We start from the raw sequence: 72,089 nt of genomic DNA, 5'->3' as shown, positions 1-72,089 counted from the left end.
TTTTTTCCTAGGGAGTTCATTGATGGCATGCTCAATTTCTTTTTCTGATATGGGGTTATTAAGAAATTTCACTTCCTTCTCTGTTAGCCTGGGCAGTTTATGTTTTTGTAGATATTCATCCATATCTCTAAGGTTGTCAAATTTATGGGCATACAGTTGGGCAAAATAATTCCTAATTATTGTTTTGATTTCCTCTTCATTAGATGTGACCTCACCCTTTTCATTTTTGATACTGGTAATTTGATTTTCTTCTTTCTTTTTTTTAATCAAATTGGCCAAAGGTTTATCAATTTTATTGGTTTTTTCATAAAACCAGCTCTTTGTTTTATTTATTAATTCAATAGTTTTCTTGGTTTCAATTTTATTAATCTCTCCTTTGATTTTTCAGTATTTCCAATTTGGTATTTAATTGGGGGTTTTCAATTTGCTCTTTTTCTAGCTTTTTCAGCTGTATGCCCAGATCATTGATCTCCTTTTTCCCTATTTTATTCATGTAGGCATTTAGGGATATAAAACTTCCCTTAAGAACTGCTTTTGCTGCATCCCATAAGTTTTGGTATATTGTTTCATTATTGTCATTCTCTTGAATGAAGTTATTAATTCTTTTTCTGATTTGTTCTTTTGCCAACTAATTCTTTAGAATTAAATTATTTAGTTTCCAATTAGTTTTTAGCTTATTTTTCCATGGTACTTTATTAAAAATGATTCTTATTGCATCATGATCTGAAAAGGATGCTTCAACTACTTCTGCTTTTCTGCACTGGATTGTGAGGTTTTTATGCCTTAGTACATGGTCAGTTTTTGAGTATGTGCCATGCACTTTTGAGAGGAAAGTATATTCCTTTTTATCCCCATTCAGTTTTCTCCAGAGGTCTATCATATCTGCCTTTTCTAAAATTCTGTTTACCTCCTTAACTTCTTTCTTATTTATTTTGAGGTTAGATTTATCAAGTTCAGAAAGGGGGAGGTTGAGGTCTCCCAACATTATAGTTTTGCTGTCTATTTCTTCCTGTAACTCTCTTAACCTCTCCTGTAAGAATTTGTATGCCTTACCACTTGGTGCATAAATGTTAAGCAATGATATTGCTTCATTGTTTATGGTGCCTTTTAGCAGAATATAATGTCCTTCCTTATCTCTTTTAATTAAATCTATCTTTACTTTTGTTTTGTCTGAGATTAGGATTGCTACACCTGCTTTTTTTACTTTAGCTGAGGCACAATATATTTTACTCCAGCCTTTTACCTTTACCCTATGTGTATCCCCCTGTTTCAAATGTGTTTCTTGTAAACAGCATATTGTAGGATTATGGTTTTTAATCCATTCTGCTATCTGCTTCTGTTTTGTGAGAATGTTCATCCCCTGCACGTTCAGGGTTATGATTTCTATCTGTGTCTTTTTCTCCATCCTAATTCCCCCTGTTTATGCTTTTATTTCTCCCTTTCCCCTTCTCCTCCTCAACAAAGTGTTGCTTTTGACCACCGCTTTCCTCAGTTAACCCTCCCTCTTTATTCCCCTCCCTTATCTTACTGTTACCCACTTGCTACTTCTCCTCTCCCTTCTGACCACCCCCCTCCCTTTTTCCCCCCTTAGATTCCCCCCTTTAGATTTCTAAACTTATCAGAGTATGTTATTCCCTTCTTGAACTAGATCAGATGACAGTAGAGCTCAAATACTGCTCTTCTCCCTCCCTTCTTTCCCTCTACTATAATATGTTTTTGTGCCACTTCCTTTGGTGTAATTTACCCTTTTCTACTACCTCCTTACTGCTTCCCTCATAGCCCTCCCTTTATATCTCTTACTTATATTTTATATCTTTACATCAGTTAATTTATACAGTCATTCACAACCTATGTATGTCCCTTTCAATTGTCATAATAGCTGTACCATTCTCAAGAATGACTTATATATGTATGTGTGTGTATATATATATATATATATATATATATATGTATATAAAACATACATAAGATGATATAACCACACATAAAGATGTAAACAACCTGCCCTTATTGGTTAATAAGGTTTGTGGGGTTTTTCCTCCTGGTTACCTTTTTATGTCTCTCTTGAGTTTTGTATTTGGAGATCAAATTTTCCATTGAGTTCTGGCCTTTTCATCAGGAAGGTCTGGAATTCCCTTATTTCATTGAATGTCCATCGCCTTGCCTGGAAAATTATGCTTAGTTTTGCTGGGTAGTTGATCCTTGGTTGTAGTCCCAGCTCCTTTGCCCTTCAGAATATCATATTCCAATTTCTCCTGTCTTTTAATGTGGAAGCTGAGAGATCCTGCGTGATCCTGACCGTAGTTCCACGATATTTGAATTGCTTCTTTTTGGCTGCTTGCAGTATTTTCTCCTTGAGTTTATAGCTCTGAAATTTGGCTATAATATTTCTTGGTGTTTTCAGTTTGGGATCTCTTTCAGGGGGTGATCGGTGAATTCTTTCAATGACTATTTTGCCCTCTGGTTCTAGGACCTCTGTCATTTCTTAAGGCAAAGTAATATTAGATTATATTCATGCATTATCTTTGGTTAGCCACTCCAGATGCATGGATATATGTACATATATATATATACACATATACATATACACACATACATATATCTATACACACATATATACACAACACAGACATATATATATATAATATACATATTATATATATATGCATATATATGTATATAGGATTTCCAAAAATATTTGTTTTTGTCATTAACCTTTTGGGGGAATATATATAGCAATGGAAATATTTGGTCAAAGGGTATAGATATATAAGTCCCTCTCTTTACTTATTCTGAAATTGCTTTCTTTTTTGGTTAAAATAATTCACAGCTTCTCCAACAATGCTCAGATGTAATATGTTTGTCTTTCTATACCCCTTCTTATAGGGACTATTCCCATCTTTTGTCCTCTTTGCCAATTTGCTTGCCAACCACCTCACTTTATAAAAATGAAGAAACTGATTCCCAGAGCAACTAAGTAACCAATCTCCTACATTTGTGTAACATGTATTCCAATGGTTTAGCTGAAATGAGTATTTCATGTAAATAAAAATTTTCATTTGAGTTGTGAAATATACCTTTACGGAGAAGTCTTAGAACAATTGTAATAAAATGCAACTGAAGCTGTCTCTGAACTAGACTTCTCATCTAAAATATGCCAAATACTGCTCCCTTAAAATATGAAATGACATCAAGTTCTGCTAGAACACAGAGAGCTACAAACTCACAAAAATCTTCCCCAGATGTGTGGCATGAAAACACACTAAAATGAGGGAAATTTCCCTTTGGGAAACTGGAATAATGCTTATTTGCATCTTACTCAGTGAACAACCCAAACCACTTGAAGTAACAATATTGGCTATTCTATTTAAATTTCCTGGGCTTATAGTTGCCTGTCCTCATTGTTGATTTTTCATATTCCTGTATTAGTGCAGTCTAGATATGGCAACTCTGTTGCTGGTCAAAAGAATCCTGGGTTGACAACAGGCAAGACCACTAATTTCTCAACCTTAGTTTCCTTCTTTGTTAAAATGGGGATAGATATAACTTTCCTATTAATATTAATTAATATTTGTAAAATATTATATATATACATATGTAAAATGATATACAAAAGTTGAGATGTTATTACTGAACCAGCCAACTATTCTCAGTTTCACCACCATTGCTGACTATGATGCTGAATGTAGTTCTGACAGCAACACTGGCCCAGGGATTAAAAGTTACAGTTTAGCATCTATTACTACTGAGCTGAGACCATGGGAGTGTGTCATTTACTTCTCATCTTGTCTCTAGAATTAAATCTTTTGAAATCTAACCCCTCAGACCCAGAGACAGGCCCTTGGCCTCTAGGACAAGTCCAGAACCAAAGTCTCAGATAATGGACCTGTTGCTGTGGAGGTTTCATGTACTGGAATTGTTGCTAGCACTATGCCTAACCTTTATCTTTGAAGTGCTTGAAGGAGAAGTGATGTCACCTTCTGACTTTCATAGGGATATTTAAGGTGAGAAATTCAATGAAGAAATACCATATGCCTATTGTAATGTGAGTAAACTTCAACCTCTTGTTCTTCCAATACAGGTGATATGTCATCCTTGACTGACTGAAAATCAATCATCTCTTCTGTTACTTCTCTTTCTTCTCTTATTCCCTAACTTTCCCTCAGCTACAACCTTTCCAAATTACAATCCATTTCTCTCTTCCCTGCAATTGGGCCCTCTGGACCACCTCAAAGTCTAATGTTAAACTTTACTTCCTCTTAGACCTTTTCATTTTTCACATCTTCCAGCTTTTAGAACTTATGGGAACCTAGTTCCTATCTGAAGATACTACTTTCTCTTAACTAACAGATGAAATTTCTCTCATGACCCATAACATACTCTTCCAAGAGGAGTAGGAGAAATAGTCTTTGCTCCCCACTGTGACTCCCAGATCCTCCTGCTGCAAGTTCAGCCCTTAAAATAATTGTCCCTTCTCAGGGAATAATGTACCCCAATCACAGTTTTCCTCTCTACTAATTTCCTGTCCTTATATTAGGTAATTTCAATATACATGTTGCTATACTCCAAAGTATTGTGGCTTGATGTTCCTGGTGAACATTGTCATATTTTATGGTGCTGGGTGTCTTTCAAGAGGCCCTAAGCAGTTTAAAGTTAACTGGGATATTGTAATGAATGTGGTACAAGGATCCTATCTAAATGAACCTGTGATCCCTATCTTCACTTCAACTTCAGCCATGCACAGAGTTGGACACACCCCTGCATTTATTGTCAAGCATTTTACTCCAGTAATAAAGAACTCTGAAATTCCTCTGACAATAACCTCCTATCATTCTACCTCCTTGTACGTCACTCCCCCAAATCTAGTCTTTATATTTACTATGACTTTCAGTTTTGCTATCACAGGGCTATCCCAGATCATCAATACTCTCTTCTGTGTACTCCCTCCTGCCATCATTTTCATGGGCCTTCACTCTGTTAGTTCCTCTTTTATCTGTTTGGCCACTATTTTTCACTATGCTTGGTGGGATCATCATCCATGTCCCACTTCCTAAATGAGGATGTTCCTCAGGAAATTTCCTGAGGGACTTAATCCTAAACACAATTCCCTTCTCTTCCTCTAAGCTCTCTTCTGGAAGTCATCAGCCCCAGTGAGTTCACTTTAAGGGTTCGGTTTGTGCAGATGACTCCCAGTTCCATATATACAACCTAGGTCTCTTTCCTGAGTTCCAGTATTAAATTACCAAATACCTATTGAAAATATCCACCTTGACGTCCTATAGATATCTCAAACTCAACATATCCAAAATACAACTTATTTCACCCCACAATCTTCAATTTACCCCTTTTCCTAAATCCCAATTTCTTCCAAGGGTACCATTCCTTCCAGGTTCAAAACGTCCAAGTAATCCTTGATTCCTTATTCCCTTTTACTGCTCCAATCAGTTGTCACATTTTGTTTATCCTATCTGTATATCTCTCATATCCATCCTTGTCTTTCCAATCACATGGATGTTACTCTGGTTTAGGCTTCCACCTCCTACCTGGATCCCTTTTGCATCCAGAAAGTTGCCAAAGTGACATTCCTATAATATAGGTCTCACCATGTCTTTCTTCTGCTTTAAAATCTTTTGTGGTTCCCTCTTGGCTCTAGGAATGCAATATAAACTCTTCTACTTGGCCTTTAAATGTTTTCACAACTTTGTACCTGCCTGCTTTCCCAGGCTCATTATACATTACTCATTTTCATTCAGCCTATATTCCATACAAGCTGGCTTACTTGTTCCTTGTACATGACACAACATTCTATCTTTCATCTCTGTGCTCCCTTCACTGTTCTAGGTGCTGGGCAAAAGTAAAATGGTTTTTGCCTTCCCAAAGCTTTATTGTGATTGGCTGTTGAGAAGGAAACATAGCATGTATACAGTTGAGTAAATATAAAATATATGCCATATAATTTCAATGGTTATGGTGGAGGTACTGGGTGCGAAATCAGCTATTTAGGAAGAAGCAGCTGAGCTGAGTCTAGAAGGGAGCCACACATTCCAAGGGCAGAGTTCCGAAAAGAAAATATTCCAGGCATTGTGGATATGCTATGCAAAGGTACAGAAGTGAGAGAATAGAATATCATAAATGAGGAACATTAAGTAGGCCAATTTGTCTAGGTTTGGCTGTTTCAGGGAGAGTAATATGAAATTAGTTTGGAAAGGTAGATTGGAGCAAGATTATGAAGGATCTTAAATGCCAAACATATGCTTATACCTTTCCTACTTGTAAATATCTAAATTTGGGAATTCTGCATTCCTTGGAGTTGGTGGAGTGGGGGTGAAGTAGACAGTGGTCAGTTTATTTCCACTGAGAAGTATGATTCAAGCATAACCTTCACAAAGAAGGCTGTCTGTTGTTCAGGGGCTATCTTTAGTCTAGCTATATTGATTCCATATAGAATTTTTTTTTCCTTTTGAGGTATACCCTTCTATCCTGAGGAAAGATTTAATAAGTCAAGAGTGATGGGAAAACCATACCAACACACTTTGCCTTGCTGTTAAAACATTAAGCATAATCAAATGTGTCAATAGAGCCACCTTAGATACTCAGAGTAGTTTTGATTCCTTTTACTGTCAAAACACAGTGTCAATACCAAGGTGAATTGACATCAAAAATACATGTGAAATAGCTTGTTCACAGCAATCTTTACAGATAGGGGGTCTCTTAAAAGCAGTCTTTGTTAAAGATTCAATTTGAACTTTTCTTTGGCTTTGAATTATACAGTGGAAATTTTTTGAAGAACTTGACCTGCTTTGCATCATTTTAACCTATCAGTGAAGAGAAAGCTTTTCCTTTTTATCTGACCCTATGGGAGATGCTGTACATTCCCAGGACATGTGCCCTGAAACGGATACACTAGATGACACATAAATGGAGTGACATCACTCACAAATGGTGATTAAATACTTCCTAGGGACTCACAAAATGGGCCTGACAGAAAATGGAAATGAAAGTGGGAGGATAATTAGAGCTCTTGCTTCTCCCCTTTCTGTTCTTCAAGGTTTTAGAATATTGTCTCAGGCATATTTAGATCATCTTTGTATTTTTCTGGACTGTCACTCTAGTTTTTTCTTTGGGGATATTGCATAGAAATGCAATCTATGCAAGAATCATAAACTTAAAATCTGGAGCTTTAAGCAAAAGAAAAGTCAGTAAAGGTAACCTTTATTTTTCCTCAGGCATTTCTTGTGAGCATCAAATAAGAGGTCTTAGAAATCCTTGTAAACCTTAAAGTACTATACAAATACAATTCTTATTCTTATTCTTTTTATTAATTACTACCGCTATTATATTATTATTATGATGTTATCAATTATTTCTCATTTTCGGACGACATTTGGATTTAAAAATAGTGAGATGGCAAATTGCTATCTTGCTTTCTATTATTTTGTATATTTAACATTCTGTGGATTATTGTACAGCCAGATAAAATGATGCTTTTTGGAATTGATTAAAAATGTTGGGCTGTATGCTTATCTTTTATAGATTCACTGAAAACAACTTCTAAACAATTCTAGTAGTAGATAGGAAAGTAGGAATGTTATTTATCTTTTCCTGTTCCTAATTAAAACAAAATATGGTTTAATTCTTCTGTTAGGTCTACAGTTTGAAAGCTTTTCATCCTATATATTTTGGATATTTTTAGTATTCATTTGACACCTATTAATATGCTGTTTAAAAATTTTATGGATTAATGTTGTGTCTGGCTAGTTTTGGGGCAATTCTGTTTGTAATGAGGCTCTGGTTGTAGCAAAGTTTATTTCATGAATCTTCATGGAGATTTGTTGGTTTTATTTGTAATACTGTGTTTTGTTGTCAGCTGATTTGGAAATGATAAGGTATGTAATTCTTCTCACCTGATTATGTTTTTCTTTGTATTTGGTAGATGTTACATTCTGCATCCTGCAGTGATATGCTGCATAGTTTCTACTACTTCACAGCAAAAATCTGCATTAATCAACATCTGGGCTACTTAAGGATAATCTTCCTCTAATATCTACTCCAAATGACCTGTTACTGAATTATTATCATAAATGCTTCCATTTTTATAAACAATTGCTTATGCTTCATCCATTTGGTCAATGCTTGTTTGTTGATATATTGCTTGTTCAGTTCATGTGGGTGTTAACTATGAAGTGACTTTTGATTTCTCTCTTGACTCTTAGTCATTTCATAAACTCTGTCCATGGGTAAACCACTTTTACTTACAGTCAGCAAGTACAGCAGTTATACTTATTATTATCCTTTATTATTGTTGATTTGAGACGTCTATTGCAAACATCTTGAAGAAAGGGGGGGCAATTTGGTGGTGTAATTCATAGAACTTTGAGCCTGGAGTCAGGAAGACCTGAGTTCAAATCCAGCCTCAGATGCTTATTGGCTGTGCGACCCTAGGCAAATCACTTACCCCTCTTTGCCTCAGTTTCCTCATCTATAAAATGAACTGGAGAAGAAATTAGCAAACCGTTCCAGTATCTTTGCCAAGAAAACTTGAAATGGGGTCATGAAGAGCTGGATACAACTGAAACAATGACAACAAAATTCCAAAAATATTTGTGTATTTTTAAAAACTGTTTTATCATGTGTTCTGAGAATATCTGTAAATCCTCTTCCTCCATTTTGATAAGGAAATGTTAATCTTTCTGTACAATGTAAGTGAAACCATTCCAAGGGGACTATACACAAGTTATATGTTAAGACTGGTATTCCCTAGAAGTTGCTTTAAACATATTTTCCCATTAGATTTTGTCTTGAAAATATTAGTCAATATCTTAATATGTAGAATTGCATTTTTCTCTTTGATATCTTTATGATTCATATGTCTTTCCTGAAAATGAATAAGGTTTTTGTAAGTATTATATTACTCATTAGTTATCATTATTAACCTTGCCATACTTGTTAATTGGAACATAATCTGAACTTGTTCTCTCTGCTGCTATTGGGGCCAGCCATTCTACCCACGTCTGTTGTTACTACCATTGGGGAGGTTTCTTTCTGCCTCTTTTGTAATATATATGTTGCTTGGATAATATTTGCACCTGTGGTTCGTGGAGTATAATATTAGAATTATGAAATGGTCCTCAGGACCTTTTCTCATCAACTTCCTTAATCTTCCTGAAATGTTTCTCAAAGTATTTGGAGACTTCCTTATGTTGTAGCAGCTAGGACTATTTTCATATCCTTGGTATATTTTAATTTGTTTCATATTTAACCTGTGTAAGCTTTTCTCTCCTCTGTTCTATATTGTAAACTCCTTGTGGGCAGGGATCATGCTGTATTTATCTTTGTAACTGTCAGTATCTAGTACTGAATTTAATAGTGAGTGTTTTATCCTTCATACTTTATTATAAATTCCTTGTGAGAAAAGGTATTTATTTTTTTATATTTTATATTTTTATATTTTATATTTTTTTATATTTATTTTTTGAGCATCCTGATACCAAACCTTGAAATGTTTATTAAACAAACGAATGAAAGTTAGTCAACACATCCAACTTCCTATTAGCAAATGTTTTTGGGATAGAATGACCCAATAAACACAAAAGTAAAATTCTTATGTTTAGTCAGCCAGTCAACAACATTTATTAAGCATCTACTATGTGCCAGACATTGCACTAAGTGCTGAGGATAGAGATAAATCCTTGTTGACTGAAGGTAATCTCAGAGGGAAGGCCCTAGCAGGGTGTTGGGGAGAGACTGGGAATCACCTCCTTCAGAAGGTGGGATATAAGTTGAATCTTGGCCAAGGAGGCCAGGAAGCTGAGATGAGAAATAGTATTAGAGAAATGAGGGACAGCCATTAAAAAGGCAGAAGATGAAGTTTTGTTTGTAAGGAACAGCAAGAAGGCCAGTGGAACTAGATCTGGGAGTATGTTGAGGGAAAAGAAGTATAAGAAAAAATTAAACAGTAGGAACAATATAATTTGTTAAAGGCTTTAAAATTCAGGCAGAGGATTTTAAATTGAATGAACAGGGGAGCACATTGTCAGACCTACATTTAAGGAAGATCACTTTATCAACTGAGTGGACTATGGATTGGAGTGGAAAGAGATGAGGTGGGGAGACCCAGGGGAAAGATTTTGCAGTAGCACATGTGTGAGGTAGTTAGACTGTAGATGTGTGGGTAATAGCTGTGTGAGTGGATAGGATACATATGTGAGAGATGTGAAGGTAGAAATGGCAAGATGTCAATAGATTGCCTATTGGGATGAGAGAGAATGAAGAGTTGTGGATGATACTGAAGTTGCAGACATAGTTCTTGGGAAGATCATGGTACCCTTGGCAATATTGCAAAACTCAAAAGAGGTGAGGGTGTGAGGTGAAAGATGGTGGTTTCAGTTTTGGACATGTTCAGTTTGAGATGTCTACAAGACATCCAGTTGGAGACATCCAACAGGGAATTGTTAATGTAAGACTAGAACCCAGAAAAGAGGTTAGAGATGAAGATATATTTGTGAATTATCTGTATAAATGATCATAACAGAATCTATGGGAGTTCATGAGATAACTGAGTGAGGCAGTATTGATGGAGATTAGAAGAGGGCTCAGGTCAGAGTCTTGTAGGACACACATAGTCAGGAACTGTGTCTTCTGAATGAAGATACAGAAAATGAGAATGAGGAGTGGTCTGACAGGTAAGAGAAACCAAGAGAAAGCAGTGCCATAGGAACCTAGAGAGGAGAGTTTCAATGTGTCCCGAACTTAACTCACTCTTTTCTTCCAACTTCTCTTCTTTTTTTCTAACTCTACTACATGCAAGTGACTCACAGCTTAGCTGTCATTCTTCACTCATCACTCTCTCTCATTCACAATATCCAGCCAGTTGCCAAGTTCAGTTGTTTCTATCTTCATAACATTTCTGGTACAATCCATCTTTTTTTATTCTGACACTGCCACCTCCCTGGTGCATGCCATCATCACATCACTCCTGAAATGTTGCAATAGCCTGCTGGTTGGTTTCCTTGACTTTTCTCTTCCTACTCTAGTCCATCCTTCACTCACATGTCAAAGTGATCTTTCTAAAATGCAAACTACCCCCCCCGCCTTATTCAATAAACTCCAATGGTTTCTGATTACTTCCAGTAACAGATAGTTAATCCTTTGACTAAATTCTCCATAACGTGATCCTTTTCTGCCTTCTAATCTTGCACCTTATTCCTTGCACCAGTCTCCTCACTGTTCTTCAAACACAACGCTCAGTCTTCTAACATTTACATTTTTACTGACTCTTCTCCATGTCTGGAATACTCTCTCTTCATTTTCAACATCTACCTGAACTAAATTCTTTCCAGTTTCAGTTAAGTTCTCACTTTCTGGAAGAAGCCTTTCCTGATCCCCTTTGATCTTAGTGTCTTCCCTCTGAGACTATCATCAATTTATCCTTTATATCTTGTTTGTACATAATTGTTTTCATTTTATCTTTTCCATTAAATTTTGAGATCATTGAGAGCTGGCTCTCTATTTTGTACTTTTTTTCTAGTTATCTCCAATGCTTAGCACAGTGACTGGTAGGCACTTAATATATGCTTATTGATTGACAGTGTTAAAGGCTGAAGAGAAATGTCAAGAAGGAAGAGGAATGAGGAAAGGCCATTAGATTTGACAATTAAGATAGTACTCCTACCTTTGGAAAGTGCAGTTTTAATTGAATTATGAGGCCTGAAGACAGATTTCAAAGGGTTCAGAATTGAGTGAGAGGATGGGAAGTGGAAATATCAAACAGGGACCACTTTCTCAGAGTTTAGCTGAAAAGAGAAGGAGAGATAGAGGATAATATCTGATGGGGTGGTCAGGTTAAGAGGGGTTTTTAAGAGTGGGGGAGAGATGGGTGTTTGGAAGGCAGCAGAAAAAATACCTGGTAAATAGGAAAAAATTGAAGATTAGTGAAAGAATGAGAATGATAGAGGCTATAATTGTCTAGAGAAGACAAAATGGAATGGGCTGAAGGGTGAATGTAGAGGGGTTTGCCTTAGTAATGAAACAATCTTTAAATTCAGCTTTCATATTTACAGAAATGGAAAGAGGCCCTTTTCAGGGGAGACAATATTATTTGAAATGAAGAAAGGAGCACTGAAGTTTTGAACCAGAGGAAGGCATCCTTCCAGACAATCACACCATTGGGAGGGTCCTCTATAGAGTATACTTACATAATAACATAACACATATATAAAAAAAAATGAATGTTTTTTTCTAATTGCAGCATATATATAATACATATATGTACAAAACATGTACATATATGCATGTAGATTACATTCAGGAAAAAGTCATTCAGTTTAAGGTTAAGGTTAGATGGTCAGTTATCATGTTAAATCATAGACAGTTGCAATTTGAAGGGACTTCAGAGGTCACAGTCCAATCTTTATCTGAATGAGACATCCCTCAACAAATCCATTTAGTGATCATTCAAACTCTGCTTGTAGACCTCCAATGCATGGAACTCATCAGGAGCCCTCCTTCTCCCAGCAGCCTGGCAATCTAGTCAACTGTTGAAAAGCTTTAAATTTTAGGAATTTAAAAAAAATTATATTGTTATGTTTTCTTCAAGTTCCACCCATTTGCCCCTACTTTTGTCCTTTTGCATCAGGAAAGAAAACAACCACAAGAGGGCTATAGGATATAAATGTATATGACCCCCCGCCTCCCCACATATTTCAATTGTTCAGTCATGTCTGACTCTTCGTGACCCTATGGACACCAGCTCTTTTATCCTCCACTGTCTCTTGAAGTTTTTCCAAGTTCGTGTGCATTGTTTCCATGACACTATCCATCCATCCATCCCATCCCATCCCCATTTCCTTTTGCCTTCAATATTTCCTGATATCAATTGGGAAATTTTTCCAATGAGTCCTGTCTTCTTATGTGGTCAAAGTATTTAAGATTCAGCTTCAGTATTTGACCTTTCAGTGAATAGTCTAAATTATTTTCTTAAGTATTGAATAGTTTGATCTCCTTGCTGTCCAAGGGACTCTCAAAAGTCTTCTCTCTGGCACCATGACCTGGAAGCATAGATTCTGTGGTGCTCAGCTTTCCTTGTAGTCCAACTCTCACAGCATACATTGCTACTGGAAAAAACACAGCTTTGATTATATGGATCTTTGTTGGGAAGATGATGTTTCTGCTTTTTAGTATGCCATCCAGATTTGCCATAGCTTTCCTTCCAAGGGGCAAGAATCTTAACTTCATGGCTGCAGTCACCATCTGCAGTGACCTTTGAACCCAGGAATATGAAATCTAATGCCTATTCTATTTCTTTTACTTCTGTTTGCCAGAGAGTGATGGGACCAGTTGCCAAGATCTCATTTTTTATGTTGTTTCAACAATCCGGCTAGCAGCTTCTGTGGGGTTACAAGATCCACCCACAGCCAGCACCAAGGAAAACTGCCAACAGCACAGGTTCTTTTGATTTGCTTAACTAAGGAAAGCAAGATGAAGGGGTTGACAAGTTTACTTTAATCTAGCATAGAGACAGCATTCACTTAGTTCAGGGGAAAAAGCCAGCACCCTGAACTTCAGAACAAAATACAAACAAATTACAAATATCAACAGACACACCCAATACAATTCATAGTTACCAACATCTAGGTTCAGCCCGGAAGCTCAGAACAAGGGCTGGCCCAGAGTCATGCTCGCTACCACTGATGCAGGTAGAGCTCCCAAGAACAGATAACCAACCCCTGGTTTTTAAATCTTTTTCGGCATCAGGGGTGAGTCACACATGCGACTCACCCACGGGACCTAGAATCATCACAAAGAGGCGGACTTAAATCCACGTGGTCTAAAAGCCTCTGCTCTCCCAGACATGTAAACTAGGCCCTCCCTGGAGTTAGCCTCACCTTGGGCCCCACCTTAGTTGCCAATCCACACCCACTAAGGTTCTACCCCTAATAGGGGTTTGGGCCTGGGGCTTAGCACCTAGTAAGACTCAATCAAAGACACTGAATTAATCAAAGGAGACAAAAGCCAAACTCTTCAAGGGCACTTGTTGAACTAAGTGCTAAGGAGCCCATTTTGATTACCAACACATATGTTAAGCTTCAAGTCAACTTTTACACTCTATTCTTTCACCCTCACCATGAGGCTTCTTAATTTCTCTCAACTTTCTACCCTCAGAATGGTATCATTTGTATCTGAGATTGTTAGTATTTCTCCTGGCACTCTTAATTCCAGCTTTTGATTCATTCAGCCTGGCATTTTGCATGATGTACTCTACATATGAGTTGTATATATGTATGTACACATGTATGTAAATATGAGTTAAATAAATAAGGTAGCATATACAATCTTCTCAAACTACTTTTCCAATCTTAACCCAATCAGTTGTTCCATATTTGGTTCTAACTGTTGCCTCTTGGCCAGCATACAGATTCCTCAGGAGACAAGTAAGATGATCTGGTATTCCCACCTCTTTGAGGACTTACCATATTTTTTTGTGATGCAGACAGTCAAGGGCTCTTGTGTAGTCAATGAAACAAAACTAGATATTTTTTTCTGAAATTCCCTTGCTTTCTCCATTATCCAGAGAATGTTGCTAATTTGGTCTCTAGTTTCTCTGTGTCTTTGAAAACCAACCTGCTCTTCTGGTAATTGTAGCTTCACATATTGCTGAAGACTAGCTTGCAGAACCTTAAGCACAACCTTGCTTGCATACAAAATGAGCAAAATTGTTCAGTAATTTGAACATTCATTGGCATTGCCCTTTTTTAGGCCTGGGATATAAACTGATCTTTCCAATCCAGCAGCCACTGTTGAGTTTTCAAAATTTGTTGACATATTGAGTGCAGCTCTTTAATGGCACCATCTTTTAGGGTTTTAAATAACTCAACTGGAATTCCATCCCTCATTGTTAGCAATGCTTCCTGAGGCCCACTTGGCTTTATTCTCCAGAATGTCTAGCAGAATGATCAGCACCACACCATCTTGATTATTGGTGATATTAAATTCTTTCATGTATTTTTGCCACCTCTTAATTTATTTTGATTGTGTTAAGTTTCTACAAGTCCCCATTTTTACATGAAATATCCCTTAATATCTCTAATTTTCTTGAAGAGATCTCATGTTTTTCACATTCTACTGTTTTCTTTTATTTCTTTGTATTGCTCATATAAGGAAACATTATCTTTCCTTGATATTCTCTGGAATTCTACATTCATTTGCATAAATCTTTCTCTTTTCCTTTCCCTTTCCTTTTTCCCCCAGTTATTTGTAAAGCCTCATCAGACAGGCATTTTGCTTTCTTGCTCTTCTTTTTCTTTGGAATGTCATTTGTTGCTGCCTCCTGTACAATATTGTGAACTTCTGTCCATAGTTCTTCAGGCACTCTCTCTACCAGATCTAATCCCTTAAATCTTGGGTAACCCTGATGGCATATCTCATAGTTTCATTGAATTATGCAAGCCGCTTCACCATGACAAGGGAGCGACCCAGGGGGTGATGTATACACATAGATATGCATGTATATATTGCATATATTTTGAATATGTCTGAGTGTATATATATACATACACATGTATATGCATATATATATATACACATGCATTTATGTATATGTATACATATATATACATATATACAATATATACACACATATATACTTATGTGTATACAGATACACATGAAACTATGGCCAAGAATAACATAGGAGAAAAAGGCATAGAGGAGTAATTAATCTTCATGGATAAGTTTCATAGATTCACAAAGTATTGAAACACACTTTTGGAAGTGTGTAATGCAATATTTGATTATTCTCTTCATTTTGTTTTTACTGCATTAGCATGCATATGTGAGTGATGATATAGAAACATTTCTTTTTATTAAGTCATTCTTTCATGGGTATCTTTTTATTTTTTGTAATTAACTACAGAAAGTTAAGTGTAGTCATTGGTGTGTTGGTATAGACTTTTAGTATGATGGACAGTTTACTTAAATATATAGAAGTTTTATCCTCCTGCTCTTGACTTTTGGTACACAAACTTTGTGCTTCTAGGAGAAAGTAGTAAATGCTAAGTCTTCTGGACACTGTATATTTACATTAATGTTTTCTATGATGCATGCAGAACCATAGATTTTCTGTAAGCCATTCTGCACAGTACTACTATGTAAAAGGTAGTGATGTATGTAGAATACATTGTTTGGTACTGTCTACTTTGACTTGCTGAATACTCCCTACTTACTTTCATGTCATTGTACACATAGTACCACCTTTAGAAATAGTCATTCCATTTAATGTGAATGTTTGTGCCAGTTACAAGGCTGAGTCATAGGACCATAGACGGCCAGAGTTGGAAAAGATTTCTGAAGTCACTTAGTCCAGTCCCTATCTAAATGAGGACTTCCCTCTACAACAACCACAACAAATGATCACTCATGCTCTTCCTGAAGACCTCCAATGTAGGGAACGCATTATGATCCTTCCTCTCCCAAGCCCTATCTCCTGGCAATATTGTCTACTTTTGAAAGCCTTTAATTGTTAGGAAATTTTCCATTATATTAATATCTTTCTTCAAATTTCACCACCTTGCCTTTAGTTTTGTCCATTTGGATCAGGAAAAACAAAAATAAAAACAAGGCTACAGAAATTTAATAATTAAAATTGTAAATAAAAAACTTCATGATTAAGAAAGGTATTTTGGGCTTGGCTTGACTGATTAGGCCCCTGGTTGTTCATGTTCACTATTGGAATGAAATGAGATACCATTATTAAAAAATTAAGAAAAGGAGATACACCTAGCCATTCCAAGACATTCAACAAGTATTTCTTTGATTATAACTGAAGACATAGGATTAAGTAAAATGAAACTCCCTGACCTCTGAATGCTCATTGTGGTCAGCCATCCAAGTCTCAGAGATGCCTGGAGGTCCTCATGCCACTTTGGTATTCAAGTGACAAGGAAGTTATATTAGTAGTCTAGGTCTTTATCCTCCTGATTCAATCAGGATAAAGAGAATAAAGTATGGTTTCAATACCTTTTAAGGAAAAACTAGCCTAACTTCCATGGGGGCAGCAGGTTAGACTATTTCTACTTCCACAATGGACACAGTATGTATCAGCTTACACACACACACACACACACACACACACACACACACACACACACACACATATATATATATATATATGCAATAAATTTCTAAATTTTACTGAAACCCAGTCTAGAAACTCTCTCAGTTCAACCTAGGGCATAATAAAGCCAGGCTCAATGAGGCATGAGTGCAGTGGACGAGTGGCTGTAAAATTATATTTGAATGATCTACACAAGAAATTTCTTCTATTAGTGCAGAGAATGAAGAGTTGATTTTGCAGACTGGTCAATTAAAAAAATCTGGGCACTTATCCTTTGCAAAGTAGATAGGTAATAAAATATAGTCATTCCTGGTTATCTTTCTGTAGATCATGCAATTTGTGAATTTTCACCAATAGATTTAACCCTGACTAAGTTAATTCACAGCTTCTCACCCATGCTCCCTATTATCAATATTCAGGGAAGAAAACCTTGTTTTATATTAGCTCAATATAAAAATTACCAGGAAGGTAAGTTTACTGCCACATCACTTACTTTCTTCCAAAATTGACTGGAATCAATGTTTCTAGGGCAAGAAGCATGACATAGTGGAAAGCATGATATATTTGGAGCAATAAAGCTTGGGTTTAAATCCCAGGTCTAGTTCAAATTCTAGCCATGGCACCTGTGTGATCTGGGCACATTGTTTAATTTTTCTGGGCCTCAGCTTGATCAACTGTATTATAGGTGGCACAGTGGATAGAGTACTGAACCTAGAGTCAGAAATACCTGAATTCAATCTGGCCTCATATATTTACTAGCTGTATGACCCACTTAACCTCTAAATTGCCTCAGTTTCCACATTTTTAAAATGGGGATGATAATATCACTTATCTCTCAGGGTTATTGTAAAGAAAAAAAATAATATAATATTTATAAAGCACTCAGTGCAGTGAGGATCTAGCACATAGTAGGTGCTTAATACTTGCTTATTTCTCTTCTCTTATAACAGGGTTGTACAAAATGTGGCAAGCCACATGCCCACAGTGTGATTTATGTGGTGTGCCTACAAGAATAAAAATTTACATAAATGCTTTAGTAAAGGAAGCCGAGCTACCACAGAGCTCTCACTAAAATGGCAAATCAAAATATATCGTCTATTGTTTCAATAAAAATCTAAGGTTGGACAGCCCTCTCTTATAATAAGGGGGTTGGAGTAGTTGGTTTGTAAAGCCTTTTCAGCTCTGAATTTCTGATTCTGTGAACCTTTGAATCGTTTGTCAGAGTCATTGAAATAAGTACCATTAAAGGGATTGTAGTATAATGGCAAAAACATTGGTTTTGGAGTTGGAGGACCTGGGTTTGAATACTATTTCTCTAAGTCACTTTGTCTTTATGGACTTTTGGGATTCATCTTAAAATGGAGAAGGGGAGGGCTCCTTCTCCTCAGACTTTCATGAAATGTTCATTCATGTTGGGGTTTCTAACTTTAGGTATGCTGCAAAACTGTCTGAGATCCTACTCTCTCTTTTTCTCTCTCTTCTCTCACACTTGATGATGTCATCACTTCCCTTGGGATCAATTATCATCTCTATAGAGTCCATTCTCCAAAGTATGTATACGACCCTAATCTCTCAGAGAAATGTGAAATATTTCGTTGGAAAAACCTCTGACCTGAAAAATAGAAACAGAAATGGAAATAATAGAAATGGAAAAAATCCATTGATCACCTCCTGAAAGAGATCACAAAAGGAAAACTCCTAGGAATATTGTAGCCAAATCCCAGAGTTCATAGGTGAAGGAGAAAATATTAAAAGGATTCAGAAAGAAAGAATTCAAGTATTGTGGAAACACAATCAGAAGAACACAAGATCTAGCAGCTTCTACATTAAGGGATCAGAAGGCTTGGAATATGATGTTCTAGAGGTCAAAGGAGGTAGGGTTAAAATGAAGAATCACCTACCCAGCAAAACTGAGTATAATAATTTAGGGAAAAAAATGGAATTTTAATGAAATAAAGGAATTTCAAACATTCTTATTGGAAAGACCAGAGCTGAATAGAAAATTTGACTTTTAAATATGACTCAAGAGAAGCATGAAAAGGTAAACAGGAAAGAGAAATCATAAGGGACTTATAAAAGTTGAACTGCTTACATTCCTACATGGAAAGATAATATTTGTAACTATGAGACCTTTCTCAGTATTAGGGTAGTTAGAGGGAATGTACATACATACATACACACATACATACATACCTACACATCATGCATATATATGTGTCTATATAAATATATGCATATTTTTATATACACATGTATGTGTATATATGTGTATTTGTTTACGTGTGTATGTATATATTTCTGCATACATATATGCATATGTGTGTATGTATATATATGTATGTATGTACATATGTATGCATGCATGCATGTATGTATGTATGTATGTAGAGACAGAGGGCACAGGGTGATCTGAATATGAAAGGATGATACCTAAAAAATAAAATTAAGTGTTGAGAGCAATGTATTGGGAGAAAGAGAAAGAGTGAAGTAGAATGCAATAAATCATCTCACATAAAAGAGGCAAGAAAAAGTTTTTATAGTAGAAGGGAAGGTGAGAGGGAATAAGTGAGCCTTACTCTCATAGGATTTGGGGTAAGGAGGGAATAACATACACAATCAATTGGGTACGGAAATCTATCTTAGCCTACAGCAGAGCAAGTGGGAAGGGGTAAAAGAGGGGAAATAATAGAAGAGATGGCAGATGAAGGGAGGGAGTAATCAGAAGCAAACACTTTTGTGGAGGGACAGGTCACAGAAGAGTGTAGAATAAACGGAGGGCAGCACAGGATAGAGGGAAATATAGTTAGTCTTTACAACATGACAATTATGGAAGTGTTTTGAATGACTACACATGTATGACCTATATCGAATTCCTTGCCTGCTCAATCAGGGTAGGTGGGGAGGGAGGAAGGGAGAGAGTGTGGCACCCAAAGCTTTAAAAATGAATGCTAAAAATTGGTTTTACATGCAACTGGGAAATAATAAATACAGGCGATTAGGTATAGTAATCTAATCTTGCCTTACAGGAAAATACAAGGGGAGGGGATACGACAAGGTAGGGAGAGTGGTAGAAGAGAGGGCAGATTGGAGGAAGAGGTAATCAAAATACACACTGTCCTGGGATGGGGGAGGGGAGAGATGGGGAGAAAATTTGGAATTCAAAATCATGTGGAAGTGAATGTTGAAAACTGAAAATAAATAAAATTTTAAAATTATATAAAAATGTTTCTATGTCAAAATGAGCTTTTATTTATCTAATTTGACGGAAAGAGTCTGAACCTTTCCCCAGGCAAATAGCTTCTCTCTGGCTCCTCCCTTATGAGTAAAGAACAGGGGAGAATGATTCATTCACTAGTGTCAGCATTCATGAAAAGAGTGCCATTCAATGAAATTTTTGAGCTTAGACTTCCTCAGAAGAGAGGTATTAAATCAATTTAAAGTATTATTCAAATCAATTAACTCTCCATACTTCAAAAATTAAACCCCTCAGTTCTAACAGTGATGTTATAATACATCATGCTCAATGCAGACCTTTGACACAAAGCCACAAAACAATGACATTGGCTGGAAAAAGTACTAAAGGGTACTTGAATTTAAGCATTTATTACCAGAATGATAGTAAGTGTGCAGAAATGGAAATTTTCCCTAAAAATCTCACCTTCGTGAAATCCCTCTGAATGAGGAGTGAATTTGTCACATATTTCAGTGTATTTTCCAAGGACCAGAGTACTATGTACTATGTAATTATTTTTCTTAATTTATTTAATATATTTAGTTTTCAGCATTGATTTTCACAAAAGTTTGAATTACAAATTATTTACCAATTTCTACCCACCCCGCACTCCAAGAAGGCATATATTCTGGTTGCCCCATTCCCCAGTCAGCCCTCCCATCTGTCACCCCACTCCCCTCTCATCCCCCTTTCCCTTCTTCTCTTGTAGGGCAAGATAAATTTCTATGCCACATTGCCTGTGTATCTGATTTCCTAGTTGCATGCAAAAACTTTTTCTTTGTTGTTGTTGTTTTTGAATGTCTGTTTTTAAAACTTTGAGTTCCAAATTCTCTCCCCTCTTCCCTCCCCACCCACCCTCCCTAAGAAGGCAAGCAATTCAACATAGGCCACATGCGTATCATTATGTAAAACCCTCCCACAACACTCATGTTGTGAAAGATTAACTATGTTTTGCTAGCTCCTTCCTAACCTATCCCCCTTTATTGAATTTTCTCCCTTGATCCTGTCCCTTTTTGAAAGTGTTTGTTTTTGATTACCTCCTCCCCCCATCTGCCCTCCCTTCTATCATCCTCCCTTTTTTATCTTCTTCTTCCTTCTTTCCTATGGGGTAAGATACCCAATTGAGTGTGTATGGTATTCCCTCCTCAGGTCAAATCTAATGAGAGCAAGATTTACTCATTCCCCCTCACCTGCCCCCTCTTCCCTTCCTACAGAACCACTTTTTCTTGCCACTTTTATGTGAGATAATTTACCCCATTCTATCTCTCCCTTTCTCCCTCTCTCAATATATTCCTCTCTTATCCCTTAAATTGATTTTATTTTTTTAGATATCATCCCTTCATATTCAACTCACCCTGTGCCCTTTGTGTGTGTGTGTGTGTATATGTATATATATAATATACATATATACATATAATACACACATATATATACATATATACACACCTACACATATACATACATAAACACACACATATGTGTGTATATATATGTATACACACACACGCACGCGCACACACACACACACACACACATATATATGCATATTGCTTTCATCTACTATGATATTGAGGTCTCATGAATCATACACTCATCTTTCTATGTAGGAATGTAAACAAAACAGTTCAACTTTAGTAAGTCCTTTATGATTTCTCTTTCTTGTTGACCTTTTCATGCTTCTCTTGATTCTTGTGTTTGAAAGTCAAATTTTCTATTCAGCAATGGTCTTTTCACTGAGAAAGCTTGAAAGTCCTCTATTTTATTGAAAGTCCATATTTTGCCTTGAAGCATGATGCTCAGTTTTGCTGGGTAGGTGATTCTTGGTGTTAATCCTAGCTCCATTGAGCTCCGGAATATCGTATTCCAAGCCCTTCAGTCCCTTAATGTGGAAGCTGCCAGATTCTGTGTTATCCTGATTGTATTTCCACAATATTCAAATTATTTCTTTCTGGCTGCTTTCAGTATTTTCTCCTTGACCTGGGAGCTCTGGAATTTGGTGACAATGTTCCTAGGAGTTTTCTTTTTGGGACCTATTTGAGGAGGCGATCTGTGGATTGTTTCAATTTCTATTTTACTCTGTGGCTCTAGAATATCAGGGCAATTCTCCTTGATAATTTCTTGAAAGATGATGTCTAGGCTCTTTTTTTGATCATGGCATTCATGTAGTCCAATAATTTTTAAATTCTCTCTCCTGGATCTATTTTCCAGGTCAGTGGTTTTTCCAATGAGATATTTCACATTGTCTTCAATTTTTTTCATTCCTTTGGTTCTGTTTTACAATATCATGATTTCTCATCAAGTCACTAGCTTTCACTTGCTCCAATCTAATTTTTAGGTAGTATTTTCTTCCGTGGCCTTTTGGACCTCCTTTTCCATTTGGGTAATTCTGCCTTTCAAGGCATTCTTCTCCTCATTGGCTTTTTGGAGCTCTTTTGCCATTAAAGTTAGTCTAGTTTTTAAGGTGTTGCTTTCTTCAGTATTTTTTTCAGTATTTTTTTGTGTCTCCTTTAGCACGTCCTTGACTTGTTTTTCATGGTTTTCCTCTACTTCTCTAACTTGCTTTTCCAACTCCTTTTTGAGCTCTTCCATGGTCTGAGACCAGTTCATGTTTTTCTTGGAGGCTTTTGATGTAGGCTCTTTGACTTTGTTGACATCTTCAGGCTGTATGTTTTGGTCTTCTTTGTCGCCAAAGGAAGATTCCAAAGTGTGAGACTGAATATGAGTCCGTTTTTGCTGCCTGGCCATGTTCCCAGCCAACTTATTTGACCCTTGAGTTTTTCATTGGCGTATGACTGCTTGTAGAGTAAAGAGTACTTTGTTCCAAGCTTGAGGGGATGCACTGTTGTTTTTAGAGCTATTTCTATACAGCCAGCTCTGCCACACCAGCACTCCTCCTTCCCCAAGAACCCCCAACCTGGGCCTGATGCAAATCTTCAGTAGGCTCTACACTCCTGCTCTGATCAGCCACTTAATTCTTCCCACCAGGTAGGCCTGGGGCTAGAAGCTGCTGAAGCTGTAGGTCTGTAGCTGTACCTCCTCCACTGCCCCAGGGGTGGTGGCGCAACCACGAACTCCTTCTTTCACTCTGTCTCTTGCAGCTTTTCCCACTAACCTTCTCTGTTGTCTTTGGTGTTTGTGGGTTGAGAAGTCTGGTAACTGCCACAGCTCACTGATTCAGGGCACTTGTGCTCCGGGTCTGGTTGGTCCTGCTGCCACCCACACTGGGTTATGCTCAGCTCCGTTCCCAGCTCCGTGAGCGACAGACCTTACCCAGAGACCATCCAGGCTGTCCTGGGCTGAAGTCCTGCTTCCTTCTGCTCTTTATGGGTTCTGCAGTTCTAGAATTTGTTCAGAGCCATTTTTATAGGTTTTTGGAGGGACCTGGAGGGGAGCTTATGCAAGTCCCACTTTTCGAGCCACCATCTTTGAAGACATCTTTCTAGTTTCAAATCTGGCCTCAGACTCTTGCTAGCTGTGTGACTGTGGGCAAGTCACTTAATCCTGTTTGTCTCAGTTTCCTTATTTGTAAAATGAACTGGAGAAGGAAACGCCAAATCAGTCCAGTATTCTTGCCAAGAAAACCCCAAATAGGGTCGCGAAGAGTCAGATACAACTGAAAAACAGCTGAGCAAGCCACTCTAAAAATAGTGTATTTGCTCATGAAACAGGACCCATTAATATTGTTACTCTTTTTGTAAATGAAACCAGAAGACATAAATAAGTAGCAGATTAATGAAGCACCATGTTGTGAAGTATCCTTACAGAGGTGATGAAAAGAGTTGATCTCATTATGCATCCAATACAAACAAGAAATATAATTTCATTGATTCCTTGGTCATCTTCTCTTGCAGTGTTTATGCAAAACTTAGGCTGATCAGTTTCACAGTATATACAAAAGTTTGTTAAATACCTACTGTATTCTATCACTTTCCTAGCCTCTGGGTATACAAAGATAAAAATGAAAAAATCTGTGTCTTTAAGGGGATTACATTTCATCAGGGCAAACAACAAGTACATATATACTCAAGCAGATCTCTTATCTCATTGATCTGGATGTTCACTTCAGTGATACCGATTGTAACCCATCCATGTCTATTATTATATGTACATGTATGCATATGTACATATATGAGCCATATATATGATAGAAATGCTTTATATCACATGTATATCACACACACACACACACACACACACACATATATATATGTATATATATATGTAGACACTGTCAAGATATATAGAAAGTAAATTCAAGGTGACTTGGATGGGTGGGGGCCACTATCAACTTGGAACATGAGGAAAGGCCTCATATCACAGGTGGTATTCAAGCCAGACTTTGAAGAAAGATAAGAATTCTAAGAGTCCGAGCTGAGGAAGGCATGCATTCCAGGTATGAGGAAAGTCATTGCAAAAGTATGGAGATGGGAGATGGAATGCCATCTGTCAAGAGTGGCAAGAAGGCCAGTTTGGATGGACCATACAGTGTTTGAAAAGAAGTAGTGTGTAACAGGCCTGGAGAGGGAGGTTGGAGACAGGTTGTGAAGGATAATATGAACCCATGTGAAGCTTGTACAATAACATCAATTGGTAACAAAAGAAGAGAAACTGCAGAAAGAATCTGAAGAAATTCTCCAAGTCAAACTGGCATTTACCCTGACACATGATGACTTCAATAGAAAGGTGGACACAGGGAGGATGGTTTGAGATTAAGAAATGAAAAAGTCAAGACTGATACTACTTAGAATTCTGCTACCTGTTTATCATAAATACTTTCTTCTCCAATAGAGGTAGATGGCACAGGCTCTGTAAGTACCAAAGAACATTACCAAAAAAGTGAAATTGACTATATTATGAGAGAAAGTACATGATTGTTTTTTGATGTCACTTCAAAATCATTGTTATGTGTACAATCAGAATACTGGTTAACCAGAGCACATGTAAAAATCAATATCAAATTAAAAAGAACAATAAAGATGAAAAGACATTGTGTACAACTCAACAACTTCTACTTGATCTCTTTAAACAAGCTATTGACTCTAAACAAAAGAAAATAGAGAAAAATTGACATTGATTATTGCTATTTTAAAGAGAATTTTAACTCATGTAAAATAGTCATTACAATGAGGAAGCCTATAGATCCCAGAAAAGATTTTTTAAAAAATGGCATGGCCCCTGCCTTCAGGGTCTTACATTCTAATTGATAAAATATTCAAACTTTGTTATAAAAATTTATGAAATTGTCCACCAAAAAGTTTACATTTTGCAATACTACTATTCCTTAAGTGCTTTTGTTTCACTCTTTCAAGTATTCATGATTTTTTCATAAACAATTTCCTTCACTGATGAAGATTACATTATCTGTATAGCTTGGTTCAGGATCTTTAAGCATTGCTGTGATTGAAAAATTCATCACCCTATGGCAGTCATGGAGCCGATCCTCTCTAAATTTTTCAGGGTTCGTCCTAGGAAGACTAACCTACAATATATTGCTAAGGCTCCTCCAGTAGAGGGAGGGGAAAAGTAAGGGAATAAGCTTTTATAAAGTGCCTGCTATGTGCTAAGCAGTATGCTAAGTGATTTACAAATATTGTCTATTTTGATCCTTACAATGACCTTGTGAGGTAGCTGCTATTATTATCCATGTTTTACAGCTGAAGAAACAGAGGCAGGCAAGGGTCAAAGGTTAAGACTTTACCAGGCTCCTACAGTGGCAGAAGCCAGAACTGAACTCAAAGTGTTCCTGACTCAAGGCTCAGAGCTCTGTCTATGCACTGTGTTCTAATACCACTTTATTTCATAAGGCATCAGAGTATGAATTCAGTAGATGACTTAGAACCTAAGGCTTGTAAATTTTTCTTTTCATTTACTTATTTGGTAACATTAATTTATAAATCTAATACAGTGTGCCTTTGCACACTGTTAGATACTGCATTAAATTTAGAGATGTACAGGCATATTGAGAAGGGAGCCATTCTTGCCGGTGCAAGTGACTGCACCTATAGTTTGGTGCATAAAATGCTCCATGCTGTTCTTGCAGAAGGAACAGCATGGAATAACATGTAAAAGCTGCAGTCTTTGATGACAAAGTAGCAGGTGTACCAAAAGGGAGTCTTAGTGCAATGGTCTGATTCCGAGCCTCAAGGAAAAGAAGCACAGGGCAATATTCTCTTGATCACTATGATTTCTGATAACATATGAAGTGTAGAGACTCAGATGAAGAAAACACAAGGAAACACATGCTAATCCACTTCACTAATATCTTCCATTCTCAGTGCTGACTTGGATTCTGACAGATGAAGCAAGAAGTAGAAATCCAGGAGAACAGCCTTGCCCAGAAAACAATCTAATTTTGATTGGCCTCAGATGATTGCAGACAACATTTTCCAGAGGCCAAATGAAGGTAGGGGGATTTGAGAATGTACCAGCATGGGGTAAACAACCCAGTTCCTTATGAAGGCACAGTCCATGAATAAGCAAGATAAGGACATATAAAGCATAAAACTCCTTTCTATTTACAAGTTCTGGCACCTTTCTCTTGGGGAAAGGGGCTAAGTCTAACTAGCCTGCATCATTTGGGAAATATTATGACTAAATAGTGAGCAAGGGCTAGTTTACCTGGAGTAGTTTGTCCTCTTTGAGAACAAAAGACAAATAACAAAAACCAGCAAGGTGGAGTAGCTGAATTTTGTAATATCAGATTAGAGAAATACAACAATAAAACAATGATCCGATATCCAGTGCATATTTTCTTTTTTAAATATATTTTAATTTCATTGAATATTTCCTAATCGAACATAATTTTTTACATTAATTTTTTAAAAAATTTCAAGTTCCAAATACTCTCCCTTTCTTTTCTTCTCCCTCACCTCAAGAGAGCAAGCAATTTGATATTGATTTTACATGTGAAGCCATGTGAAACATTTCCATATTAGCTATCTTGCAAAAGAATATACAGATAAAAATAATAAAATTAAAGAAAGTTGATCATCCTTACTTGTTACTGTGCACAATATTTTCTTGGTTCTGCTCACTTTACTTTGGATAATGTAATATTAATTAAGGTGGGACATTTTTATTGTTTCCTATTTGAGAATGCTAAAGTGATTGAATGCCTTTGATTAAGTCTTATTAGGTGCTAAGCCCCAGGCCCATATCCTTTTGCTGATTACATGTGAAGCCTTCAGCCCCTAAGAAGGGTATATAAACTCAGAGTTTAATATTTTGTTTGGGGTTCTCACTCACTGGAAGAATATTTGTGTGGAGACCCTGGGTAGCTGCTGGAACCCCACCCCCCAGCTCTGAAGAAAACCTGGATGTTGGTGCTTTTGTTTTTGGTAACTATGTATGTGATGTCTTGATCAGACAAAGCCTGTCTGTTGATTTATGTTATTTTATCTGTTGATATTTTGTTTGTAATTTCTATTTGTATTTGCTCTGAAGTTCAGGGTGCTGGCTTTTCCCCCACGGACTAAGTGAATGATATATGTATGTTTGACTAAAGTGAGATTGTTAACCCCTTAAAGTTGCTTTCCTTAGAAAAGCAGATCAAAGAACTTTGCTGACAACCTTCTGTTGTGTTGTTGTTGTTGGTCTTTCAGCCCCACAATAGCTGCTAGCAACATTGTTGTTACACATAAGTTCATATAAATCTTCCTACTGTTTTTTCTGAAGCCATACTACTCATAATTTCTTATTTATTCTATCACAGCCATATAACACAATTTGTGGCAGTTACTCAATGAATGTGTATCCCATTGATTTCCAATTTTTGCCACCACGAAAAAAGCTGCTATAAATATTTTTGTATAAATAAGTTATTTTCCCTTTTCTCTGATCTCTTTGGGTATTAGACCTAATAGTGGTATTGCTAGGTCAAAGGGTGTGCATAGTTTTGTAGCCCTCTGGGTGTGGTTTCAAATTGTTCAGAATGATTGAACTAGTTCACAATTCTGCCAACAATGCATTAGTGAGTTACGGGCATGTTTACCCCAAACATGTGAAGACTTTCACTCTTGGAATAGGCAGATGAGAACAATTTATTCCAAGGTCAATGAAGGTGGCTTAAACAAGCACTGTGGAGTGCTTAGAGTTTGGTCAGACATTGAAGATGCCATGGTCCTCTTTGAAAGTGAAGCATAAAAAAGTGTCCACTTTTTCTATATCCCATCCAGCATTTATCATTTTCCTTTTATGTCATATTAACCAATCTGATAGGTGTGAAGTAGTATCTTAGATTTATTTTCATGTGCATTTCTTGACTCAGTAGTGATTTAGAGCATTTTTTCATGTAACTATGATAGTTCTGATTTCTTTTTCTGCAAATTGCCTTTTCAGCCCTTTAATTACTTTTAAACTGGGGAATAGTTCTTATTTTTTAATTGGCTCAGTTCCTTTTATATTTGAGAAATAAGACATTTATCAGAGAAATTTGTCGTAAAAATTTTCCCCAATTTCCTATTTTATTTCTAATTTGGGCTGCATTAGTTTTGTTAGTGCAAAAGCTTTTGAATTTCATGCAATCAAAAGTATCCATTTTACTTCCCTGTGATCTTTTCTGTCTCCTGTTTGTTCATAAGCTTTTCCCTTATCCATCTATCTTACATATATTTCCCTATGTTCCCCTAATTTACTTATGATATCACTTACTTATTTTGACCTTCTCTTGGTAGATGGTATAAGAGGTTGGCATATGCCTACTTTCTGCCAAACTACTTTTCAGTTCTCCCAGTAATTTTTGTCAAATAATGCAAAAACTTGGATCTTTGGGTTTATCAAATAGTAGACTATTATGGTCATTTACTATTGTGTATTGTGTACCTAACCTAGTCCACTGATCTGCCACTCTATTTCTTAGATTGCTAAGCTGCCTTACTTCATTTTTTTCACTGACATCGTTGACCAAAAATTTTGTTCATTCAAATGAATTTTGTTATTTTTTTCTAGCTCTATGAAATAGTACTTTGATAATTTGATTGGTACATTGCAGAATAAGTAAATTAACTTTGGATTGCCAGTTTTACCATATTGGCTCAGCCTCATAAGCAATTAATATTTCTCCAGTTGTTTAGATCCCTTTTCATTTGTGTGAAAAGTGTTTTTTAATTGTGTTCATATTGGGTTGTCTCGGCAGGTTGATTTCCAAGTATTTTGTATTTTTTGCATTTATGTAAAATGAAATTTCTCTTTCTGTCTCTTTCTTCTGGGTATTGTTGGTAATACATAGAACGGCTTGTTGGCAATATATAGAACTGATCTATATGACCTTATTTTATATGCTGCAACTTGGCTAAAGTTGTTCATTGTTTCTACTAGATTTTTAATTGATTCTAGGGTATTCTCTCTAAGTATGCCATCATATCATCTACAAAGAGTGATAGTTTTGTCTCCTCATTGCCTATTTTATTCCCTCAATTTTTATCTCATTGCTATATATAGCATTTCTAGTACAATATTGAGTAATAATGGTGATAATGGACATCCTTGTTTTACCTCAATTTTATTGGGAAGACTTCTAATTTATCTCTGTTATGGATAATGATTTGCTCTTGGTTTTAAATAGATACTGTTTATCATTTCAAGAAAAGCTCTATTGATTCCTAGGGTTTCTAGTGCTTTTCCATAGGAATGGGTATTGTATTTTGTTATAGGCTTTTTCTGCATCTATTTACATAATCACATGATTTTTTTTGTTATTTATGTGGCTGATTATTTTGATAGTTTTCCTGACATAGAACCAGCCCTCCATTCCTGTTATAAATCCCACATGGTGATAGTGTATGATATTTGTGATATATTGCTGTAATCTCCTTGCTAGTATTTTTTAAAATCATTTTTTCATTGAAATTTAGTTTTTTCAAATTGGTCTATAATTTTCTTTCTTTGCTTTTGCTATCACTCGTTTAGGTATCAAAAACATATTGATATCATAAAATGAATTTGGTAAGACTTCACATATTTTTTCAAATAATTTATCTAGTATTGGGAATAATTGTCCCTTATGTGTTTCTAACAAAAGGTAATTTAAGTATTTTATTTTAGTTTTTCTTAATCTGAGCAATTTATGTTTTTCTAAATATTCATCCTTTTCACTTAGATTGTCTGTTTTGCTGGAATATAATTGGGCAAACGTAGCTCTCAATAATTGCTTTAATTTCATCTTTATTTGGTAGTGAATTCATCCTTTGTTGATACTGGTAATATGGTTTTCTTTCTTTTTTTTAAATCAAATCAACCAGTGTTTTATCTATTTTACTGTTTTTTCATGAAATCACCTCCTACTTTAATTTATTAATTCAATTTTTAATTTTTAAATGTATTCATCTTTCTTTTATTTTTAAATTGTGGATTTTTAATTTGTTCTTTTTCTAGATTTTTTTAGTCACATACATGTTGAATTTATAAATCTGCTCTTTTATCCTTTTTTATTGAAGGCCCAGAAGCAGATGCTACAGAGCACTTAGAGCTTGGACAGACATCAAAGACACCAAGATCATCTACTGCAATCCAGGCCATCTCCAGTCATCTTGATTTTTGTCTTGCTACTGGACTTTGATGACTCTTGAAGAAAGAGTAAGGCTGACAACTCTGAGTAACTCTGGCTCACTTAAATCCAATTTATGTGCAAGTCAAGACATCAACCACACTATTTTAAACACAAAGTTTACCAACAGGTCAATTCATCCATCTCTAAGAATGCATGATCATAAACAAAGTGCAAGAGAACCTTAAACAGATGCAGGATTCTTGGCTCAAGAAGAAGGCAGGTGAAATTCAATTTTATACTGGTAACAATAATCCAAAATGTTTCTATAACGCCATTAAGACTACATATGGGCCAAAGACCTCTGGTGTATCTCAGGTACTCAGGGCTGACAGAGCCATATTCATCAGTGATAAGGACATGATCCTGTAAAGGTGGGATTAACAATTCTATAGTGTTCTCAACAGATCTTCATCAACCAATGCTGAACCATTCAACTTCAGGCTGAAGTTAATCCCTCTCTAGCTGAGGTTCCAACTGAAGAAGAGGTACTGGATGTCATTAGGCTCCTCCCATGTGGCAAAATGCCTGATGCCAATTCCATTCCTGCAGTTATCTACAAGGCAGGCAGTCCACTACTCATACAGAAGGTGACTGAAATCTTTTGGGTTATATGGCAAGAGGATAATATCTCCCAGGAGTTCAAGGATGACTCCATTGTACATCTCTATAAAAGTAAGGGAAACAGGTTGTCCAGTGACATTACAGGAGGTGTGTGTGGGGGGGTCTCTCTCTCTTACTCATTGCTGGCCAGATTCCTGCCAGAGACCTCCTTAATTGGCTATCTTCCACCTGGAAGATGGTTGTCTACCTAAAAGCCAGTGTGCATTCAGAAAGGAATGAAGAAAAGCCAACATGTTGTTTGTTGCCCAACAACACCAGGAGAAATGCCAGGAGCAGAATAGAAATTTGTATAAAATGTTCAATGACCTGACCAAGGCCTTTGATACTGTCAGTTATGAGGGCTTGCAGAAGATCATAGCTAAATTTGGTTGCCCAGAGTTCTTCAATAATATATGAATATTATACGCCAGTTTCATGATGTACACTTGTAAGCATTCTAGATAAAAGACAGTGCTCTCTCACTTTCCCACTCCCCAGTGGAGTGAATCAGGGCTGTGTACTTGCTCCTATGCTTTTTAGCATGATGTCTTCCATGATGTCACATGCCTTCAACAAGGACAAAAACAGCACTAAGATCAGCTACCTCACTGATGGTAAACTATTTAACTTGAAAAGGCTACAAGCCAAGACCAAAGTAGGAGAATCAGTGTATGACTCAGAAAAAGGCAATGAAGTCAAAACAGCTATAAGAAAAGCCTCAAAGAAAAATATGAGTGGAACAGAAATCCAAAAAAATTTCCAGAAGAGCTAAAAGGTGTTTTCAAAATTGAATAGGAGTGACAGAGGAAAAAGACAAATAAATAAATAAGAGAAAATTATGAAAAGGCAATTAACAGCTTCATAAAAGAGGTGCCAAAGTACCAAAGAAAATAATACCTTAAAAACATAATTAGCTAAATGGGAAAAAGGCACAAAAGTTTGCTGATGAAAATAACACCTTTAAATGCAGAATTGGGAAAATGGAAAAAGAGGTAGAAAAGTGTACTAAATAAAATCATTCATTAAAAATTAGAATTTGGGAATTGGAAGTTAATGATTCCACGAGATATTGGGAAATAATAAAACAAAGTAAAAAGAATGAAAAAAATAAAATGTGCAAAATAAAGAGATAATTGAAGAATTATTGTGCTACCTGAAGGCCATGATCAAAGAAGGAGCTAAGACATCATATTTCAAGAAATTATGAGGGAAAATTGTCCCACTATCATAGAACCAGAGGGTAAAATAAAAATAAAAAGAATCCACTAATCACCACCTAAAAGAGATCTCAAAATGAAAATTCCCAAAAATATAATAGTCAAATTCAAGAGCTCTCAGATTAAAGAGAAAACACTTCATTCAGTCAGAAAGAAACCATTCAGAAATCATGGAGCTACAGTCAGGGTCACAAAAGATTTAGTAGCTACAATATTAAAGTAATGGATGACTCAGAATATAATATTCCAGAAAGCAAAAGAGATGGGATTACAACCAAGAATAACCTACCTAGCAAAACTGAGTATAAATTTTCAAAAATGGATATTTAATGAAACAGAGTAGATTCAAACATTTGTCATAAAAAGACCAGGGCTGAATACAAAAATGACTTTCAAATATAAGACCACAGAGAAGCATAAAAAAGGTAAACATCAAAGAGAAATTATAAGGGACTGAATAAGGTTAAACAGCTTACCTTTGATATAAAAAGATGATACATGTATCTTCTAAGAAATTTATCATTATTAGTTAGAAGGATTCTACATAGAAAGAAGGCACAGGAGTGAGTTGATTATGTTAGGATGATGTTTAAAAATGGAAAGGCAAGAAAGAGGGATGCTCTGGAGGAAGGGAAACGAAGAATGGGGAAAATTATCTCACGTAAAAGAGTCATGCAAGGCAGAATATCTGCAGGGGAGGTAGAAATGGGGTGGGTGGCAATGCTTAACTTCACTCACATTTAAATTAGGTTCAAAGAGGGAAAATATTGTGTGTATGTGTTATGCACACACACACACACACACACACACATGCACAGAGAGAATTGGTAGTATAACTCTATCTTACCTGACAGGTAAGTAGAAGGTGAAAGGGAAAGGTGAGGGGGTAATTAAAAGCAGATCGAAGAAGACAGTGTTCAGAAGCAAGACAGAATTTAGAAAAGAGCAAGGATAAAAACAAAGTAAAGGGAGATAAAAAGAAGAAAACAGGAAGGAGGAAAATCACAGTTAGTAAATGTAACTATGAGTGCAATGAACTCATCCATAAAATGGAAGCAAATAGCAAAGTGAATTAAAAATCACATGAAGCAGAGATACACGAAGGTTAAAATAAGGGATTGTAACAGAGTCTTTTATGCTTTAGCTTAAGTAAAAAGGCACAAGTAGCAATCATGATCTCAGACAAAGCAAAAACAAAAATAAACCTAATGAAAAGGTTAAGAGGGGAAACTAGGTATTTCTAAAAGTCAACATAGACAACGAAGTAATATCAATACTAAGCATAAATGTATGGCACTAAATGACGTAACATCCAAATTCTTAAAGGAAAATTTAAATGAATTGTAGGAGGAAATAGAAAGTAAAATTATACTACTGGGTGACCTCACATTTCCTTTTTCAGAACTAGATAAATCTAACCATAAAATAGATAATAAATAAATTAAAGAGATGAATAGAATTAAAGAAAAATTAAGTGTGATAAACTTCTGGAGAAAACTGAATGAAAAAGGACTATGCTTTTTTTCTCATCTATACATAGCACTGAAAAGGGCTTGACCAACTGTCATACCATAGATACTAGTCTTCCCTGAACACCCTATATACCCCAATGATGATAATAATAGCACTACAGGGTTGTAACATATTGTTATTCTTCTCCCTTTTCCCCCAATACATACTCAGATAATTGTCTCAACTTTTTCACTGCCCAATTGAAACATTTTATGCTAAGTTGAATCTAATTAAAATATGGCATATTTAAGATAGAGAATTTCTGAAGGCATACTATCTGATATTTGAAGCTATTATCTAGTAAAATGTGAGCCTCTTGAAGTCAAGGAATGTCTCATTTCTTTCCATTCCCAGTAACTAGTACAGTGCCTTTTGCATTGTATATACTTAATATAGATTCAATAAATGAATCAATTAAGAATGCATATTTTGTTATTTGAAGTTTATTTTCTTCACATGATGCTATTACAAATGTAAAATTTTATAAAACAAAAGAACTATTTCACAGAGATGAAATGCATAACCTGCTAATTAACATCTAATTCTTTATTAATTATACATATGTGTGTGTGTATGCATGCATACATAATAAATATATACACACATATAAATGCAACATAAAAGTCCTATTCTGAATTCTTCTTTTTCAGATTTCTCCTAGTGTCTTAATAAATTAAACTGTAAGGGGACCTGTATATATTCATGACTCCCTAAAGTTTATTTCTTTTTTTAATTGTATGCATTTTTAATTTAATGTTTATAAATTTGTATTACCTTTTTATATCACCAAAAATTTCCCCAATATTCCCCCATCCTCTTCCTAGAAAATCATTCCATATAACAAATTGGAAAAGAAAAAGAAAAAGAAGGAAAAGAAACCAGTAAAACTGATTATTGAAAAAGTCTCAAAATATATGCTGTGTAAAACCTCTATGAACCTTGTACCTCAGTAAAGAAACAGGACATACATATCTTGTTTGATCTCTTCCTTGGGGCAATGCTCATTCTTTGTAATTTTACATTATTCATTTTTTTCTTTTTTTAAATTTATTTTTTATTTTTAGTTTACAGCACTTAGTTCCACAAGTTTTTGAGTTCCAAAATTTCTCTCCCTCCCTCTCCTTCTCCCTCCCCCTCCAAGATGGCATATAATCTGATACAGGTCCTACATATACCTTCACATTGAACTTATTTACATAATAGTCCAGTTGTAAAGAAGAATTATAACCAATGGAATTAATCATGAGAAGAAGAAATAAACCAAAAAAGAAGGAAAAAAAAAGAGAGCAAATAGTTTGCCTTAGTCTGCATTCAGACTCTGTAATTCTATTTCTGGATGTGCATAACTTTTTTCCATCTTGAGCCTTTTGGAGCTATCTTTGAATCTTGCATTGATAAGAAGAGCTGAGTCTATCAGTTAGTCCTTACAGAAACCATGTGTCTATAATCGTGTATAATGATCTCCTGGTTCTGCTCCCCTCACTCAGCATCAGTTCATATAAGTCTTTCCAGGTTATAATGAAGTCCATCTGCTCCTCATTTCTTGTAGCACAATAGTGTTCCATTGCATTCATATGCCACAGCTTGTTCAGCCATTCCCAAATAGATGGGCATCCCCTTTATTTCCAATTCTTAGCTACCACAAAAAGAGCCACTAAAATATTTTTGTACATGCTGGTCGATTTTCCACTTGTGTGATCTCTTTGGGATACAGCCATAGAAGTGGTATTGCTGGGTCAAAGATATACATTTTTATAGCCCTTTGGGCATAGTTCCAAATTGTTCTCCAGAATGGTTGAATCAGTTCACAACTCCACCAACAATGTAACAATGTTCCAATTTTCCCACATCCTCTCCAGCATTTATCATTTTCCTGTTTTGTCATCTTAGCCAATCTGACAGGAGATATGTGGTACCTAAGAGTTATTTAGATTTGCTTTTCTCGAATCAATAATGATTTAGGGCACTTTTTCATATGACTATACATATCTTTAATTTCTTCCTCTGATAACTGCCTTTTCATATCATTTGACCATTTCTCAATTGGAGAATGACTTATATTCCTATAAATTTGACTCAGTTCCCTGTATATTTTAGAGATGAGGCATTTATCAGAGACCCTGGTTGTAAAGATTCTTTCCCAATTTTCTGCTTCCCTCCTAATCTTTCTTGCATTGGCTTTGTTTGTACAAAAACTTTTCAATTTAACATAATAAAATTATTAAATGCTTTGTGGTTGTTCTTTTAATTTAGCTTATTGTTGGTGTGTGTATTGTTTCCTTGGCTCTGCTTATTTCACTCTGTATCAGATTGTGTAAATCTTTTCATCTTTCTCTGTATTCATCATTCTTACAGTACAATAATATTTCATTATATTTATTTGCCATTATTCTCTAGTCAGTGGGAATCTATTTTGATTTTAATTTTTTGCTAGTAAAAGTGCTGCTATCAATATTTTGGTTCATATGGATACTTTCTTCTCATCAATGACAACTTTGTGGTATCATAGACACTAAATAATAAATATGTATTATTAATAAACCTAGTTATGGATTTGCTGGGTTTAAGGTGGGGACATTCTAGTAACTTTTTTTGGAAAATTCTAAATTGCTTTCCATATGGCTACACTGATTCACAGCTCCACCAATAAACTAATGAGCATATGACACATGCAGCACTGATAATTTCTATCTTTTGAGAAAATTAAGTTCTTGTAGATGTTTGATGAAATCACTTCTTCTTTCCAAATACCCTTTTATGCATCTATACTATTCATTCCTTTTATCATTTTAAGTTAGGGTACTTCAATGAGTTTTCTACACTGGATCAGATGCTGTTGTTTTCTCCCAAGATTTTTAGCTCAAACTTTTGATTCTATTGTTTACGAATAGCATCAGAAGCCTGGGAGGAAAAGTTGAAATCAAATACATTGAAGGATCAACAGAATTCATTGAAGGTAGTTGTCATGCAATGGGGCTCATGCCTATATGGAAAGACCACTAAACTTGTTGTCAGTTTTCAATTCAAGTGCAGATTGATCACTTGTGATTTCTGTTTCGCTGAGTCATTTTATTCTTTTCAACCTCAGTTTCCTCATCTGTAAAATGAAATGGATCGACTAGATTGGTAATTCAAATGATGAGCATTAATAAACAAAAGGCAGAATGCTTGGGGGAATGACAATTTACTTTATACAATGTGAACATCAAAGGTAGAATGATAGAATTAAATTACAGCTCTTGAAGAGACCCAAAGACATTATCTAATTCAGTCTCCTGACTTCACAAAATGAGACCCCTGATTGTTTAGCCTGTGTAAAGTGATTGGCGGGGAAGAAATTCTGCCATGTCACTGGCAACATGCTGTGGTTTTTAACAACCCTAACTGTCAAGACATTTCTTGCTGTCTAGCACAAACCTCTCAGGTAGTACTTAAACCCATTCCCAGTAGTTTGGTCATATCTGGAGATGTAGAATTCCCTTTAACTTTCTTTAATATACTTTTAAGCAAGTAATAAGATATCACTTGGATTTCTTTTCTTCAGACTAACTAACCCCAACTCCTTTATCCTTTTCTCATATGTCCTATGTTCTAATCCTTTATATCATTTCAGTTACTATTTTCTGGATTCTATGCAATTTCTCTACATCTCACAGTGCAAATATAAAAAAAGAGCAATGCATTAAAAAAAGATCTGGAAAATGTCAAATGTAATAAAAAGATTATTTCTCTTTTCTTCCATGTCTTAGTTTAATTATTATAACTTAGTATGAAATTAGTTATCTAAAAAACATAGCAACATGTTCCTAATAAATTGAAATCTACTTTGACTATAAATTCAACAAGTGTTTATTATGAAATGTCTTAAATATGCCATTGGTGTGGGTATCCCTTTCAACAATGAAGTTTAAACTTCGTCCATGCCTCTTGATCCAGGATGAATCCTGTTTATGTTCTTGAGGTAGCTAAGTGGCAGAGTGGATATAACATTGGACTTGCAGTCAGAAAAAACCTATGTTCACATCTGAGCTCAGACACTAGCTTTGTGACTCTGGGCAAATCACTTAACTGCTGTCTGCCTTAGTTTCCTCAACTGTAGAATGGAGATAATAACATCACTTACCTCATGGCCTTGGTAGGGATCAAATGAGATATTTATAAATAATAGTGCTTGGCACAGCACCTGGAACATAGTAGGCACTTAATCAATTCTTGTTTCCTCTCCTCTCTTCTTCCTTCCATAAATTTGCCACAGGGCATCAACCCAACATGCTTGACACCTTTCTTGTTTTCTCTTGCCATTGCTAGTATGTCAATGGAGCAAACTGCCTATCTAGTCACAACTTAGGATCATAGATCTGAAGATGGAAGGAAGGGTAAGTGGCCATTTTGTTCAGCCTCTTTATTTTATAGATGAGGAAACTGAGGCCTAGAGAGATTAAGTCCAAAGTCATACAGACAGTGAGCATCAGCTATAGGTTTTCAACTCTATGCATCAATACCTTTTCATCATACTATTTTGTCTTTGGTTATCCTTCACTCTCCTCAGTGACTAAACAAGTTAGTATACAACCTACTATATCTAAAACATAAGGCTGAGTGTTGAGGAAATTGCTGAACATGAGTAAGGTCTTTAACCTTAAGGAGATTTTGGTACTACAGGGAAGATACTAATATACAAGTAAATATAATACCAAACAGAATGAAGTGGTGAGGTAGAAATTACTCCTCACTAGAGAAATGTAATCAGCTTCACAGAGGACTTAGCATTTGATCTAAATCTTGATGGTTAGGTAGTAGTTCCAAAAACGAGTGTGGGTGTGAATGGAAAGGTGAAGAACAGTAAGGGAATGATATAAGCCAACACATGGAGATGACAAAAATGGAGCATGTGTTCAGGGAATGGGGAAAATTCAGACTGGGTTGGACAGTAGGGTACACAAATGGAGTAGGAGAAGACAAGGTTTTAGATGAGGCAAAGAAATTTATTTCTCTATACTCTTCCTCACACTGAAGCTATGTAGGTATTTGTTAATCCTGCTTTGTGTGTCTCTGTTGCCACACTCTTTTTTCATTGTCCATTTCTCTAATTTCTCTTCATCCAGAATTATATTTTCCCCTAAATACTAGAAGTACATAACTTAGCATGAGATTGTCTAGCCTACTTCTCTTCAATTAACTGGGCCTCTAGCACAGCTCTAGATAGTTTACTTGTTCAGATAAGCTTTAGTTACAGCTGGAATTTTAGTTGGTATATGCTATGGCAGCATTTAGGGCATTGCTAATTGCACTGAGTAGGGCAGGTAGGTGGTTCTGTGGATAGAGCACCAGGTCTGAATTCAGGAAGACTCATTTTCCTGAGTTCAAATCTGGCCTCAGATTCTTACTAGTTATGTGAACCTGGGGAAGTCACTTAACCCTGTTTACCTTACTTCCTCATTTCTAAAATGAGCTGGAGAAGGAAATGGGAAACCACTCCAGTGTCTTTGCCAAGAAAAATGCAAATGGAGTCATGAAGGGTTGAACATGACTGAAAAAAAAACTAAACAACAACAACAACTACCCTAACGGCTGAAGCTATGATGGTGGAGTAAAAGCAGTGCCTTGCTTGAGCTCTCCCCCAAATCCCTCAAAACAACTGTAAAAATGACTCTAAACAAATTCTAGAGCCATAGAACCCACAAAATGACAGAGTGAAGCAAATCTCCGGCCCAAGACAGCCTGGAAGGTCAATGTGAAGGGTCTACCTCACCATGCTGAGAGCCAAGCATAACCCAGCATGGGCCGTACCAGTACAGACCAGCCCAGACCAGAACTGGTGGAGCAGGCCTCAGGGTACTGAATCATTGGCAGCTGTGGCAGTTTTCAGGTTTCTGAACTTACAAAAGCCAAAGACAATTTAGCAGGTCAGTGAGAAAAGTCTGTTGGACCTGGGTGAGAGAAAGGTGTAGTCCAGCCCCAGCCAAAGGGCAGTGGAGTTGGCTGCAGCAGCAGCAGCAGTAGCAGTAGCAGTAGCAGCAGCAGTGGCTCCTGGACCACAGCAGGTGGGGGGATCAAGCAGCTGATCAGAGCAGGAGTGCAGAGATGTCTTTGCTGGCACTGAGACAGGATTCTCATGCTTTGCTGTACATGGATTTGGGTCACGGTTCTGGGTGGTGGTCCTGGAGTGAAGAGGAGGCTGGTGTGGCAGAGCTTGTGGTGGCTGTGGAGAGGGAATCTTCCTCGAAGTTCCAAGGCAGAAAAGAATACTTGAAGTCACTCACAGAGCAGAGCACAGGCCAGGAAAGGAGTAAACACCTCTCCTTGGACCATACCATCTCAGACAAACTTAAAATTTGCAGGTGCCTAGAAGTAGCTCAGAAAACAGCTGCACAAAACCCCTGAAGCTTGTGACAGAGCATTCTCCACTCTGGAAGCAGAGTCCTACCTTGACAAAGAGCTCAAAAGTCAAGTAATTGTCTGGGAAAATGAGCAGACAGTGGGAAAAAATCAGACTATAGAATCTTATTTTGGTGACAAAGATGATCAAAACATACAGCCAGAAGGCAACAAAGTCAGAGATCCTACATCAAAAGCTTCCAAGAAGAATATGAATTGGTCACAAGCCCTGGAAAAGCTCACAAAGGATTTTGAAAATCAAGTAAGAGAAGTAGAGAAAAAATTGGGAAAAGAAATGAGAGGAATACAAGAAAATCATGAAAAATGAGCCAATAGCTTGCTAAAGGAGACCCAAAATACAGAAGAAACTAACACCTTAAAAATAGACTAACCCAAATGGCAAAAGAGATTCAAAAAGCCAATGAGGAGAAGAATGCCTTAAAAAACAGAATTGATCAAATGGAAAAGGAGGTCCAAAACACCACTGAAGAAAATAGTTCCTTAAAAATTAGAATGGAGTAAATGGAAGCTAATGACTTTATGAGAAATCAAGAAATTATAAAGCAGAACCAAAAGAATGAAAAAATAGAAGACAATGTGAAAAATCTCATTGGAAAAACCACTAACCTGGAGAAAAGATCCAGGAGACATAATTTTAAAATTATTGGACTACCTGAAAGCCATGGTCAAAAAAAGAACTTAGACATCATCTTTCAAGAAATTATCAAGGAAAACTGCTCTGATATTCTAGAACCAGAGGGTAAAATAGAAATTGAAAGAATCCACCATTTGCCTTTTGAAAAAGATCCCCAAAGGAAAATTCCTAGGAATATTGCAGCCAAATTCCAGGGTTCCCAGTTCAAGGAGAAAATATCACAAGCAACCAGAAAGAAACAATTTGAGTATTTTGGAAACATAAGCAGGATAATACAAGATCTAACAGCTTCTACATTATGGTATCAAAGGGCTTGGAATATGATATTCTGGAGGTCAAAAGAGCTAGGATTAAAACCAAAAATCACCTACCCAGCAAAAATATGTATAATACTCCAGGGCAAAATATGGATTTTCAATAAAATAGAGGACTTACAAAGCATTCTTGTTGAAAAGGCCAGGGCTGAATAGGAAATTTGACTTTCAAACACAAGAATCAAGAGAAGCATGAAAAGGTAAACAAGAAAGAGAAATCATGAGGAAATTATTAAAGTTAAACTATTTACATTCTTGCATGGAAAGATGATATTTGTAACTCATGAGACCTTTCTCGGTGTTATGGTAGTTGAAGAGAATATGCATAGATATAGACAGAGGGCACAGGGTTAGTTGAATATGAAGGGATGATATCTAAAAAGTAAAATTAAGGCATGAGAGAGGAATATATTGGGAGAAGGAGAAAGGGAGAGATAGAATGAGGCAAATTATCTCACATAAAAGAGGCAAGGAAAAGCTGTTACAATGGAAGGGAAGAGGGGAATGAGTGAATCTTGCTCTCGTTGGATTTGGCTTAAGGGAGGAATAACATACATACTCAATTGGGTATCTTACCCTATAGATCAGTAGTGGTGAAGGGGATAAGAGAAGGGGATGATAAAAGGGAGGGCAAATTGTGGGAGGGGGTAGTCAGAAGAAAACACTTTTGAAAAGGGATGGGATCAAAGGAGAAAACTGAGTGAATAGGGGATGGGATAGGGTGGTGGGAAGTATATTTAGTTTTTTGCAACATGACTATTATGGAAGTGTTTTGCATGACAACACATGTATATTGAATTGCTTGTCCTCTCAAGGAGGGTTGGTGGGGAGGGAAGATTAGAGAGAATTTGGAGCTCAAAGTTCTAAAAACAATGTTAAAAATTGTTTTTACATGTAACTGGGAAATAAGATATATAGGCAGTGGGGTATAGAAATCTATCTTGCCCTACAAGAAAGTAAGGGGGAATAAGTAGGGGAGAGGGGTAATAGAAGTGAAAGTATACTGGTGAAAAGGGTAATCAGAATACATGCCATTTTGGGGTGAGGGGAGGGGAGAGACGGGGAGAAAATGTGTAACTCAAAATCTTGTGGAAATGAATGTTGAAAACTAAAAATAAATTGATTAATTAAAAAAAGAAAAACATGGAAAGGCTTGCATGAAATAATGAAGATTGAATAAGCAAGAGAACACTGTATATAGTAAAGAGCAATATTGTTCAAAGAGTAACTGTGAATGACTAAGCTATTCTGAGTAATATGAATATTCAAATCAACTGCAAAGGACTTATGAAGGAAAATGCTATCTACCTCCAGAGAAAAACTCATATATGGAGGTGTGTATTATACGGTTCACGTTTATATAGATATAGATATAACCACATATACACATATATACATACATGCATATATATATGTATGCACACATGTATACATATATGTGTATGTTTGTGTGTCTGTTGGTCTGCCCTGGTGCAGTGTTTGGAGGGAGAGAGAAAGAAACAGCTTAGAACTGAAAATGTAACAACAAAAACAAAAAGAATGACATATTTTGTTTTTCATTTGTTAGATTCTACCTTGTTAAAGCCTGGAGGTTTGTGTAAGATTTTTGTTTTTGTTGATTCTTATTAAATTTGTGACTTTGCAAAAAAAATGCACTAAGTAATAGATTTCTGTGGTATATCGCTTCCTTTGGTACAGTGGAAAGAGCCCAGTGTGGACCACTGCCACTTATTGTCTGTGTGGCCTTGGATAAGTCACTCAAAGTCTAGCTCACTATTCCTCACCTATAAAATGAAGGGGTCAGACTAGATTATCTTCATGATACCTCCCAGCACTAAATCTACAATTCTATAATCTTTCTATTCTTTTATATTCCAGTGAAATCCCATTAAATGATCCCTATGTATCAAAAAAGTCTCCAATTTTACTTCAAGAATTTAAAAAAAAATTGCTGTTTACTTTCCTGTATATCTAGCATGTGATTCAGTTGGATTCAATGTCAGGTTTGGGTTAAAATCCTGGCTTTGCTGCTAACTTCTTCTGTGAACTTCAACAAGTCATTTAACCCCCTGTGAACCTCAAATTTCCTAACCTGGAAAATCTGGAAACTGGATTAGTCTATCTCTCGCCATTTTCCAGCTCTAAATTCTGAGACTTGGGTCCCTGGCTTTGGATAGGTGAGCATTTACTTTATCTTGCTTTAAATCAGACCTCTAGCTCAGTTCATAATTTATAAATAATTCATAAATCAAACCATGCTTCCTGCTTTCCAAACAAACTCCTCAAACTCCCTCTCATATTAATCTGAACTTTGCCATGGGACCCTGGGCTCTGATAGATGAGTTTTCACCTTATCTTGCCCAGAACTTGACTTTCATGTCACTTCCTGGTAACTTCCAGATCATCCTGCTCAAAGTGTAATCAACCCTGCTCATGTTTCCAGCTCCCCACTATTGGCTGCCTAGTACATGGTGAAGCTTTAATATATTTTTTAATGCATCCATCCATCCATCCATCCATCCATTTATTTATTAATTTATACCACAAAGTCCTAGTTTAACAATTTCAACTCCTTACTTGTGCCTCTTGGAATCCAAGGTCTCTCATACAAGGTCTTTCATAATACCTCCAGTTGTTACTGACCTTGCCCTGAAATCACTTTACACATGTTTTTTATTAGAGGTTTATACTTTGCATGAGATGAAATGTGGTGAGATAGAGCTAGTCTTGAAGGCAGGATGACTTGAGCTCATGTTCCACTTGTGATACTCATTGATTGTGTGACCCTGGTCAAGTCACTTAATCTTCTACTATTCTAGATAACTTCTAAGACTCTATGTTGTAGAGAAGGTGCTTACCTGCATTGGTAAGAGCATTTTCTTTGCTGGGGAGGTCCCTAAAGCAATGAAATCATAGGTCCAGTTTAGGCAACTTTCCATTTATTTATTATGTAAACAGTGTCATCCCTCTCTCCTCCAAGAGAATTCATGCAGCATGAGGGTAGGAACTTTCATTTTTTCCCCCAGGCATCCCCAGAGTCTTACACACAGTACATGATTAGACAAAGTTGTTAAATACTGAATGAATGCTAGTCCCTCGAATTTGTAAGGGAAGATGATTGATTTAGTCCAGAGCATACCTTCTGACTTGTTAATGAGAATGTCATTTTGGATAGACTCGGAAACCTTATTAAAGTTCAGCTATATTGCATCTGTTGCTTCTGCCTTATCTACCAGGCCTGTCATTTTGTCAGAAGAGGAGCTTAAATTACCTCTGACATGATTTCCTCTTCACAGACACATCTTTCATACTCACCAGTACCCAAGGCTTTCCAGGAAGTATCAGCTTATTGCTGTGTTGATGATTATATCCTGAGGAGCAAAGCAAAAGAAAGTACAAAGACAAAAAAGAAACCCCAACAAACAATAATAAAAACTCTAGTATAACAATTAAGCTAAATTCAGTTGTTTCTGTTTAAATCCTTTCATTAAATTGCTTATAAGCAGTGGTGGGATTCAAATAAATTAACAATCAGTTCTCCACAGAACCTAGGCGATGGGTCACCGCTGCTGCTGCTGACATGGGCTGGGGGGGTGGTGGTGCAGGCCTTGTCCCCACTAAAAATGGTTCATGGAACTCAACCTAAAATTAGGTTCCTGTTCTACTTAACCTGTGTGAAGTGGCTGAATCCCACCACTGCTTGTAAGCCTTTATTTTTTTTTTATCATTACGTATGTGTTGAACAAGAAAGGCAAAATGGTGAAGTAGAAAAAAAAACCGACCAACCCTGGAAATACGAAGACCTGTATTCAATCCTGCTTCCTACACATATTGGCTGGGTGATCCTGGGCAAATGATTCAGTTCTTACTGCCCAGCAACTCTCCAAAGCTATAAACTGAGCAGGTGCTGATATGCATTGGTATAGGGAGTTTTCTCATTTGTTGTGAGTTCCACATATTAATGGATCACAGATCAGGCCCTTTCCTCACCCAAAATGTAATGAGTCAATGAATGCTCTTATAAGATATCCATTAATGTGTGTGTGTGTGTGTGTGTGTGTGAATCCATATTTTGTCTGGTCTTATTTCATTGGTGGAAGGAATCCCCAGTGAAAGAACTCCCTCTACTAATAGAGTGTGGAAACTGTTTTGCAAGCCTTACAGTAATCATAGGGGGACTCTGGGGCACTTAGAGATTAATGACTTCTCCAGGATAAGAAAGAAAATATGTGTAGGGTGATCATGGCCTGACTCCATGTCTTGCCGGCTCCATGGCTTGCTCTCCAATCACTAAAGCATGCTAGCACTATTCTTATCAATGTATAATCCTCATAGAACACTAAGGATGGAACAATGTGTGTTAGGAGTAGTCCAATATGTTTTCTCCATTTCTAAAGAGGTTAAGTACTCAGGTTTGCTTTAAACATATAGCAAGTGTGGCGCCTATTTGAAATGTTCTGCTCTCACAGAGCTATTTTTGTTCTATAGTCTAGAGCTGACACTTAACTTGTTCTCTATTTGGCCTGTGGCAAAATGTTTTGATTTTGTGGCAGAAATATTTTATTTTACTGAATTGAAATGGCAGGTGGATTTTTCGACTTGTGGTACCTGCTTTGTTTTGTTCATGGAAACCAGACCAAAAAATAAAGCTTACCCTTGCTTCAGAACCATAGCTTTGGACTTAGTTTGGGGGTTTCTACATACTCATGATACTGTGCTTCATGACCCTAGCCAAATTTTTTCTCCACGAACATTGGAATTTGACTCATGCCTGGGTGTCCACAATGGATAGGGAAAAGCCCTCAGCTCCCATGCAAGTGCTCAGGTTAATAAGATGTGGAAGATGGAACAAGATTTGTCTAATCTATCAAAAGGACTCAAAGGATTTATATACAAATCCATAAATAGTTAAGAATCTTCTCTTTTCTACTCAATTGAACTTCACCTCCCCAAGGGAAATAGGGAGCCCACCAGACTTAGACTAGCTTTCTAGGTTTACATGTCTTGCCCTCTCCCTTAAGAGGAAGCAGTTCAGGATTGCTAGAGAGACAAGCAAACTGCCTCACTGATGAGTTCAAGGTGGCCAAAGAACCCATAAGGTTCTCCTGTTTCATACTACTATTTGGGGATTGAAAAACCTTCTTCTATCCCTGCCCCAGAGATTAACTTGCTACTTTTTTCCAGTTCTCTCAATCCATCAGTAGTATTTATTGAGTGCTCAAAGACAGGATAATGAATTCATTTGTTATAAAGCTTCTTTGCCTTTACTTGTTTAACCATCCCTCTTAACAAGAGAGAACAAATGCTAACATTTAGGACTCATAGACCAAATTCCTCTAAGATTTTTGTGGCTATTTATGTTTTCATACACATGGCCTCTCTCTCCAAGTAGGCTTGTAGGTCCCTCAGGTAGAGAGATTGGATTTTGTATCTCTTAGCATTTTTACAGCACCAAGTTGTTTCCAGGAACCTGGGATACTACAGGGCTGGGAGGGGGAAGGAGGTCCAGGTCATCCCACCTTCATGTGTAGGAAGATTCCTTCCATAGCTCTCAGCCATTGAAGATGTATCTGATGTTAGAGCCTGGGGTAGGGGACAGGAGGCAGTAACTAGGGACAACGAGTAAATAGGTAAACTGCTAGTTTGGGGACAAAAAGTGGTGTATGTGAAGCAGGCCTGACCGTCATGGGTTCTAGAGCACCAGAGGAGAGTCAGGGGTGGTGGTAAGATCTAAGTTTTGGTTGGAGAGCAGTGAGTGAGCACAGATGCACAACTGGGGGTGGAGTCCTGCAGTGGCGAAACCATGATGGCAGGCTTTGATCTCCTTCTCTGTGCAGATATCATCACATATGGGGTACACTCATGGATGTTTGTCTCAGGTAGTGCTTGGCTGATTGTATCCCTGACACAGAATGTTATAAATAGTGTAGAGAGAGCGAGGAGAGATGTAAGACTAGGTTATTTCACAAATAGTTGATTGAAATTGTAGCACAGTTGAATTTGTTTCTAAGGGAGACACTATGTTGCTCAGGACTGGCCTGTACAGAGATTCCCTCAAATAAATCATAGAATCATAGCATTTGAGAGTTGGAAGCGACCGTAGCATCCATCTAGTCCAGTTGAAAAGAATCCTCACTATTATAACTCCAACAAGCAGCAGTCACAGCCTCTGGAGGCAGCCACTCCCACTTTCTTTTTTTAAAATATGTATAATTAATATGTTTATTTTTGGTTTTCAACATTCACTTCCGTAAGATTTTGAGTTTTAAATTTTCTCCCCCTTCCTCTCCTCCTCCCTCCCCAAGATGGCATGCAATCTGATATAGGCTCTACTTATACATTTATATTGAACATATTTTCACATTAGTCATGATGTAAAGAAGAATTAGAACTAAAGGAAGGAACTATGAGAAAGAGGAAACAAAATAAAACAACAAAAGAAAAGGAAAGGAAATATCATGCTTCCATCTACATTCAGATTCCAAAGTTTGGCAAGTTGTTGACTTGTTTTTCATGATTTTCTTGCATGACTCTCATTTCTCTTTGCAATTTTTCTCTACTTCTCTTACTTGATTTTCAAACTCCTTTTTGAGCTCTTTCATGGCCTGAGACCACTTCGTATTCTTTTCTGAGGTTTTAGATGTAGGGGCTTTGACTTTGTTGTCTTCTTCTGGTTGTATGTTTTGATTTTCCTTGTCACCAAAGTAAGATTCTATAGTTTGATTTTTCCCTGCTGTTTGCTCATTTTGAGCTCTTTTTCAAGGTAGAACTCTGCTTCCAGTGTGGAGAATGTGCTGTCCTAAGCTTCAGGGGTTTTCTAGGGACATGTAAATTTTCAGTTCTTCCAAGGTGGTATAATCAAAGAAGAGGTGTTTGCTCCTCTTCTGGCCTGTGCTCTGAGCTGTGAGTGACCACAAGCATTATTTTGTGTCTTGGAACTGTGAGGAGGATTCCATCTCCACTACTGCCACAAGCTCCACCATGTCAGCTCTCCTCCTCCTCACCTCAGGACCACCACCTAGGACTGTGACCCCGATACAAGCATGGGCAAAGCAAGAGAATTTTGCCTCAGTGCCACAAAAGAGATCCCTGCAGTCACCCTCTAATCAGCCTCTTGATGCCTCCACCCTCTGTGGGTGGGGGGCTCTGGAAGCAGGCACTGCCACTGCTGCCCTCTCTACTACCCTGGGGCTGGGATTAGACTATGCTGCTCTCTCACCCAGGTCCGCCAGACCTTTCCTATTGACCTTCTCAGTTGGCTTTGGCATTTGTAGGTTGAGAAGTCAGGAAACTGCCACAGCTGCCAGTGACTCAGTGCCCTGAGGTCTGCTCAGACTGATGCAACAGACCTTTCCTGTTGACCTTCCTGGTTGTCTTGGGATGAAAATTTGTTTCACTCTGTCAGTTATATGGGTTGTGCTGTTCTAGAATTTGTTTAGAGGCATTTTTTTACTGGTATTTGGAGGGGTTTGGGGGAGAGCTCAAGCAAATCCCTATCCCTACTTTTATTCCACCCTTTTGGCTCTGCCCCCAATTACAACTATTCTTAAAGAAAATAGTATCAGATTGCATATAGTGGCTGTGCCTCAGGTTTGTCATAGAATGGAGAATGAAAATGATTAATAAGAGTTCTAAATATTTTAATTCTTGGGTTTTATTTCATGAGGCTTTTCCTTTTTGTACAGTTCCTGTCTTCCTATTTTGCAAATTACATTACTTAATTTAAAGCTTTTTTAGGTCAAATTTTGGTTACTGATGAATGTACCTTCTTCCATTTGTAATGTTATTCCTATGGAAATAACTGTCCTCTTGGATATTGTTTCAATTAATACTGTGTGTTTATACAGCCAATAATGTTAGGTGCAGTAAGCCTGCATTTTTAATTTCCAGCTTGACTTTTATAGGATATTAGAAGAAGTGGAGGATCGAGGAGAGGGGAACAATATAGCTGCTAGAGGCAGCTAGTGACACAAAGGATAGGCTTGACCTGGATCAGGAAAATTTGAGGTCAAATCCACCTTCAGACAATTATTAGCTGTATGATCTTGGGTAAGTCATTTAATATCTGTTTTCCTCAGTTTCTTCAATTGCAACATGTGAATAATAATAGCATCTGTTTTCCAGGGTTGTTATGAGGATCAAATATGATAATATTTCTAAAGAGTGTGTAGCACAGTTCCTAGAACACATAATGTGCTATATAAATTCTTATTCCCTCCTCTTCTCTCCCTCTCCCCCAACCTTTCTTGCCTAACACTGGGAGAGGGAATTGAACTAGAAATTGGATATATACATTGATGAATGTGGGAAAAATTATAGAGAGAAAAGAAATGGTTTGGCATCCAGAAGATATGGGATCAAATCTTATGCAAATACAGGCAAGTTGCTAAGGCTTTGGTCTTCAGTTTCTGCAAAATCAAGTGTTGGATTAGATAATGCTGAGTTCTTGATCTATAACTGTAGAAAATGTTCTACTGGGAAAACTTGACAAAGTAGTCAAGAAGTCTCCCTGAATTCAGAACTTTTATTTTATGGCCAATATCTTGAACTCCAACTGTTTCTATACAATTCTTGCAACCTTAGGCTTCATTCAGTCCTCTGACTCCCTGCTACTAGGATAAATGGTATCACTTGCCATGACATTTGATCTTTTAATACTCATAGGCCAACTGTTCCACTTTGATACATGGCCTTGTCAGCTAGCAACCACCACAATCACTCGCCATGGTATTTCTTTTTATCTTTCTACTCCTTCCACTAGGAAGGAGTTATATTTGTAGATTATGATCAGAATTATACAGTTATACTTTTGGATCACAATTGGAACAATGTTTTACCTAAATGTGCTTTTAAATTGCTCTGTATTAGCTGATGTCCAACTAAATTCTATCCTCCAAATTACTGACTAAGGGATAAATACTTTGTACCCCCCGCCCCAGAATTTATCAAATGTGCATGGCTTTAAAAATTCCCAAATGGAATTTGTCATCCTAATTAATCAAGTTATCTATGTGGAAAGTGCATTGTGTGTGTATGTGCAAAAAGGGCTAGCTGTTTAAAGGATATATGTAACTTCCTAAAAACCAATTGCTTTAGGTTTCTTCCTCCTTCTAGGGCATTTCACTTCAAAGAGGAATTTTAATTATATTGGCTCTAAGTGAATGTAAACTAAGTTAGTGTTGAACCAGCAGATGGAAAAATCCTTATCACTGAACAATGAAACAACTTGAATCCCTCTTTTTTCTTTTGCCATCTGGTATCTGTGCTCATATTTGAAAAATTAACCATTCAAGGAACAGTTGTTTTCTGTCTGCCATTGTCAGATGCTATCTCTGAACCATGGTTATATTTTTGAAGGTAAAGTAAAAAAAAAGCTACAAATATAAATGGACACCTGAAATAAGAATTTAGCATCACATACATGCCTCAATACTTACCACACATACCATACCATACATAAATGCATACTATAAAATGAATCTCTTCTATATGGGAGTCAACATAAGATTGTTTTAATTAGTCAATCATAAATATCACAAAAAAGTTAATGATGAAAATTTTACATACAAGGGTTCTACTTAACTACTATGATATTATTTTAATTGAAACAAAAGGGTGAAATTTCCCTTTGTTCATAAACTTCTTGTCTTCTGTGTATGTTTTTATTCTGGATTTGAGTTAATCATTATTCATTAAAAAGCATATATAATGATACGATTAGTAAAAATGTATTATTCATTTAGTTATTAAGGGAATAAGAGATTCCATAAAATCTCAATTATCCAAATGTGGATAACACTTTTTATTTGAATATCCATGGCATTAAAACAAAACAAAACAAAACAAAACAATATAACATTCTCTCTCTTTCTAGAACAGCTTGAATGTATAGTAAATCCTGAGAATACAAAGTAATTTAAATCCTAACTTAAAAAATAAGTAGTCAGGTAAAACTCCTGTTCCACAAAGCATGCAATATATTCCAAAGGCACAAAGACATGATTTTTAGATTATCTGTTATTTTGTACTAACATATGACCTCTTTTCCCTACCATGTTCATTTTGCTCACTCACTTTCATGGATGTACCTATGCAAGCCAGGTGGTAGATAGAGAGCAGGATCTGGAATCTGAAAGAGCTGGGTTCAAACCTGGCCTCAAACACTTACTAGCTATGTGATGCTGGACAGGCCATTTATCCTCTGTCTGCCTCAGTTTCTTCAAATGTAAAATTGGAATAGCCTTAGCAAGATTACTGTGAGAATAAAACAAAATAATATTTGTAAACTGTTTTGCAAACCTTAAAGGATTATATAGATACCAACTAGCTATTATTGTACCTTAGATTGTACTATCTCTTACATTTGTACTGATCCCCAAATTTAGAACTTTCAATCTGTGCTCCAGCTATGAGCTTCTATGTTCCCACATTTCCAACTCCATCATATGGATTATTCTTGCTCTTTGCCTTTATCATGGCCTATTGTTCGACCTATCCCTACCTTCCTCTCTTCTACTCCTCACTTCACTTGTCCCCATGTCCAGGCTTAACTCCTTGTTTGGATACTTTTAATCTTTTTTAATTCAATCCAATCTAAGAAATATTTACTAAGCATTTACTATATGAAAGGTATTCTACTAGACCTTGGGAATGAAAGATTAAAAATGTCACAGTTTTTCCCCAAAAAGGAGTTTATAGTATACTAGTATAGATACTGTATGTAGTCAAATAAATATAACGCAGGATGCAGTGTGGTACAGGAAAAGGAAAGATACAGATGGGATTTTCAGGAAATTTAATGAGGAGTTGGTTCCACAATTGATTTGAGTTTTTTTTAACTTGAGCTTCCATAGAAAGCTTCACAGAGGAAGCAGCATCTGAACTGAACTTTGGGGAAGGATTTTAATGTTTCATGACCTATAAACCAAGAGTCCATTGCCCTTCTGACTTCTGTGAGGCAGAAACAGGGGGGTGCTGGCAAATATTTAACAACCTGCTTTCTGAAAAAAGTATGCAGGGCACACTTTTAAGTTTAATCTCTATTATCAATGTTTTCTCCATTATTTTCTTAAGTCAGAACCTTAAAAAATCTGTGATCTTTAACATTTGTTGATTTCTGCCATGTAAATTCTCATATTGAAAATTTAACAATTGGTTGCTTCGAGCCAGTCTGACCTTACTCCAGCATCACTCTGGACAGAAGACTGTGGGCTAAGAGTCAGGAAGACTTGGGTTTAAGTACTGTATTTAACTCTTACTGTTGATGGGTCCCTGGACAAATCACTTGATTTCTCAGTGCCCTGGCAATTCTCTAAGACTAGATGTTGCAGAGCAGTTGCCAACCATCATTCCCTCACTGGGAAGGGGAGGTGAAAGAAAGGGAATAAGTATTTATCAAGTACCTAATATTTGTCAAACACTAAGCTGAATGTTTTATGGATATTATCTCTTTTGATCCTCACAGCAACACTGTGAGATAGGTGCAATCATAATGCCCATTTTATATTGGATGAAACTGAGGCAGACATGTTAAGTGTTTTCATCAGGGTAACAGGAAGTGTCTGAAGGTGGATTTGAACTCAGGCCTTCTTGACTGTAGGCTCAACATTGAATCACCTAGATGTTTCTAATGACATCACCGATAAAATCATGTGTAGTAAGAAAAAAAAGAGAAAAGAAAAAGAACCCCTGAAACTTGTTTTCTGTGTAATCTCCACCATTTGATTTCTTTACTCCAGATCCATTGGGACTGAGAATCACTAGAGAAAATCATGAAATCCAGTGCCTCACCTGGGGCCGTCATTGCTGTTCCTCAATTCTTTTTACTTCATACCTTTATCAATTCTCTATCTCATTCCCCACAGTGTTTGTTCCAAAGTTTCCTTTTTTCATTTCCTCTGCAACCTCAACATTTATAAGAAAGGACCTGGCTTTCTATTGCACTGAGAAATTTTCAATTATTCAATGTGAGTTCCCTCTGTCCACATTTCCCCTTCACTACTCTCTATTCTTCCTTAACACATCTTAGCATCATTAACCAGTCTATCCTCACCTTTTTGTCAAAAAGAGTTATCCTTACTTCTACAGTTAATTTCTTTTCCCAGACCCTTTATATCATTCCCTACAATTCACCTTAGTTACTATCCTTTCTCTTTCATGTAACTTAAATTTCTTTCTCACCACTGGGTCCTCTCACTATGACTAAATTTTGCACAGATCTTCTCAAACCCTTAATGTATATGATCTCAAGGGAGAGAAAGTGATCAAGCTTAAATCTCCAGTCTTGACTTCTATTTTGAGTTCTCAAACTACATCTCTAAGTGCCTATGATACCTTGCTACTTGAATGTACCAAAGATACTTCGAACTCCTTAACAAACCAAACCAAGATTATTACTTTTTTTCCTAGCTGGTAGCTATGATCAATGGAAAGAATATTGAATTTGTGGTCAGATAGTCTAAGCTTAAATCCTGATACTGCTTTTTATTAGACTTATGCAACCTAGCATAAGTCATTTTAGCCTTTCTTTGCTTTAGTTTTCCCTTCTAACATGGCAATAATAATGCATATCTTCATTACTTATCTCACAGAGTTTTTTGAGGGTCATAGGAGATAAATAAATATGTAAAATATTTTGTCAATTACAAGTTGTTATTTATGATCAACCATTACTAGGACTCTTACTAATAATAATCTGGGTCATTGAGCATGCAATAAATCCACAAGCATTTATTAAGTACCTAATGTGTGCCAGATACTATGCTAAACACTGGGAATATTAAAAAGGCAAGAAATAACAATAAAAACAAGAACAAAACTTGCCTTGGCTCCCAACGAACTCACAGTCTAATGGAGGAGAAAACATGCAGACAACCAACAAGTCACATTCCAGATCAATTGGAAATAACCATACAGCAGAGGTACTAGCATTAAAAGGGATCAGAAAAGGCTTTTTGTAGAATGTAGGATTTTAGCTGAGTGCTAGAGACCCAGGAGTTAGGGAATTAGGGAGACCAGAAGATGGAAATGATGAGGGAGAGAAGAATGTTTTGCAATAACTTGAAACAAAAAAGATTTGTAGGTCTTAGTAGACTGCAACTCATCATAAGTCAACAGTCAAAAAATGCTAATGTTAACTTGCCTCCAGGAAAGAGAAAGAGGTTCCAGGAATAAGGAAGTAAGAGTTTTTCTATACTCTGTTCTAATTAGAACACATTTGTAGTACTGTGCTTTAAAAGAATATTGACAAGCTAGAAAGCACCCAAAGGAGGACAATTAGAATCAATAAAGAGCCTTAAGGTCATATCACTTGAAAATTGTTTGAAGGAACTGGGGATGTTTAGCCTGTAGGAAAGACAAAGACTGGAGGGGGAGAAATGATAGCTGATTTCATATATTTGAAGAGCTGTCACTTGAAATGAGGTTAATCTTACATTATTTGGGTAGAAGGAAGAACAATGGGTAGAAGTTGTAAAGAGGCAAATTGAGGCTTATTGTCATAGGTTCTTTTTGGAGGGACAAATGAAAAAAATTGTGTAGTTTATTTTGTTACCTATATAAAGGGAACAAAAATATAATTTTATGGAATGCTAGGCCATATTGCATTTTGGTGCTCATGATGAATATTTGCAAAATGGCCACAGTGAAGATAACTTTAGCTTATGTGCTGAAGTCTCTTATAGAGGATGAGAAAAATAGAAATTCTAGAAAGAATTCAATAAGACCCTTTGAATTGAACACATTCCAATACCTTTTGACTACAATGTTCTGATTGTAGGATCATAGATTTTGAGTTAGTCTGGACTTTAAACATCATCTAGACCAAACTTCTCATTTTGAAGATAAGGAAAGGGAGATGTGTAAGTTGTGACTTGCTAAAATTCACATAGCTAATTGGTGGAACTTCAATTCAAACTCAGATCATATGACTAAAAATCATTACTCTTTTCTACACATTCTCAGGTGCTCTATAAATACCTCTTGAATGGAATACTATAGTTTCCACAAAAGTGAGAATGTTTCTAGTCCTCCCTTTCCCATTCCCAAAACCCTTCCCATTCCTCCTTTACATCAACTTTCCAACCCAGTGTCACTTTCAATCCATGAATTTAATCAGCAGTGGCATCTCTTTCTTCTGCCAGAACTGAAATGGGGAAGAAGGAATGTGATCTCTCCATTTGTAGATCAGTATTGTTACAACATGAGCCTGTGACACTCTCTCAAAGTAGAAGTTAATATTTCAATATCAGAAAAGAACATGGACATGTCAGGGGTTGTGTTATCTTTGGTTGTGTGAGGAGCTTATCCTCGACTAAAAATGGACATTACAAAAGTTATACCATCTGTAGACTCTCTAGTCAGAGATTGACAAGGTTCCTATACAGTTAATTCTGCTATTTTTAGGTTTAAAGTAAAAGCATTTTGAGAAAAAAGGAAACCTTTGGCAAAATGACAGAAAGTTGCATCTGAGAATACAAAATGGAAATTGTGCAAAAGGGTCTTTCATGCATACTTGTTCCAGGTGAGATTTGGCATTGAATATATTTTTGCTAAGAGATTAGCATCGGTGTTTCTATGAGGCATTGAACTTTAGCATTTCCTGTTTCCTTCTTTAGATTAAATCTGCAATTGTGCCATATTGTGAATTTTTTTCACATTTAACCTTTCAGCATTGTATTAAAAATAAAATAATGAGGAAATGGATGAGGAGCAAAGAGTGTGCATGAGTTGTGTGGGTGTAGATGGCAAGTGGCATCACTGATTCCTAGCCTTTCTCTAACTCCACAGAAGAAGGTTGTTTTCATGCCTCTGTGCAGCTTGCCATTTTTGAAGGGCATAGTTAATGGATGTGCACTTCTAAGAAAAATGGGGAAAGGTCAACTAGTGCCCCTTAACCAGTTTAAAAAAAAAGCAACTGTGGTTTCCAGAGTTATGGGGATCTGTGAAGAGATATAATTGTTAGAAGCTCAACCTACAACTTAGCCAAAATTTCTGCTCATTTCCTTATAGCGTATGGCCTTTTAAAATGTCAGTAACTTTGTTAATTCACAGCCAATTATTTCCAAACTTTGGAAGGCACAGACTTACTGCAGACACATATAATTTTACATAGGTATGTATAATTGCAAATAGTGCATATAAACATTTTGGTTTTCCCTTAATTTCCAAAGAGGATATTTTAATTTTATCACTCATAATAAGTCATCAATGAACAGTGGGAGGTTTGATTTGAAAACTTTTCCATAATGAAAATGCAAAAAACATTTTTTAAAATGTGGAAATTGTAGCCAGTTGACCTTTCCTTCTAGAAAACTTCACTGTTAGCTTTGTGTATGGTCATTTTATGGATGATAATAGTTAACCAAATAAGGAGATTACATGTCCTGTCAAAGCCGAATCATAGTAGGCGTGTTGTTTTATTTGGGGGGGGAGGGGTTGGCAGGGGTGGTGATGTGGTAATTTAACAGCCTAAAGATTATACAGATACTTATTTTAGGGATGAATGCATAAATCCAAGTCAAATTCAAGGAATGCTCACTTGATGGTTTCAAAATTGTATCAAATAAAGGCCCTGCACTATCCCATTTGTTTTTCTAATTCTCCAAGTTCAATTTAATGCAAGAAACATGTATTAAGAGCATTCTTACAGTAGTTGAAACACATCCAGAGACTTATTTCTTACTAACATTGATCTGAAGAAGCCTAGGAATCTGGTAGTCACCTCTGAATGGAATGATATTCTCATTCTTTGAATAAAGCCAAAAAAGTTAATGGAATTGAATTGAATCAGCAGAGACCCTGTGCCAATGTTTATGCAGCCCTTTAATTATTCTTCCAATTTGATTTTAAATAGTAGAGTGGAATGATATCATATTTAAAATAAGAGGACTGAGATTAGAAATATTGCTCTACCTTTGTGAATTTGCATGTCACTAAATCTTTCTAAAACCTCAGTTTCCTCATCTGTAAAGAAAAAAAGGTAGATGATTTGTCATGTCTTTGCCATCCTGTGATCCTGTAAGCCTTTTTTATTGACAGTCGATTTCCCATCTCCAGGCTTTTGTAATGGCTATCCTCCATTCTTGGAATGTAATTCCTTCTTACCTTCAATTCTTAGAAGCCCTGGCTTCCTTCAATGTTCAGCTCAATCATCCCTTCCTACATGAATCATTTTCCAATCTTCTCAGCTGCTACTTCCCCTTCTTTTCAACAGAAAATTATCTTTGTTTTGTGTAAATTTTCCCCCATCAGAATTTAAGTTCATCGATGGCATGTATTGTTTGATTTCCATCTTTGTATCTACCCAAACTAGAACATTATCGGCAGGTTGTTGTTGTTGAGTTGTTTCAGTTGTGTCTGACTCTTCCTGACCCCATTTGGGGTTTTCTTGAGAAAGATATTCCAGAGGTTTGCCATTGTCCAGAGTTGCCCAGGGTCACCCAGCTATTGTCTTGAGGAAGTATTTTGCCTTAGGTCTTTCTGACTCCAGGTCCATTGCTCTATCTACTGGGCCACCTCACTGCCTCCAGATGATAAACTCAAAATATTGTTTAATAGATTCAACAAACAAGATAATGCTCCTCGATGACCCTCTAATTCTGAATGTAATCCATCTGTCCAAGATGTCCTAGCAGTGAATAAAGTAATAGGAAATAGAGACAGCAGTGAGCCAGGAAATATGTGTAAACATATTTTCCTCAGTGCCCTCAAGTTTTTGTTGTCTTTTGCTGTTGGAAGAGCTTCTGCTCAGAGTTTTCACCATCTTGGAAAGATGGAAGGCCTAATTCTGGAACTTCACAGTGAATGTTCCCCATGAAAGGCTAGAAAGTAGCAGACTACACTGTACTACTTCCTTGGCCACAAGCAGGGGAGAAGAGATTGAAAACCGAGATCACTTTGTTAGGTTATCCATGAACCCAGAGAAAACTAAAGGAAATAGATACCATGAAGCTTGTAGTTTTGTAGCAGAAGGAAAACTGTTTGGAGAAAAGGAGAGAAAAGAGAAAATGTCTGTCTTGGCACCTAGACCTGTAGTATGAGTGGTATCAGAGGAAGTAGTAAGGTCAAGTATACATCCACTCCAGCAGTGTATTCCTCCTCTGTTTCTTCAGAGCACTTTCTGGGGGAAAAATCTATTAGTTTTAAAACTTAACCAATCCTTTCATTGGGGGCAGCTAGGTGATGCAGTAGAGAGAGTGCTTGGCCTGGAATCAGGAAGACTCCTCTTCCTGAGTTCAAATGTAGCCTCAGACAGTCATTAGCTTTGTGATCCTGGGCAAGTCATTTAACCTTGTTTGACTCAATTTCCTCAACGGTAAAATGAACTGGAAAAGGAAATGGCAAACCATTCCAGTATCTTTGTAAGAAAAACCTCAAATGGGTCTTGAAGAGTTGTATGTGACTGAAAAAAGACTAAACAACAACAAAAATCCTTTCCCTTCTATCTGGTATCAGATATGCTTGGAGGAAGGATGGAGGAGAAAGAAATGGGCAAGGAAAAACTTCTTAAAATAATTGTATTAACAAATCACATGGTCATCAAGAGTAAGCTGTCAAATCATGTGAATTGAAAGGACATAAGAAATTGTGTAAAACGAATTAGATGAGAGGGAGTTTATAAAGCATATTTTACTGGGGCCAATTTTGATACATTTTCCAAATTATTAGATTATTGTACCTGGAGCCACCTAGTCACTGGTAGTCTCAGGAGAAAGCACAAGTGGTGAGGAATGAAAGAGAGTAGGCTACTTACTGGAGCACTAAGTGGTGGCCATACAATATATTACACATCTTTCAGCTGGTTAAGTAATTGACTAATTACATGACAATCTGCTCTCTTTGTAATAGCTGCCACCAAGTAAGGCTGAATTCACTATTGCTAGATGGACCTCTAGCACTCACCACCCAAACCACCTGTCACATTAATATCAAGCAAGGCATAAAACACAGAAATATATGCTTGTCAAAAGTATTTGCCATTATCACAGACAACAGTTCTGCATAGAGTACATATGCAAAAGAAATTCCCTATAGATAAAGTGCTCCAGATGCTCCTGTTTGCAAATGACAGTGTAGTGTTTGCATTAAGCCTTGAAACACTGCAGAGCCTTCTAAAAGAGATCCGTAATTACTCAAGACTTCAAGCTAACAATGCACACAGGAAACAAATAGATGGAGGATGCCTATTGTCCAGACTGTGATATGCAATTGAATGGACAGCCGATACAGCTGGTTCATTAGCTCACATGTTATGAACAGACACCATAGATGGACAATAAACTAGGCCCAGAATTGAATAGGAGGAGGAGAGGAGGCTGGATTACACTTAAGAAATTGTACAGTTCATTCATTGACCTCAAGTTTCTTCTTGAAACAAAGCCCCATCTTTCTTTTGAAATAAAATTCTTCTGGGATACTATATTCGTGTGGTTTATGGAACACAGCACTCTTTGAGGAATCAAAGTTTGGGGTCATCCAGAGGGAAATAGGCAGATGTATGGTACCAATCACTGTACATAAGAAGCAGTATAAAATTTCTCAAAAGAAGAGACATATGGCTGAAAAGAAAATGGGCTTAAATATGAGTTAGGAATAACAGAATAACACACAGCCCTATGGTGTCAAATGATTTAGAGGAAGAGTCTCACAACATCAAGAGGTCCCTATGAACTATTTGGGGTAGGAAATGAAGATAGATTTTGCAGAAGAGTTCTGTGGTGGGTTTTGTTGCCAGACTCATGGTATCGGAGACTCATTTAATACTGTAAAAAGTGACATTATATAAGTCTTATGATCATGTGATCATCAATTCTCTCTCTCTTTCTCTCTCACGTTAAAAACAAAACTCACTTAAATTAAGCACCAGAAAACATAATGGTTCTTGAAGTGTTGTTTTTATTATAAATGGGGACCATTTCCCCTTTGAATTGAATGTACCACCAACATTATAATGGAAATCATTAAGAAAATATGATTCAATATGGAAATATTCACTCAACTTTTCATGGTCACATTGAATGTATAAAATGAAAAAAGTAGGTAATACTTATAATTTTGCCCTTATTATGTATGTGCTTTGATTTCAATATTTTAAATGATCTATTTCACTGACATAAATCACAACTCCTCCATGACCTAGTATATGATTTCATGATTGGCTGGGACCAAAAAATATCATGTCCTAATTCTTCTGAGTCAACGAATAACTTGTTTTGGAGGCTGTTACTGTACTAAAGACAGACTCTTGCTAAAATGTTAATGTTATATAAATATAAATGATGATGGATAGGTAGCTAGCTAGCTAAATTATTTATTAAGAACTTTAAGCACTTTATATATGCCTGTTGGGCAGCTATATGGTACAGTCAATAGAACACTAAATTTGGAATAAAGAAGACTCATCTTCATAAGCTCAAATCTGGCCTCAGACACTTACTAGCTATGTGACCCTGTGAGCAAGTTACTTAACCCTGTTTGCCTCAGTTTCCTCATATATAAAATGATCTGGAGAAGAAAATGGAAATTATTCCAGTATGCTTGCCAAGAACACCCTATAATGGCATCATGAAGAATTGGATGTGACTGAAACGATTTCACAACATACGACTATCACTATGCTAAAAGCAAACAAGACAACTCCGGCCTTCATTGGCATATTCTAGTGGAGGAACTATCATAAAGAGGATCTGGAAAGTAGAGAGGATAGAGGGTAACAACAAAGACCTTTTGGAGTATCATTGGATCAATAAATTTATGTATGGAAAGGACGTAAGACATCATCTAATCTAAACCTCTTATTTTATAGACTAGGAGATCAAGGCCCAGAAAATGAGAGTGACTTGCCCAATGTCATACCAGTAGTACATAGCAGAGCCTGATTTGAATCCAAATTATCAGATTTCAATGTTCTGGATCTTAGTGCCACTATTTAGATCACATAGCATTTTAATATTATGATTCTGTAATGATGCTGAAGAAATGGTGAATGTAATTTTAACTTAAATAATGTAATCTCATAGAATAGAACATATGGTTTCTCCATTTGTAAGTGAGTATCTAGGAGCTTATTTGATTGTTAATCTATATCTTGGTACTGATTATACTGCCTCCTGAGATCCACTTGCCTGATGAATGCAATGTTAGAAAGTTTAGTTACAAAATTCCCTCACCCCATGTTGTCTTTTAATTTTGAAATGGCTATGTTTATTTCCTTTCTTTATGTTTTCAAAAAAGCAAAAGAGATTAATAAAAATTCTTTCCAAACTAAGATCCCACCAGGAAAACTTTTAGATAGTTACCAAGTGACTTAATATGGGATTAAAATACAGGTTATTTAGCAAATTTAAGTTCAGCATTTTCTTCTACCAACACTGTGATTACTATTTACAGCAAGAGTGCAGGGCAAATCAGTGGATGTCTTGGAATTTACCTTTAGAATTATGGAAACTCTGCTTGCATAATTAAAGGGGTAGTTAGTAAATTTCCTCTTATTTTCTAACCTATTTAAGCAGATCATATATATGCCAATATTTCTTTGCTAACTATGGTGAAAGAGACAACTAACTTTAAATCTTCCCTCAGTGAATAATGCCCATAATAACTGTGTATAATATATAGTTGATAATTACTGAACACACTGAGGTTTTTCAGGAAGTGCATTAGATGTGGCATGGATACAAATTTCTACTTCATTAATTGACTTTATAGGCTGTATTTTGCTGCTTGTGAGGTGATTTTTTTCCTGTTTGAAAGCAATATTACTTTCAAGCTTGTTAACAAGAATACCTTTGTTACTAGAACTTTTTTCTGAAATTTCACTGGAGCTCTCTCTGACCTATTTCTAATGATTTTCAAGCTCTAAAAATTTCTCCTCCTTCCTTAAGTAACTTCATCTTATGTTTGATTAGTGGCTTTGGAAGTAGATTCAAAATCTAATTTTAGGCAGAAAAGCTTTTTGTGCAGGAGAAACAAATTCAGAAATAACCTTGCAGATCACAGGATGCTTCCAAATGATGGGAACAGCTCACATTCCCACACCACTTGTTAAAAGGAAAGAGAGGGAAGATCAAAGCGTCTTGCTAACTTACAGCTCTGCTCTAAATTGTGCTTCACTAGGGAGGGAGGGCCTTCTTTCTTCTCCTTTTGTGCTGGGATATAGCTGAAGGAGAGCACAGAATGAAAACCCCCTGGCTTGAAAACATTCTCCAATGTACTTGCTGACTTTAAAGTGAAATCTGTGGTTAGATCAGGAGTAATACAAGAACCAGGTTGGATTTTTTTTTCCTTTTTAACTTCAGGAGAATCACATTTTCGTCTTCAATGAAAAGGAGACAGCATAGTATAGTGGAAAATATGACTTTGGAGTCAGAATACCTGGGTTTGTAACCCCATTCTCACATTTATTAACTATATGACCCTAAGTAAGTCTTGTTGTCTCTTTGAGCCTTAGTTGCTGCATGTGTATAATGGGAATGATAATATTTGTGCTACCTACCTCTTAGGATTATTTCAAGGAAAGTGCTTTGTAAGCTGTATATTTCTATAAAAGTGTGAGTTGCTATAAGTTGCTAAATAATTTTTGTGAAAAAAAGATCACATTTGTGCAATGAGTGATATGAATTTTTAGGAGTGTCTATCAAAATCATTGATAAGCAAAATGGTATTATCCAAATCGCATTCCATTAGTTTTGGGTATATTCAAGGGGGTTGTGGCTCTTTTTCTTTTAAATATTATTTTGTTTTTCCCCAGTTACATGTCATGAAAATTTTTAGCTTTCATTTTTATAAGATTTTGAGTTCAAAATTTGTCTCCCTCTCCCCCTGCCCTCCCCTCTCCTGAAATGGTAAGCAATTTGATGTAGTTTATACATGTGCTATCATGTAAAAATATTTCCATACTAGTCATAGTTGTGAAAGAAGAAACAGATCAAAAGGAAAAAAAAACACAAGAAAGAATAAAGTAAGTGAAAAAACATATGGTTCCATCTGCATTCAGAGTCCAACAATTCTTTATCTGCATATGGATAGCATTTTCCTTTGTGAGTTTTTTTGTCTTGGATCATTGTGTTGCTGGGAAGTGCTGAGTCATTCATAGTTGATCATCACACAATATTGCTGATACTGTCTACAATGTTTCTCTGGTTCTGCTCATTTCACTTTGAATCAGTTTGCATGAGTCCAGGATTTTCTAAAATATGCTGCCTCATTTCTTATTGCACAGTAGTATTCTATTCCATTTATATTCCGCAGCTTGTTTATCCATTCCCCAACTGATGGGCACTCCTTCAATTTCCAATATTTTGCCACCATGAATTTAACTGTTATAAATATTTTTGCACATGCAGGTCCTTTTCCCTTTTTTAATTATCTCTTTGAGATATAGCAATAAAGTAGTATTGCTGGATCAAAAGGTATGTACAGCTTGGTTGCCCTCTGAACATAGTTCCAAATTGTTCTCCAGAATGGTTGGATCAGTTCACACCTCAACCAACAGTACATCAGTGTCTCAATTTTCCCACATCCTCTCCAACATTTATCATTTTCCTTTTTTGTCATGTTAGCCAATTTGATTGGTATGAGGTAGTATCTCAGAGTTGTTTCAATGTGCATTTCTTTAATCAAAAGTGATTTAGAGAACTTCTTTATATGCCTATAGATAGCTTTGATTTCTTCATCTGGAAACTACCTCTTCATATCATTTCACAATTTATCAATTGGGGAATGGCTTGTATTGTTATAAAGTTGACTTGGTTCTCAGAGACACTTGTCATAAAGATTGTTTCTCATCTTTCTGTTTTCCTTCTAATCTTGGTTGCATTAGTTTTGTTTGTGCAAAACCTTTTTAAATTTAGTATAATCAGAATTATCTATTTTGAATTTTGTAATGTTCTCTCTTATTTGGTCATGAGTTCTTCCCTTCCTCATACATCTGACAGGTAGAATATCCTGTGCTCTTCTAATTTGCTTATGTTGTAAACCTTTATATCTAAATCATGCACTGATTTTGATCTTATCTTGGTATACAGTATGAGATGTTGGTCTATACCTAGTTTGTGTTCTCTTATTTTCCAGTTTTCCCAGCAGTTTTTGTCAAATAATGAGTTCTTATCCCCAAAGCTGGGGTCTTTGGGTTTATTAAACACTAGGTTACTATGGTCATTGACTACGATGTCTTGTGAACCTCATCTATTCCACTAATCCACTACTCTATTTCTTAGCCTATACTGGATAATTTTGATGATTACTGCTTTATAATATAATTTGAGATCTGGTATTTCTAGACCACTTGCTTTTAGATTTTTTTTCATGAATTCTCTTGATATTCTTGATCTTTTGTTCTTTCAGTTGAATTTTGTTGTTATTTTTCTAGCTCTATGAAGTAATCTTTGATAGTTTGAATGGTATGATACTGAATAAGTAAATCAATTTAGGTAGAATTGTGGTTATTTTATTGGCTCAGCCCACCCATGAGCAATTGATATTTTCCCAGTTCTTTAGATACGATTTTATTTCTGTAAAAAGTGTTTTATAATTGTGTTTATATAATTCGTGGTTTTGTCTTGGCAAGTAGACTCCTAAGTGTTTTATATTGTTTACAATTATTTTAAATGGAATTTCTCATTTTATCTCCTGCTGCTGAGTTTTGTTGGTCATATAAAGAAATGCTGATGACTTATGTGGGATTATCTTATATCCTGAAACTTTGCGAAAGTAGTTAATTATTTCGAAAAACTTAGTTGATATTCTAGGGTTTTCTAAGTATACCATCATATCATCTGCAAAGAGTGATAGCTTTGTTTCTTCTCTGCCTATTCTAATTCCTTCAATTTCTGTTTCTTCTCTTATTGCTATAGCTAATATTTCTGGTAGTACATTGAATAAAGTGGTGATAACTGGTATCCTTGCTTCACTCCTGATCTTATTGGAAAGGCTTCTAGCTTATCCTCATTACAGATAATACTTGCTAATGGTTTGAGAAAGATACTGCTTATTTTTAAGGAAGGCTCCCTTTATTTCTATGTTCTCTAGTGTTTTTAATAGGAATGGATGGTATATTTTTTTCAAAAGCATTTTTTCAGCATTTATTGAGATAGTTATATGATTTCTATTAGTTTTCTTATTGATATGGTCAATTATGCTGATAGTTTCCCTAGTACTGAACAAACTCTACATTCCTGGTATAAATCCCAACTGGTAATAGTGTATAATCCTTATGACATATTGCTATAATTGTCTTGCTAGTATTTTTTTTCAAAACTTTCGCATCATATTCATTAGGGAAATTGGTTTATAATTTTCTTTTCCTGTTTTAGTTCTTCCTGGTTTAGGTATCAGCACCATATTTGCATCATAAAAGGAATTTGGTAGGACTCCACTTATTTTTCTAAATAGTTTATATAGTATTGGAATCAATTGTTCTTTAAATATTTGGTAGAATTCACTTGTGAACGTATTTGGTCTTGAAGACTTTTTTCCTAGGGAGTCCATTAATGGCTCATTCAATTTATTTTTTTCTAAGATAGACGTATTTAGGCATTCTATTTCCTGACCTGTTGATGTAATTTATATTTTTGTAAAAATTCATCCACCTTATTCAGATTGTCAGGTTTATTGGCAAATAATTTGGCAAAATATTTCCTAATGATTGCTTTAATTTCTTCTTCATTAGTGGTGATTTCACCTTTTTCATTTTAGATACAGGATATTTAGTTTTCTTCCTTTTTTAAGTTAAATTAGCAATGGTTTATCTGTCTTTTTAGTTTTTTCATAAAACCAGCTCCTACATTTATCAATAGTTTTTTTACTTTCAATCTTATTAATCTCATCCTTGATTTTCAGGATTTCTGATTTGGTGTTCAGTTGGGAATTTTTAACTTCTTCTTTCTCTAGTTTTTTTTTTTTTAAATTGCATGCTCAATTCATCAATCTGTTCTTTTTCCATTTTGTTGATGTAATAATTTAGAAAAAATTATTCTATTATTTTTCTATTATTTTATTCTATCCCCTCAGGATTGTTTTGGCCACATCCCTAAAATTTTGGTGTTCTGTCTCATTGTTGTCATTCTCTTTAATGAAATTATTGAGTGTTTCTATGGTTTGTTCTTTGACCAATTTATTCATTATGATCAGATTATTTAATTTCTAATTAATTTTTTTAATCTGTGTTTCCACTAACCTTCGTTGAATGTAATTTTAATTGAATTATGATCTGAAAAGAATACATACATTTTTCTGACTTTCTACATTTGATTTTCAGGTTTTATGCCATATTACATGGCCAATTTTTGTGTGGTTGTCATAAGTTGCTGAGAAAAAAAGTATATTCTTTTCTGTTCCCATTCAGTTTTCTCCAAAGGTCTATCATATCTGACTTCTAATATTCTATTTACCTTATTAGTTTCTTTCTTGTTTATTTTTTGTTGTATTTCTCAAGTTCTATGAGCAGACAGTTGAGGTCCCCCATTAGTATGGTTTTGTTGTCTGTTTCTTCTGATAACTCACTTAACTTTTCCTCTAAGAATTTGGATGGTATACCACTTGGTGCATGTATGTTTAGTATTTATATTGCTTCATTTTCTATGGTACCCTTTAGCAAGAGGTAGTTTCCTTCCTTAATTCTTTGAATTAGGTCTATTTTTGTTTTTACTTTGCCTCAGTTCAGGAATGCTACTCCTGCTTTTTTTTTTTTACTTCAGCTGAAGCAAAATAAATTCTGCTCTAGCCCCTTACATTAACTCTGTGTGCATCTCTCTGCTTCAAGTGTGTTTCTTGTAAACAACATATTGTAGGATTATGGCTTTTGATCCATTCTGCTATTTGCTTCCATTTTATGGGAAAGTTAATCCCATTCACATTCACACTAATGATTATTAAATGTGTATTTCTCTCCATCCTATTCTTCCTCTTGCTTGTCCTCTCTCTCTCCTTTCAGTCTTTCCCTCCTCACCAGTGTTTTGCTTCTATCTACCATGGTCTGCCCTCTCTTCTGTCAGTCTCCACACTCCACACCCCTGCCTTTATGTGATCTCCTCTCCTCCTACTTCCCTGTCGGGTATGACAGATTTCTTTATTCAACTGATTGTGTATATGATTCCCTCTTTGAGCCAGTACTGATGAGAGTAAGGTTCAAGCGATGATCATCGCCCATCATCCCATTTTCTCCTCTGTAATAGGTTTTTTATGCTGGTTCATGTGAAATAATTTACCCCTTCTACCTCTCCCTTCCTTCCACACTTATTGTACTTCTCTTTCTCATGACTTATTTTTTTATGTCATTCCCTAAAATTCACCTTATACCTGTACCATCTGCCTATGTATATTGCTTCTATCTGTACTGCAAATGGTACAATTGTTAAGAGTTACAAGTTTCATCTTCCCTAGAAGGGATGCAAACATTTCAGCTCTACTGAGTTCCTCATGTTTTCTTTTGCCTTTTTATATGTTTATTCTTCTCTTGGGTCTTGATATTAGAGGTCAAATTTTTGTTTAGCTCTGGTCTTCTCCTTATGAAAGCTTGAAATACTTCTATTTTGTTGAATGACCATTTTTTTCCCTTGAGTGATTCTTGGTTCCCCTCTGGCCACTTGTAGTATTTTTTCCTTAAAATAATAGTTCTGAAATTTGTCTACAATGTTCCTTGAGTTTTTTAGGGGGGATCTCTTTCCTGAGGTGATCGGTAGATTTTTTCATTTTTTATTTTAGTCTGTATTTCTTGGTAATTTTTTGAAAGATGCTGTACAAGGTCTTCCTTTTGATTATGGTTCTCAGGGAGTCCTATGATTCTGAAATTGTCTCTCCTGGATATATTTCCCAGGTCATTTGTTTTTCCCATGAGGTATTTTACATTTTCTTCCATTTTTTTCATTCTTTTGATTTTTGTTTGATTGATTCTTTTTTCACATTTTTTGTTTTTTTCTTTTTTATAAATTTAATTTATTTAATATATTTAGTTTTTAGCATTGATTTTCACAAGAGTTTGAATTACGAATTTTCTCCCCATTTCTACCCACCTGCCCACTCCAAGGTGGTGTATATTCTGGTTGTCCCATTCCCCAGTCAGCCCTCCCATCTGTCACCCCACTCCCCTCCCATCCTCCTTTCCCTTCTTCTCTTGTAGGGCAATATAAATTTCTACACCCCATTGCCCCATTGTTTTTGAATGTCTGTTTTTAAAACTTTCATTTCCAAGTTCTCTCCCCTCTTCCCTCCCTGCCCACCCTCCCTAAGAAGGTGAGCAATTCAACATAGGCCACATGCGTATCATTACGTAAAACCCTTCCACAGTACTCATGTTGTGAAAGACTAACTATATTTTGCTCCTTCCTAACCTATCCCCCTTTATTGAATTTTCTCCCTTGACCCTGTCCCCTTTCCAAAGTGTTTGTTTTTGATTACCTCCACCCACATCTGCCCTCCCCTCCATCATCCCCCCCCTTTTTTATCTTCTTCCCTCTTCTTTCCTGTGGGGTGAGATACCCAATTGAGTATGTATGGTATTCCCTCCTCAGGTCAAATCTAATGAGAGCAAGATTCACTCATTCCCCCCTCACCTGCCCCCTCTTCTCTTCTTACAGAACCACTTTTTTCTTGCCACTTTTATGTGAGATAATTTACCCCATTCTATCCCTCCCTTTCTCCCTCTCTCAATATATTCCACTCTTATCCCTTAATTTGATTTTATTTTTTTAGATATCATCCCTTCATATTCAACTCACCCTGTGCCCTTTGTCTATATATACGCACATCTAAATATATACATACATAGTCACACACATATGTGTATACATATATATATACGTATATACATTTACATATATATATGTGTGTGTGTGTGTGTGTGTGTGTGTGTGTGTGTGTGTGTGTGTATATTCCTTTCAGGTACTATGATACTGAGGTCTAATGAATCCTACACATCATCTTTCCATGTAGGAACGTAAGCAAAACAATTCAACTTTAGTAAGTCCCTTATGAGTTCTCTTTCTTGTTGACCTTTTCATGCTTCTCTTTATTCTTGTGTTGGAAAGTCAAATTTTCTATTCAGCTCTGGTCTTTTCACTGAGAAAGCTTGAAAGTCATCTATTTTGTTGTAAATCTATATTTTGCCTTGGAGCATGATGCTCAGTTTTGCTGGGTAGGTGATTCTAGGTTTTAATCCTAGCTCCATTGACTTCCGGAATATTGTATTCCAAGCCCTTTGATCCCTTAAGGTGGAAGCTGCTACATCCTGAGTTATCCTGATTGTTTTCCCATAATACTCAAATTGTTTCTTTCTGGCTCCTTGCAGTATTTTCTCCTTGACCTGGCAGCTCTGGAATTTGGCAACAATGTTCCTAGGAGTTTTCTTTGGACTATTGGGATTCTTTCAATTTCTATTTTACCCTCTGGCTCTAGAATATCAGGGCAGTTCTCCTTGATAATTTCTTGAAAGATGATATCTAGGCTCTTTTTTTGATCATAGCTTTCAGGTAGTCCAATAATTTTTAAACTATGTCTCCTGGATCTATTTTCCAGGTCAGTGGTTTTCCCAATAAGATATTTCACATTGTCTTCTACTTTTTCGTTCCTTTGATTCTGTTTTATAATATCTTGATTTCTCATCAAGTTACTAGCTTTCACTTGCTCCAATCTAAATTTAAGGTAATATTTTCTTCAGTGGTCTTTTGGACCTCCTTTTCTATTTGGCTAATTCTGCCTTTCAAGGCATTCTTCTCCTCATTGGCTTTTTGGAGCTCTTTTGCCATTTGAGTTAGTCTATTTTTAAGGTGTTGTTTTCTTCAATATTTTTTCAGTATTTTTTGGGTCTCCTTTAGCAAGTCATTGACTTGTTTTTCATGGTTTTCTTGCATCATTCTAATTTCTTGACCCAATTTTTCCTCTACTTCTTTTACTTGCTTTTCCAAATCCTTTTTGAGCCCTTCCATGGCCTGAGACCGGTTCATGGTTTTCTTGGAGGCTTTTGATGTAGGCTCTTTGACTTTGTTGACTTCTTCTGGCTGTACGTTTCGGTCTTCTTTGTCACCAAAGAAAGATTCCAAAGTCTGAGACTGAATCTGAGTGCGTTTTTGCTGCCTGGCCATGTTCCTAGCCAACTTACTTGACATGTGTGTTTTTCGTCTGGGTATGACTGCTTGTAGAGCAAACAGTACTTTGTTCCAAGCTTGAGGGGACTTGCCATTCATTTTAGAGCTACTTCTATATAGCCAGCTCTGCCACACCAGCACTCCTCCTTCCCCAAGAACCGCCAACCCGGACCTGATGCCAATCTTAAGCAGGCTCTGCACTCCTGCTCTGATCAGCCACTTAATTCCTCCCACCAGGTGGCCCTGGGGCCAGAAGTAACTGCAAATGTAGTTGTGTAGCTGCACCACCCCCGCTGTCCCAGGGGGTGGCCAAACAGTGAACTCTTTTCACTCTGTCCCTCTCAGCTTTTCCCACTAACCTTCTCTGTTGTCTTTGGTGTTTGTGGGTTGAGAAGTCTGGCAACTGCCACAGCTCACTGATTCAGGGCTCTATGCCCTGTTCTGCCTGGCACCTGGCCTGGTTGGTTCTGCCGCTGCCCATGCTGAGCTCCATTCCCCTCTGCTCCGTGTATGATAGACCTCATCCAGCGACTATCCAGGCTGTCCTGGGCTGGATCCCTGCTTCCCTCTGGTATTTTGTGGGTTCTACAGTTCTAGAATTTGTTCAGAGCCAATTTTTATAGGTTTTTGGAGGGACCTGGCAAGGAGCTCATGCAAGTCCCTGCTTTCCAGCCACCATCTTGGCTCTGTCTCCCTGTTTGATTGGTTCTTGATGTCTCCTAGCGTCATCAGCTTCCACTTCCCCAATTTTCTCTTTGAAGTTGTCCTTTTCCTTAATTAGCATTTGTAGTTATTATTCCATTTGGCCAATTCTATTTTCTAAGCAGTTTTCCAAGCTGTTCACTTGCCCCACCCCCCCAATTCTCTCGCATCACTCTTATTTCTTGTTCCAATTTTTCTTCTCTCTCTGCTTTATAATTTTTAAGCTCCTGTTTGAGCTATTCCATGAATTCTTTCTGGGATTCCCCCTTTTCTTTAGATTTTTGCCCATAGGTTTTTTACTTTGTTGTCCTCTTCTGAGTTTGTGTCTTGGTCTTCCCTTTCACTATAACAATTTTCTATGGTCAGATTTTGGGGAGGGTTCTTTTTTTGCTCATGTTTGGGGGCCTAGTTCCTTTGTTTTAAATTTGATCTCTGCCCCCATGGTGGAATGGGCTCAGTCTCAGGCTTCTTGTGCCAGTGGCTGCAGGCCCTGGCTCGTTATCTGGTATTGCACTGATGTTACCCTGAGGCCCATGGGGGACCCTCATATCTGGTGTTGTGTTGAGAATGTGGGACTGGTGGTGCTGGAGTGCATGAGGGTCTGGCTTACTTGGTTTTGAGTTTGAGTCCTTGTGATGATGTCTGGTATGTACTAAAGCCTGGTGGGATGTTTTTGTCTTTTTTTATTTCCTGAGGCTACACTGAAGGACATAGAAGTCTGGCCTCTGGAGGCTGCCTGTTTGCC

Source organism: Trichosurus vulpecula, chromosome 9, assembly GCF_011100635.1.
Source record: "Trichosurus vulpecula isolate mTriVul1 chromosome 9, mTriVul1.pri, whole genome shotgun sequence".
In the NCBI taxonomy this organism is placed as follows: domain Eukaryota; kingdom Metazoa; phylum Chordata; class Mammalia; order Diprotodontia; family Phalangeridae; genus Trichosurus; species Trichosurus vulpecula.
This window is presented reverse-complemented; position numbering follows the sequence as displayed.